The sequence below is a fragment of the Myxocyprinus asiaticus genome, chromosome 29, assembly GCF_019703515.2.
Source record: "Myxocyprinus asiaticus isolate MX2 ecotype Aquarium Trade chromosome 29, UBuf_Myxa_2, whole genome shotgun sequence".
In the NCBI taxonomy this organism is placed as follows: domain Eukaryota; kingdom Metazoa; phylum Chordata; class Actinopteri; order Cypriniformes; family Catostomidae; genus Myxocyprinus; species Myxocyprinus asiaticus.
Genome location: NC_059372.1, coordinates 27,684,026 through 27,755,803, shown reverse-complemented (window position 1 = coordinate 27,755,803; position 71,778 = coordinate 27,684,026). Strand labels below are relative to the sequence as shown.

Sequence of the window (71,778 nt, the reverse complement as noted above, 5' to 3'; positions counted from 1 at the left end):
AGGTCATCCAACAAGTTAATGGCGAGCCTCTTCGAGAACTTTATCGGCTTGGATTCAGGTGCATATTTATTAAAACCGATATGAAAGACAATATGTGGACCAGGTTGTAGATGTGCTAAGGTGTTTTACATATGTTCTTTTACATGTACAGAAGCAAAGCCAGGGAGCAAAGAGAAGAGAAGGAAAGGAGCATCATTCCAAACAGTGTCACAGCTGCATAAGGTTGGTGAATAAATATAATTGTCAAAATAATGACGATAATTGATTTTCTTTAAGCCTTTTGGGTTATAATTCCCCATGCACCAAAAAAGCCACATAGTTTTCAAATTAGCAAACATTGAAACTAATTAAATTGGTGTTTGTAAATGGTGATGTTGGAGAGTGAGCCAGTTAAGACTTGCAGTGATGTTTAGGTAATCTGACCCATGAACATCACTTTAAGTCTGTGCTGGCTCAGCTTTCACCAGCTACAGATGCAAAGCATGACGCAGGTAAGACTTGACCCAGTAGTTAATAGAACTAGTGCTGAGGCACTGTAAACAGATTTACAGTACAGTTTATTCTTTACATGTTGCATGAATGATGAAGAATGTTGAATGATCTTTTCCTCTCTATTTCTCCCACTTTAGGATAATCTAAACAAGTTGATGACTAATCTGAGAAGTACTCAGCCTCATTTTGTCCGATGCATTATCCCCAATGAGACTAAGACCCCAGGTATGTAGTCACAGTGCAGAGGTGTGGGATGAAACCATTTGTTTTGCTTCAAGATCTCAATAAACCCACTGTAAACACATCATCACACTTAAGTTTCTATCTTGTATCTGATAGGGATGATGGAGCCATTTCTGGTTCTCCACCAGCTTCGCTGCAATGGAGTCCTGGAAGGGATTCGAATCTGCAGGAAGGGATTCCCTAGCCGCATCATCTATGCAGAGTTCAAACAGCGGTGATTTTTCACTCATTTACTTTATTTGGACATAAGGGGCTCTGAATAATGTTGGTTGTTCTATTGCAAAGAAGAAAGCATTTATTGAAAGAAGGATAAAGATACTCAAGCTTGCCCTGCTGATTTTCCAGCTACCGTATCCTGAACCCTTTGGCCATTCCAGAAGACACTTATGTGGACAGCAGGAAAGCTGTGGAAAAGCTGCTTGGTTCTCTGGACATCGACCACACACAGTACAAGTTTGGCCACACCAAGGTTCATAAATTTGTCTCTTTTATTTCTTTCATATTTGGTATTTATTAAACTTACCCAAAAGCTCATCCTAAGATATCTGAAAAAAACTATGAATCTGTCCTCCTTCAGGTGTTCTTTAAGGCAGGGCTTCTTGGCCAGCTGGAGGACATGAGGGACGAACGGCTGTCTGAGATCCTTACCTTGCTGCAGGCCTTCTGCAGGGGTAAACTCATGAGGATGGAGCGCCAGAGGATGATGATAGAGAAGTATGTAACGAGAAGATGTGACCAAACCACGACAACACTCATAAAAAGCGTCTGAATAACCAAACACAAATAGTTTTGCTATTACTCACTGTCTGCAAAAAGTGTGTGATGGCAGATCTTGCTTCCTTGAGCCAGTTCTAAGCATGGTGATAAACTGTTGAGAGTGTGTATAGGCCTTTGAGCTTGAAAATGTATGGGAGAAATGTCTAAAATGTATGCAGACCATGGTGTGGCGTGTGTCTGGCGTGTGTCTGCATGTTTTTTGTGGGTCGTGTGTGTGTGGTCGCTACAGAAAAAGCTGGTTAAAGCCCCTCCACCCCAAATGGCATTTCCAAAAGCAGGTGTGGAGGTGGGTCATGTATCCTGCAAAGAGCACCCATAACAGTTGCTAACTGTTCCTTACCAGTGCCCACCCCCCCCCCCTTTATTATAAATAACCCTCTTTTGTCAAGATTGGATATGGCAGGGAGCAGGCAAATTGCTGAAATGCCAGCCCAGGTGACAGAGGATTAAGTCCTCTTGTTTCTCCCATGGGTTCAGTTTCAGATAATCAACGACCTCTGCTCAACCTTTGACTGTCCCTGATTGTGTTGCCACTCCAGCAATGCAGAATTGATTTACTCTTTAGGCATGTTCAGTGTCACAGTGGGATTACTGATATAGAACACACGACACAATGGCGTGTGGCAGCCTGGCCCTATTTGGTGCTAGACATACTGAGCAAATTTAGAACAACAAGGGCAAGGAGTTAGAGGTGCAGGCAACAAAATGAATGCTGCTTCTTTCGCACTTGGACACAAAGAGCAAAGTTTAAAAAATTGTGGTGTTTTTCAGTAGATTTTATGTGTAAACATGCACTACACAGACATCTTTGATTGTTGCAGCATGACTTGCGCAGGAGAGCTATGCTTTTGGATGCCATGTCAGGTTAAGAAGAATGTCAACTTTTAAGAATGCATCTCAACATACTTGCATTTTTAGCGCAAGAACACATACGGGCTGAACGGCCCATAAAAGGCTACTTCATAATACATGGAGACTATTTATCCTTCTCAATTACACTAATATCTGGTTTATATTGAAACTTTGTCATGTATTAACCTGATGTAATGCTTCCTAGTAAACTCAATAGATACAAGCACCATCTTAATGCCTTAACACAGGGAGGCTCTGATGGTGATTCAGTGGAACATTCGTGCCTTTTACTCAGTAAAGAACTGGCCATGGATGTGTCTATTCTTCAAGATCAAGCCCCTGCTGAGGAGCGCAGCTACAGAGAAGGAGCTGGCTGCACTCAAGGAGGAGTTCCAGAAGCTAAAGGAGGCTCTGGAGAGGTCTGAAGTGAAGAGGAAGGATTTAGAGGAGAGACAGGTCTCTTTGGTGCAAGAAAAAAATGACCTCTCCCTCCAGCTTCAAGCTGTGAGTGTCAGAACACATTCAAACCACTAAAACAAAGTGCTGAGTCAAAATAATTTATAACATATCAATCTCTTGATACATTGAGTGAAATGCAAGATGGGAAGAAAGAATGCATGAAAGTAAATGTTCCCATTACATTCTAACCCCAGGAGCAAGATAACCTGGCAGATGCAGAGGACCGCTGTAACCTGCTGATCAAGGCTAAGATCCAGATGGAGGGGAAAATTAAGGAACTAATGGAGAGGCTGGAGGATGAAGAGGAGGTCAATGCCACCATCCTGGCAAAGAAACGCAAACTGGAGGATGAGAGTATTGAGCTGAGGAAAGACCTAGATGATCTGGAGATCACTCTGGCCAAGGTGGAGAAGGAAAAACATGCCACTGAGAACAAGGTGAATGCAAACAAAGCTATCCACACAGTTGGGAAAATGTGGTCTGCATTAGATGTGGTCTGTATATTCTGGCCACTTGCCATTTAGCTAATTTCTTTTCACTCTCTTTATGGTCTTAACTTCAGGTTAAGAACTTGTTAGAAGAGATGGCTGTATTGGATGAAAGCATTCTCAGGCTGACTAAAGAGAAAAAAGCCCTCCAGGATGCTCACCAGCAGGCTCTGGAAGACCTGCAGGCCGAAGAGAACAAAGTGAACATGCTGTCCAAAACAAAGATCAAACTGGAGCAGCAGGTGGATGATGTGAGTATGGTGTATAGTGTCATGTGAAGAACCCAAAATGGTGCCTCGAGTATCTTTTAATTTTACATTGATCATAATGGTTAATTACTATATTTCTTACACCTCATTGTTTATTCCTTTTTCTTCACTGGAACAGTTAGAAGGCTCTCTGGAGCAGGAGAAGAAAGTGCGTATGGATCTTGAGCGAGTCAAGCGAAAGCTTGAAGGAGATCTTAAGCTTTCTCTTGAGTCTACCATGGATTTGGAGAACAACAAACAGCAGCTAGAGGACAGACTGAAAAAGTGAGATTTTAACCTTCAAAAAATATCTGCCAAGTGGAGGGTCTCTTATATTAATATAAAGTATGGCATAAGTCTGGGCATTAAAGAAATATGGTTGGTCTTTTGTGTAGGAAAGACCTTGAAATGATTCAAATTGGTGCAAAGATAGATGAGGAGCAAGCCTTGGTTATTCAGCTACAAAAGAAAATAAAAGAATTACAGGTGAAAAACTCTATAATTCTTAGGGAAATTGCAAAACATTTGGTGTTGCATATTGAGCATGAGACATTAAAACTCAATTATGGTAAATTCTTTACAGACACGTATAGAGGAGCTAGAGGAAGAATTAGAGGCTGAGAGAGCGGCTAGATTAAAGGCAGACAAGCAGCGTACCGATGTGTCACGGGAACTGGAAGAGCTGAGTGAGCGTCTGGAGGAAGCAGGAGGTGCTACCACTACCCAGATCGAGATGAACAAGAAGCGTGAGGCTGACTTTCTAAAGATGCGGCGAGACTTGGAAGAGGCCTCATTGCATCATGAAACCACTATGGCCATGTTCAGAAGAAAGCATGCGGACACTGTGGCTGAGATGGGGGAACAGCTTGACAACCTACAGAGGGTCAAACAGAAGCTGGAGAAAGAAAAGGCAGAAGCTAGAATGGAGTCTGAAGATCTGGCATCTAACCTTGAACATCTTTCCAGATCCAAAGTAAGACATCTTAAAGGAATAGTTCACCCAAAAAGGAAAATGCTCTCACCATTTACTCACCCACATGCCATCCCAGATGTGAATGACTTTCTTTCTTCTGCAGAACACAGATTTTTAGAAGAATATTTAAGCTCTGTAGGTACTTACAATATAAGTGAATGGGTACCAAATTTTGAGGTTTCAAAAAGCACATAATGTCAGCATAAAAGTAATCCATTAGACTCCAATGGTTAAATCCATATAATCAGAAGCAATATAGGTTTGGGTGAGAAACAGATCAATATTTAAGTCCTTTTTACTATAGATTCTCTTCCCTTCCCAGCAGGTGGCGGTATGCAAGAAAAATGTGAATTGCCAAAAACAAAATAATGTGAAAGCGATAGTGGAGATTTATAGTTAAAAAGGACTTAAATATTGATCCATTTCTCACCCACACCTATCATATTGCTTCTGAAGATATGGACACTGGAGTCGTATGGATTACTTTTATGGTGCCTTTATGTGCCTTTGGACCTTCAAAATATTGGTACCCATTCACTTGCACTGAATGGACCAATAGAGCAGAGAAATTCTTCTAAAAATCTTCATTTGTGTTCAGCAGAAGAAAGAAAGTCATGCACATCTGGGATGGCATGAGGGTGAGAAAATGATGAGAGAATTTTAATTCTTGGGTGAACTATTTATTTAATGTGCTTAATATGGTTTGTGACACTCGTATTGCCATGGCATGTTAGCATCCTGGAAGTCTATGGCTGAAAAACCTGTCAAGCTTTAAGTGGGACACTTAAGCTTAATCATCTATCATTGTATGTATATTCTTACTACTGTTATTAAAATGTATAACTAAAAGTTAGCATTAGTTATAGTTCATCCAAAAATGAAAAAAATCTATCACTCACTCGCATGTTGTTCCAAACCCCTATGACTTTCTTTCTTTCATGAAACACAAAAGGAGATGTTCACTTTTATTGTATAAAAAAAAACAAAAAAACAGTGCAATGACAGTGAATGGTGACTGAGACCAAAAATTAGCAAACTAATTTTTGGGTGGACTATTCCTTTACGTTTATCCTAAACTAGTATGGGATAACATTAATGTAGCTATTTGGATCATATTTGAAAAACAACAGCAATGAGACATTTTCAGCTGGATTCAGTATTCAGGTATTCAGGATATTAAATAAATTATTGCTATGTACAGAATTATATTTGAGAATTTCTCATAACAAAGAAGTTTTTTGCAGGCCACAACTGAGAAAATGTGCAGGATGTTTGAGGACCAATTAAATGAGTCTAAAACCAAGGTGGAGGAACTCCAGAGGCAGCTAATGGAAACTACCTCTCAAAAAGCACGGGCCCAGACAGAGAGTGGTCAGTGCCCTACACTGATTTGAAACAAAATGACGAACAGAAGCATATATATATATATATATATATATATATATATATATATATATATATATATATATAATGATTGAAAGTCTGCAAGAAAAAAATCTTATTTACACTTCATCTTGGATGCAAATGTCAAAACAGTGATCAAATAATTAAAAGAGTTAAAACAAGGTAACTTGCACTTGGCAAAGTACTAATGCCTTTGTTTTCTTTTGTCTCTCTCTCTTGCCGTTAACAGCCGAGACTAGCCGCAGACTGGAAGAGAGAGAGGTTATGGTCATGCAGCTGCAGCGAACAAAGACCTCTCTCAGCCAGACTATGGAAGAGCTGAAGAAACAACTGGAAGAGGAATCCAAAGTGAGCCTGATTTTGGATACACTGGAGACATTGTTGTATATCTAATAATCTACTTCCTCTCTGTCATATAATGTGTCACCTTAAGTGCACCACATATAATATTTTGTTATTTATTTTTATTGGTTTGTGTCTGTGCCAGGCAAAAAACTGTTTAGCTCATGCTGTACAGTCATCCAGGCATGATTGTGACCTCTTGAGAGAGCAGTTCGAGGAAGAGCAGGAGGCCAAATCGGAGTTGCAGCGTTCTCTATCCAAAGCCAATGCAGAGATTGCTCAGTGGAGGACAAAGTATGAGACTGATGCCATTCAGAGGACAGAGGAACTAGAGGAAGCCAAGTAAGAGGTCACATGTCATGTTACATATACTATATTAGGGATCTAATGATGGAACTGATTCATAATCTTCTCTGCAGTAAAAAACAAGATGTCCTGGTAATTTTACAAAGCTGATTTACTTGTGTTCAGGAAGAAACTGGTTGCACGCCTACAGAGTTCAGAGGAGGCAGTGGAAGCTTCCAATGCCAAGTGTGCCTCACTGGAGAAGACCAAGCACCATCTGCAGACTGAGATTGAGGATGTGATGGTTGACCTGGAGCGCTCTAATGCTGTGGCTGCTGCACTGGACAAAAAGCAACGCAGTTTTGATAAGGTCAGGCCAAAGCTTAATTATGTTTGACTAGGCTTTATAGAAATTCCTTCTCTGATAACTTTTGTATCCATAAGGATCATATTTATTTTCTACCAATGATTCTAATTATGTCCAGGTGCTGTCTGAGTGGAGGCAAAAGTTTGAGGAGACACAGGCAGAGCTGGAAAGCTCTCAGAAAGAGTCTCGCAGTCTCAGCACGGAGCTCTTCAAGCTAAAAAACTCTTACGAAGAAGCCCTGGACCAGCTGGAGACAATCAAAAGGGAGAACAAGAACCTGCAGGGTGCAAAGACTATACTCACAGTAGAGCTGCACGATTAATCGTTAAAAGATCGCAATCTTGATTCAGACACCCACGCAATCTCATTTCTAAATGACAACGTTTCTGCAATGTATATTAACATTCCGGTGGCATGCATTTGTAAGGCGGTCAAATTTAAATTCAAAATTCACTTCAAGACATGTTTTTAAATGTTGATAAACTTTATATGGCATCTACAAAACACAGCGCTCCTGCATGAGACACTGAATAAACTAAAACGCAATGGCCAAAGACATTTGTCCAGCACAGTGCTTTACAAACTGCAGGGTGCAGCCACGATTAGCTAGGAGTGTGACATAATCTCTGTTCAGTTCAATATTTTAATAGCCACCGATGCTACAAAAATACCAGCATTACCAAGATCTGACTAAATTCGCTACCCATGCACTGTTTGATCTCAGCCGTCTGCTTTCAAACGCTCATGTGTGTGTCTGCCCATGCACTTGTGTCTTGTGATGAAAAGACTGCGCTGTTCTTAATCAAAATACCCCTCTTTAAGTGATATTAATGTAAACACAGCTGTTAATGAATTACCAGTGGAAACAGACAGGATTAAATCTGCACCGTCTTGACGAGATATTAAAGCAAACACAGCCGTAAATGTATAAGCAAATGGGACAAATTCTTCAAAATGTTAGATTTGTGTGGTGTCTAAATGTATATAAGCTGCATGGTGTCTGTTATAGGCATTCAGGCTTTCTTACTGCATCAAATCAGTATTAATGTTGATCTAATAATCACACAGTAAAGAGTGTCAAATATTTAAGTAGTTTCGCATTACCCCGCATTCGTTTTTGCATTAAATTACCTTTTTTAAATATTTTATATTATAATTGTTTTAATGTTTAATTGCTACTGTTGCTAAAAAACTTAAAGCACTGTTTACTCTGTTAAATATGTAATTACTGGCTCTTGAATAATTACTTTACAAGCTTGAAGCAAGTTTTACAAGAGAAACACTGAAGGTCTCATTGTTTTAATTTAAATTGTTAATATATTTTTGTTTGTTTTTTGTTTTGTTTTTAGATTGAAGCAGAGAACATTTTGTCAAGAACCACTAGTAAATTATATGTTTCTTTGTTTAATACCCATATGTCCAGGTTTTGTAAATCACTGAAATAAGCATTTTTCTTCAGAATCGTGAGAGAATTGTGATCTTTATTCTAAGTAAAAGAATTGTGATTTTCAATTTATCCTGAATCGTGCAGCTCTAACACACAGACATTATAAGACACGACATAACTGAGCAATTGTACACATTTATAAAAAGCAAATGTTTTGGTTGCATGGCCTGAGACTGTAATTTGGATAATGAGCCAAACCAATGTTTTTTTGTTGTTGTTTTTTTTTTTTTTTTGCAGAGGAAATCACAGACTTGACTGATCAGATCAGTCAAGGCAGCAAGACCATCCATGAGCTTGAGCAGATAAAGAAGACATTAAACCATGAGAAAAGTGACATTCAGGCAGCACTAGAGGAGGCTGAGGTAGATATTCCCTGAGATTTCAAAATCAATGCTCACCTGTTCCTCAACTGAAATGTTATATTCCTTCTGTGAAAAGCTAATGTGTCATTAACTCTGCATGACTCAGGGCACTCTGGAGCATGAGGAGAGCAAGACCTTACGCATTCAACTAGAACTCAGCCAGGTCAGAACTGAGGTTGACAAAAAAATTGCAGAGAGGGATGAAGAGATTGACAATCTCCGGTTAGGGACCCTCTTGTTTATTAGATAAGATAACATTAAAATATTAAAATACCACCATACACTTACTACCCATTGTGTTAAACAAATGCTCTCATCCATTTTTATTCACCAATGCAGTCGAAACCACCAGCGGGCTTTGGACACCATGCAGACCACACTGGATGCAGAGACCAGGGCCCGTAATGAGGCAATCAGGGTTAAGAAAAAGATGGAGGGAGATTTGAATGAGATGGAGATCCAGCTAAACCATGCAAACAGACAGGCCTTGGAGTCCCAGAAACTAGTGCGCAACCTACAGCTTCAAATAAAGGTGAGATGGAAAGTCGCATGCCGTAGCAGAAATAAGTAGATTAAAACAGAAGATATTCAACAATAAAGAAACATAAAAGAATCTTAACAAGCTAACTGAAACTATAAACAATATCTAAATTAAAGGCCACTTTGTCCAGTAATACTGTAAAACACAACAAGAAGACAGGGATAGGCTGGATCACAATTGTACCATAATATGTTTCAAGTTGACATGTTAGTTCACTTTTGTCAACTTCTTGGTCTGTCTTCTCAGGACCTACAAATGGAGCTGGATGAGTCTATGCATCAATGTGAGGATCTAAAGGATCAAGTGCTGGTCACAGAACGGAGGAACAACTTGCTAGCTGCCGAGGTGGAGGAGTTACGCAGCGTGGTGGAGCAAACAGATCGCATGCGTAAAGTCGCAGAGCATGAGCTTCTGGAGTCCAGTGAAAGAGTGAACCTGCTGCACGCTCAGGTGATGATTACACCTGTTGCAGCTTTTAATCATTCAAACAATAAATCAACAATCAAACTTCATAATCTAACCTCGCAATCCAACTGTTTCTATAGAACACAGTAGCATTGAACCATAAGAAGAAGTTAGAGAATGATCTGTCCGTGTTGTCGGGGGAGGTGGATGATGCTCTTCAGGAGAGCCACAATGCAGAAGAGAAGGCGAAGAAGGCAATAGCTGATGTAAGTTTCCACTGAAACAACAATAAGGTGTATCTTAAGTCCAAAGTTGCACATAGTACACGTGGCACAAATTTCATCAACAGCACAGAATGATCACGATCACTCATTTCTTCATATAATTGAAGAGCAATATTGCAACTCCTTTATGATCAAATGAAACAAGAGAAGGCGAATTAAGAGAATTAATAACAGTACTGACACAGTTTGACTATGCTGCTTCCCTTTTTCTTTTAACACTTTGAAACTTCATTAGGCAGCAATGATGGCAGAGGAACTAAAGAAGGAGCAGGACACCAGCAGCCACCTGGAGAGGATGAAGAGGAACATGGAGCAGACCATCAAAGACCTGCAGATGCGTCTAGATGAGGCTGAGCAAATTGCTCTTAAGGGAGGAAAGAAACAGATTCAGAAACTGGACATTCGGGTAAGCCTCCAAATAATCAACAAAGTCTATTGGTATAGATATGAATATGGCACATTTGTGGATTCATCTGTCTGTGAAAACTTTTCATTCCCCAGGTAAGGGAACTAGAAGGAGAGCTGGAGTGTGAGCAGAAGAAGAGTGGAGAATTCCTAAAAGGAATATGCAAATATGAGAGGAGGATCAAAGAGCTTACATATCAGGTATTACACACAGGGACACACGACATAATATAAAAAGCAGCATGTGCCTTCTCCAGTGTGTCTGAAAGACTCTGTGTTCTCTCTGTAGACAGAGGAGGACAGGAAAACTCTTCTGAGGATGCAAGACTTGATTGAAAAACTACAAGCTAAAGTAAAGAGCTACAAGAGACAAGCTGAGGCTGCAGTACGTTATTATTTCTTCTCCAACTTTCTTAGTGTTCACAATATGCTAGAACTCACATAATACATTGTTTGAAAACAAACCCTTATGCTAATAAAATACTTGATGTGACCTGTCAAACAACATGGTGTTGTGCATTTTAGGGTCTATATATTCTGCACAATATTTCAGAGCAATGAAGAATGGTATATGTCTGGTTGTCTGAATTGCAGGAGGAGCAGGCCAACTCCAATATGAGCCGATTTAAGAAGATACAGCACGACCTGGATGAAGCTGAAGAGAGGGCAGACATGGCAGAATCTCAGGTCAACAAGCTGCGTGTGCGTACCCGAGAGACACAAGTTGTCAAGGTAACATAAACAAATCTCTAATTGATGCTGAATCCAGACCTTATTGCTGCCTTCACGTGCTATTGGACTTATCATAAATACGAGTTTCCTACTCGTAAGTTGCACATGAACTACCCCTCAAGTCGTAATTACTGGGAAACTCTGAGATAATTTTGAAACCCGAGTTTCCGAGTTGGGAGGAGATGTAAACTTTCACCATTGCGGAGTAAAGTATGGTTTCTGTAGTGAATCACAGGTTTTATTCATTTTCTTAATACAGCTAATTGTTAGCACTTACCGTTTTGGTCATATACATTTATGAATATCAGCAACCATTTGATGCATGTTGTACATTTTTACACAATGAAAATAACTTGTATTTTACTAAAATTCCCTTATCGTCAGCAAGCTAACTGAGTGATATGTATTATGGTGTCAAAATAAAGGTTCCTCAAGAAATACATATGAATGAACCTGGTCCATGTTTCCTGTTCTTTCCGACAACAAAGCACTTTAACATGACACTCGTAATTACCGCTTCAGAATTTGGAAGTAGGATAATTCTGATAGCAAATGAAAGGCAGCATAAAACACAACACACTTCAGCATGAACAAATACAAGTGACAGGCATAACAAACAACATTTCCCATTTGTGTTCACAGATAATTGAGTGAAGGCTGGATGCAAAACGTTGTCTAGACTTAAAGCTGATGACTTTTAAGACTCATCTAAATCAACCTTTCTTTTGATCTTCTTAAAACGCTTCAAGGCACAAAGGTTTTGAAAATGCTGACTGAGGGTCAATGCAAATTGATTTTTGTTGTTGCTATATAATGACGATTTTCTAAGGTCAAATAAGTCTAGAAAAGTTTGTTTTTAAGTGTCTATTCCTGTGCCCAGCTTCCTGCAAAGCCCTTCTATGTGACTTCTTTGAAGGCTCTCAGGCTGCTGAGCTCATAATTGGCTTGTTTTTGAACTTCAGTGTCATTACAGTACAGTTGAGGAACAGTAAAGTGAGACAGTTCTGTGTCTTTGCCCTTCTGTAATAGTTGTTTTGAAACAGCTTTTTTCCCCCCTGTGTGTAATGTCTTTAGAAATGGTGGTTGAGGTCACTGGCACTTGAAGGGATGCTTTTTTGGGCATAATAAATACATTAAATGAAATGTTTGCAAAGTTCTAAGAATGTGTGGCTCTTGGTTTTACATGACAACTCGGCTCAACCTCCATTCCTAATTCATGTAACAAACCTGTACACATCATCACATTTAACAACAAAAAGGTTAAAAACCTGGTCCCGTTTTCAAAAGTGGGCCTCAAGGGATGCAAACTTACTGTGGAGCACTTCTTTTTCAAAAGAAAAATAGTACACATATATGGACGTTACTGATGCAACGAGACAAGGAGCTATAATTTCAATTTAACTGTAGGTAACATCCATCTTATTCATATATGTCATTAATCAAAGAAGCGTTTGAATGAAACTTCCCTTTTCGCAATGGAAAATACTGATTAACTTAAACTGACAAATTATCTTTATTGTGAAATTGGACAGTACACTATATGTACATTAATCACGTAAGAATGGGATTCAGAACAACATTTTTTTCCTAACGATGATTAAATGTTTTTTGTTTTGTTTTTGAGAAGAAAAAAAAAAAAGAACGAAAAAAAATTGCGAGGCTAGCCTGTCAGGGTAAGATAAGCCTGTGGGTAAGTTGACCCACCCTGTGTATTTCTAGGCAATTGTACATATTTTTTGTCATGTGATGTGATATCCATAATTTCTATCAGACTGTGAAGAGAAGCACATGGGAATAGAGGAAAGTATGCTTTTATGCAAAAAAGTATTTTTTCCTTGCCAAATATATATACAGGTGCATCTCAATAAATTAGAATGTCGTGGAAAAGTTCATTTATTTCAGTAATTCAACTCAAATTGTGAAACTCGTGTATTACATAAATTCAATGCACACAGACTGAAGTAGTTTAAGTCTTTGGTTCTTTTAATTGTGATGATTTTGGCTCTCATTTAACAAAAACCCACCAATTCACTATCTCAAAAAATTAGAATATTTTGACATGCCAATCAGCTAATCAACTCAAAACACCTGCAAAGGTTTCCTGAGCCTTCAAAATGGTCTCTCAGTTTGGTTCACTAGGTTACACAATCATGGGGAAGACTGCTGATCTGACAGTTGTCCAGAAGACAATCATTGACACCCTTCACAAGGAGGGTAAGCCACAAACAGTCATTGCCAAAGAAGCTGGCTGTTCACAGAGTGCTGTATCCAAGCATGTTAACAGAAAGTTGAGTGGAAGGAAAAAGTGTGGAAGAAAAAGATGCACAACCAACCGAGAGAACCGCAGCCTTATGATTGTCAAGCAAAATCGATTCAAGAATTTGGGTGAACTTCACAAGGAATGGACTGAGGCTGGGGTCAAGGCATCAAGAGCCACCACACACAGACGTGTCAAGGAATTTGGCTACAGTTGTCGTATTCCTCTTGTTAAGCCACTTCTGAACCACAGACAACGTCAGAGGCGTCTTACCTGGGCTAAGGAGAAGAAGAACTGGACTGTTGCCCAGTGGTCCAAAGTCCTCTTTTCAGATGAGAGCAAGTTTTGCATTTCATTTGGAAACCAAGGTCCTAGAGTCTGGAGGAAGGGTGGAGAAGCTCATAGCCCAAGTTGCTTGAAGTCCAGTGTTAAGTTTCCACAGTCTGTGATGATTTGGGGTGCAATGTCATCTGCTGGTGTTGGTCCATTGTGTTTTTTGAAAACCAAAGTCACTGCACCTGTTTACCAAGAAATTTTGGAGCACTTCATGCTTCCTTCTGCTGACCAGCTTTTTAAAGATGCTGATTTCATTTTCCAGCAGGATTTGGCACCTGCCCACACTGCCAAAAGCACCAAAAGTTGGATAAATGACCATGGTGTTGGTGTGCTTGACTGGCCAGCAAACTCACCAGACCTGAACCCCATAGAGAATCTATGGGGTATTGTCAAGAGGAAAATGAGAAACAAGAGACCAAAAAATGCAGATGAGCTGAAGGCCACTGTCAAAGAAACCTGGGCTTCCATACCACCTCAGCAGTGCCACAAATTGATCACCTCCATGCCACACCGAATTGAGGCAGTAATTAAAGCAAAAGGAGCCCCTACCAAGTATTGAGTACATATACAGTAAATGAACATACTTTCCAGAAGGCCAACAATTCACTAAAAATGTTTTTTTTTTTATTGGTCTTATGATGTATTCTAATTTTTTGAGATAGTGAATTGGTGGGTTTTTGTTAAATGTGAGACAAAATCATCACAATTAAAAGAACCAAAGACTTAAACTACTTCAGTCTGTGTGCATTGAATTTATTTAATACACGAGTTTCACAATTTGAGTTGAATTACTGAAATAAATGAACTTTTCCACGACATTCTAATTTATTGAGATGCACCTGTATATATATATATATATATATATATATATATATATATATATACAGATGTTTTTTTTTTTTTACATTTGAGGTTTATTTATTGTTTTGCCAAAGCAAATTTATTCAGGTACAAAATGACGTGTGTATATCCAGTGTATAAAATACCCTTGATTAGCACAATTTTAGCCCTAAAGCACTATGCTAGATTCTTTTTTTCAAAAATTGTCACTGGGGCAAAACAAACCGAACAGTCTGGGGAAAGTTGAGCCACTCGTTTTTACGGAATCAAATTTGTTCTGATAACTGATCCGTTTATAATGTTTGCAATTAAAAGAGGACCTAAAGGAGAGAGATGTTTTTTCACACAAAGAATTTCCAATAACTGTTTTGTTTATAATGTTTGTATTTATGATATTAAATTTTTTCAGGCAGACTTTTGGCATTTACTGTAGGCTATGCTGAGTGATTGATGTAAATCGTTCCATCATTTACATGCAATAATCCTCAGTGTTAAAGGAAACAAGAGGAAAGTACAAGATAATAATAAATAGATAATGGATCAGAAATTATAGATACAAAATAATTTGTGGAATTTTATTGTGTTTCACTGGAAAAATTCAATTGGTCAATTTACAAAATGGCTAGGAGCAACTTACCCCTGACCTAGGGCAAGTTGACCCAATGGATTAAATTAATTTTTTAAAGGCCATATGTTTGTGACTTTATATCACAGACTAATTTGATAATATCAAGTGATAGCAGACACCTTGAATTAAAGGAACCTCTTAATTTTATCTCTATCTAACATTTTCTTGTATTGGAGACAACATGTGTAAAAATCGGCTCATCTTACCCCACTCCCCCTACATATTTCTTAAATCTTAAAACGGATAAATCAGACTGCAGACTAATAGACTGCTCACATTCCCAAACATTAAAACATTCAACAATTTGTACATAATGAAACATGGTTGTGATAAAACAATTTATTAATTTTACTTTCTCGCAATTGTGTCGACACTGTGAGTTTGGGACTGAAAAGTTAAATTTAAAGATCAAGTGAGAACTACATACATTACATACATAAATATACAGGCATAATGTAAACTAAGCCAACCACCAATATAAGACTTTGGGAAGTCTCTGAATTTCATAGCCAGTGGGCAGTGAGGCTCTTCCAGACTACTTACAGGAATTTATGTCCAGGTGTGACAACTCAACCTACAGGAGAGGTGAGAGAGAGCTTGTGCACTAGAGAACAAGGCAGCTGTAAATCTATGGACTGACAGTAAAACATCCAGAGTCTAGTGCCATTGCAAACACACACGCGCACACACACCTCCACTGTAGAATAACATAATCCAAAGCACACATTCACTGCACAGCTAATACTCTGAGCCATGATATCACCAGAACCAGCCAACACACACAAACAAGCAGATCAGCACCCTCACTAACATGTCATCTGGGTATTCATTCGCACCTACATCCACACTCATCACGCGCGCGCATACACAGAACTTCAACCACAAACCACTATTTTATAATGCATCTGAATGACCAAGTCTAATAAATTAAGACACGCTGATGAAATTCTGTGGAAAGGAGAGTCCTCTCAGTAGCTCAAAATATCACAGTCTCTACAGTCACAGTTCTAAGAAGTCTCTGTCCAGGTCCCTGTAGGCTTTATCAATGTAAGAGGCGATGGCACAGCGTGAGCTTCTACCAGAACCCAGAAGTACTGAGACCGTCTCCTTCCAATAGGTGAATGGAATACTAGAACTCTGTAAAGAAGCAAAAAGACATACAGAGATATTACCTCTCAATCATGCCACATCATCTCACTATTATAACAGAATGCCAAGTTAGGTCAATCATGCTGAGCTTACATTTTCAAGGCAGGTGCTGTCCTTGTCTTTGTTGAGGTAGTGATGCTGCCAGAAGCGCAGCAGGTTGTGGAAGTTGTTGAGCAGGCAGCCGGGGTATTTCTCTGCATACTCCTTTTCTCTTAGAGCGCTCAAATATAAGGGCAACTTGCCCCGCCTCCGTGCCAGCATCAGAATCACCAGACTGGTGTTTAGGCAGCTCACATTCTCCTGTGATAAGTTCAAACAATGTCTATCAGTTTTAAATTATATATCAGATTTGATTCAGTGAATCATTTTGATATGAAAACAGGCTGTTCAGTCAACAACAGCATTAAAAAATAATCTCATATCTTGCCTGGGTGAGAGTCTGAACGTTGATGATGTTGATCAGTCTAAAAAGAAAGGTCAGCCGGCTCTCCATTTGAGCCATGTAGGACAAGAGACGACACTCTGAAAACAATTCTACCACTGAGCAAAAGAGAGAAGGAAACAGTTTTAACATTGTAATTGTCTGCATATAAATATACTTTTCTGTACACAGCTGCATCTCTCTCAATTTATTATTTGAACACTTATCTCAGTCATACCTTTTATGTCTTCAGTCTGGCTCTCAAAGCGGTGCAGAGAAAGGACAATACATCGCACCAGCATGTTAGAGTCCACCAGAGAGCTGTTGATCTGAGTCAAAAACATCTGAAACTGAGATGTTACAAGAGATGGAGAGACAGATGTGAAATTTGACATCTTTTGAATCACTTAAGTGTGGATTCCTTAAGGCCTGAGGCAAATTCCAACCTTTTCCTCAGTGTTGACGTATTTGTTGAATCTTTTGAAGGCATCGATGTTGAACTTCATGAGCTCACCAAGTAGGTCAAAGTAGCTCTGAAGGACATCATGGGACTTACAGCCACTGTCGATGATGCAATAGAGAATGTGCTGCCAGAGGAGAGAGAGAAGGAAGAGGCAAATGAAAAGAAACAAAAATTGTGAATGAGATGGTTAAAAGGAACATTCAGTAATGTCTATGGGGGTTTATACACTTGGTCATTTCATGCATTTTTACTGACAGTATTGAAATCCAATTGAATAAGCACATTCCATTTACACTTTGCTACATCAATGTGTCTCCACCAAACGTATATAAATCCAATCTTCAATTCCCGTGCTATATGAAAAAAAAAAAAAAAACAGAGTTCACTTCCATGATTATGCTTATGCCGGGCAGCGAATTTAAAAGATGTGATTTATTATTTGACTCCAAGTAACTTTGTCCAGCGCGCATGTGTCTATGTGTGTGCATGCTCTGTATTTTTGCCCTTGTGGCTTGTCGTAGATGTGTCAAGCGCGTCAACTGCGTTCATGTCAGTATTTAGTTTCGCCTGGAAATAAATATCGAATAGCATCTCACTCTGTGTTCACTACCAATTTGTTATATTTTGCATAAAATATCAAATTTCTGATGCATCACAATCTTTATTTGAATGATATCGATTCTTAAATTCTAAGATCGATTTGAGTAAAACACTGTAAAAGATGACGCGAGAAGCAGTTTTCCTTCTTCAGGTGAGGCTTTATTTCCCCTCTTCCTCGACACCACTTTACAGTTTACCTTTATGCACTGTCTAAACACTAACACACACTGCTTCCACAAATAAACTCTCACTATTAGGAAATCCTTGCTCTGGCTCGGCTCTGTCATATCCAGTCTCTCTCTCGACTGAGTGTTGTGTCGCTCTATTTATGCCGCTCTCCCCGTGCTCACTGAAATTAGAGACAGGTGTTAGACATAATTTAGCTCAGGTGTAAGCGCCCTTACCGCTTTCTCTCTCCGGAGAGATGCTTGACCACGCCCCCGCTGCCACAAACATGTGACTAAATTTTGTGCTATCGGGTTGCCGAAACTAGTGTCTGGCTCTTGATATGCTTTAAACTCATTTGTGCAGTGAAGTTGCAGCCTGTTTTTCAAGTAAGTGTGGCTGAGACATCACAGTAACTTGTGCAAGTGATGCGCTTTGCTCTTTTAAAGGGGTATACTGTGTTTTTCTGCGTTCTGCATCGCAACGCGCCCTGCCAACCGCGTTGCCTTTAAGTATACTTTTCTGACCGTGAACGAATAGGAATGCGTTTGACGCATGTGCACCTCAACTGCTTTGTGATACTCTTTTAGTACTGTAAATGGCTAGCGCATGTGCGTACAGACGAGGACCAAGAAAATAGTCAAGAAAACCTAGGTGGCAAAAGGTCAAGCGTTCAGCGCAGCTGTGCTGATGATGCAATTTGCGTCACACATACTGAGCGTGGAGCTATCCGCAATGCGGATACCCGAAGTACACTTTGGCCTTAATTCAGGCCTTTCGCTTCAATCAAGCTTCCCTCGCTATCAGTGCTCCAGAGATGTGATAGTGCAGAGCTGATCACTTGCTATCACGGTGGCATCCCTTGATGATCACCTTGATATCGTTGGGCAGACGTCTAAACTAAAGATCCATTTGAATTCTGAAACGTTCTAGTTTAAAGCGCTGTTGAAGAAGTCAAACCTCTCAAACAGCTGGACAGCCCAGACATTCTGTTCAGCACTGACAAATCATCACCCTTGCTTACATTTATCACTATTTTACAGTAGTCACAGTAACTATGGTATTTTGACAGAAATGTTAGTTTTAAATAATTTACTATACATTTTTACTACAACTGCGGCTGGTGTTAAAAAAAAAGACTATTTACATTGACCTAACCACAGTAATGATTACTTAACCCAAATCATTAGGAGCTTGATGAAATAAAAAATGATATATGTTATGAAGTGGGAAACATATGAAATATAATAACTAGTCCTATTAAAATAAGGTTTTTATTAAAACACTTTTTTTTAAAATTCACATAGTATCTTAAAGTAAAAATTCAGTGTCGAATTTAAAGGATTCCAGATGCTATCTGAATTGCAAATGTATTATGCATGTAAACAATAAACATGTAACAATATATTATATAATAATATATAATATATGCAACATAATAACTGCAATTTATCATATATTATATTAAGACATATTTATTGGTGGAATAATGGAATGTCACATTTTAGCTTTTTAAAATAGCAAAGGCTATTTGCACTAAGTGTAAAAAGCAACAAAAATCATCTTCTTTGCACTAAGTGCAAATAGCATTAGATGCTATTTGCACTCTAGAGCAAATAGTGGCAGATACTCTTACACCCCTGTTTAAATACTAACATATAGTATAGTGGCATCACTGCAGCATTTTTATTGTGTTTATTTGGAGTCCCACAGACACCCTACACCAACCCCTACCCCTAACTTACAAAAATTAACCATGGTTTTACTACAGTAACCATAGTATCACCATGGTATTTTCCTAGTAAAATCATAGTAACCACAAAATTAAACATAGTTACTATTAATATGTTACTGTAGTAACACCATGGTTAGTACATCAGAACTATATAGTTTCCACCAAAACATGTTTACTACAATATTACTACAGTAAAACCACGGTTAATTTTATCCGGATCAAATCCCTCTCTCAACTCCCCAACCTTCACTGTGAGGAATCTCTTTTATTTATTACTATTAGTATTATAGGAAATATTAAGAGTAGAGACATGGGAAAAAGTGTGTCAAGGGATGAGTTTCGAACCCAGATCTCCAGCGTGACAACACATACCGCCCGTTACACCCAGAGCTACTACAGCTGCACAAAAATCCTGTGTTTCCACCAGACTATTGGAGTGCAAAGTCATTTAATTATCCAATCTTCTAATCCACTAAATGTCTAAACCGTTAACCAGTTTAATGTCTCTGTCCCATTGCAAAAAATTCAAATATGCCCGCCTTCATTTGATCAGCAGTTGACCCCAAATAAATCTGTCGTGGCTCTTGAGTTTGGGCTAACCAGTGATGGGCAGGTTTAGTGCCTACAAGATGGGCTATTTTGCACTTTGTAAATAGACACTCCGTTTTAAAAATGCACCAAAATGATGAAAAACGAATGATGAAACAATTTTTATAATTTCTTGTAATTTCATAATGTACCAAGTTAGAAGGTCCCCTGTACAATTTTTCTATAATATGACTGAAATATAACCATATGAATCGATATCAAATCAAAATCGAAAGCTTGTGAAACGGAATCGAGAAATATGAATCAATACCCAGCCCTAGTACTGTTTATTGCACAATGCAAGCCCTATGCAAATACTCTGTTACAACAGTTATGTTTCACGTTTTCACTATGCTGACATAGTACTGTTTGGGCGGAGTAAAATTAACATATGTGGCTTGAACAGCCAGATGCATTAACACTTGACAGAGTTTTTTCTGGAATGCGTCAGAGGTGGTTTGAGTGACTGGATTTATATCAGTCTCGAATCTGTCTTAAAGGGTATTTACACTTGGTCTTGTCAGGATAGAATAGCTATCTGATCAGCAAAAACGCATGAAGTAACCAGCATGTTATTTACCACAGAAAATTACTTACTCATGGCTTACTTTGTAAAAGCAAATTGGAAACATGTTTACAGTTATTTAATTAAAAAAGGTACATTTGATCAGTCACTTACAATTCACTTAATATTCTTATAATGCAAGTACATGCCCACAGTCAAACGCACGGTCTGCTCACCTCTAACAAGCCTCTTCTTAGCAGGAACACTTGGTCTGCATATGAAGGTGTTCCTCTCAGAAAACTCTCCACTGCTCTTGCTTGCCAAAACCTGAAGAGAGTTGGGTAAAATACAGGCCGAAACATTTCATGTGACCAGTCAAACAAGTTAATTATCTGGACACAAGAACTCATATGAAATGAAGAGGCCAGTAAGTGTGTTGGGGGGGGGGGGGCACCTCACCTAAATGAAGAATCAATTGGCTCCTTCTTCATAACTGAAATTAACCGTGTGAGAAGACCTTTTTTACCATCACACACAAGATTCCTGCAGAAACCATGGATACCATTTAACAAATGTGTAGTGAACACAGAGTGAAACAATAAATGGTGAGTGAGAGCAGACAGCAGTTCAAAAGTCAGGAATAAGCAAGCACGAAAGCAATTAATGTGATTATAAATAAGGTCCCCATGCCTGTCTGTATTATTCAGTGACTCCATCTCAAAGATGTTCGCATTCAGGTAGATGTCACTCAGTTCATTCAGCTCCTGTCCACTTAGAAGAAGGTACTTATTCCTTTGGTCAGAAAAGAAAAGTTGAAAAAGTAGAATTCTAACACAAAGGATGCTTAGACCCTTAATGGAAATGTCCAGTCATAAATTCCCCATTTTGCTCCTTTAATCTTGATCTGATACTCACTCGTGGTGGTCACTGAAGCTCTGCAGCAGCCTGAGAAACTGAATTTTGAACGAGATCTCCTGAACAGAATAGAGATATACTATTAGTGTAATCCATTCATATGGATTATTAATCAAGTCTGATTAATGAAGGACTGGTTCTTACCGAACTGCAATCGCAGTTCTGGTTCTGTCGGTGTAAGACATGGCTTGTAGGCTGTTTCCTCCAGATCAGCTTATCAAACAGGTTATTGAGTCCTGGAATTAACCTGAACTCTGCCAGCATTCTGTGAACCTGCTCAATAAAGAAAAATTAACATGTCAGAGCCACAGAATTAAGAAACTTAAACATTTACATTTATTCATTTAGCAGACACTTTTATCCAAACGAGGAATACAACAGAAGTGATTCATCTAAGGAGGCTTAAAGCTGAAGTTGATAATTTCTGTAACACTAGCGCCACCGAATGGAATTGCAAAAATAAACATTGTTTTCAAACAGTCTTTCGAGTATGCCCTGTCTGCTATTAATCAAACAAATAGATAGACCCACCCCAAACTCAAGCCAAAGGTTGACCCTGCAATCTCATGGGATAAATCAGCCTTCGAAGGGCACTTCAAAGTGAGAACAATCATAACAGTCATGGTGCAAGATCACTTAAAAAAATTACTTCAAAGAGGAGTTCCAAATGAACTTTATTTTTTAGCTCCACGTCTTTCAGCATTTCAAAGCTCTCACAGAGGATGTTAAAGTTTTTGAAGGGAATAGGGCATTGGGATGATCACTTCTGAATGGAACGCACCCTGAGTCAGTGTTGTTGTTTCAAGCTGAGCGGGTCGCTCAAAACAAACAGAGGAATATTTATAGTGCCAAAGAGACAGTGTTTAGAGTTTTTGAGAAAATTAACCTATGAATGGCTTACTTATAGTTGTCTCTGCATATTAAGCTGGGATAGGAGAAAGTATTTTAACACCGAAAAAAATTACACACTTCAGTTTTAAAATATAATGTTGGTATGGAGAAGTCAAATTTACTGTTCAATGCCATCACATTACCTGATTTCTTTGTCTGCCCATAAGCAATACACACAACACATAGAGAACCTCCACTTTGTACATGATCTCATGGACTATCTTCATGGATTGGGGAAGCCTGTGTCTGAGCGGACTGGATGACAGGGAACTCTCATCAGATGACTCTGAAAGACAAACAGACTATAAGTAATAGGAGGGACTGAATGGAGAAGAATCATATATAACAAAGGTAACCAAAAGTGAGAAAAAGATAGGAGCGTTCAGTGCTGATAACACAACAGCAGAACCTTGTTATAACTTTCTTATTCTACTCTTTCACCTGTATTGCTCTGCTCCGCTTCCTCAATTGCTAGCTGCATGAGGGCATCCAGCACCAGGGCATTGTCAAGCCAACTGTGCCAGTCCTCCAGTTCCAATCGGGCAGAAGCACCTTCTGCTTCTGTAACTTTCCGTGTGGCCAGCTTACAAAGACGCTCAATAAACCCCGAGATATTTAGCAGAGCCACTGTAGAGAGACCCCCCAAAAAAAATAAAGAAAAAGATTTGACTACTGTACATGTCACTCTAAAAACATGATAAAATATGATACACTCAAAAAGGTAGTTGTTCTTTTAACATGCTTCTATTGTCTTCAAGTTTTTATGAAACTCTAAAATATGTGACAAGCAGAACATATTATGGCATGCTGTCAATAAATGGTAGTATTGCTCTCTAACTTTGGTTGCTCTCAGCACGTGATGGGCAGGTGTTGGTCTTCTGCTGGGTACTGCGGGCCAGAAGTGTGTGTTTGTCATCCACACCCACATCTGGCTCTGATATGGCAACGGAGAGGATACGACAGAAGTTGGCCAGCTGCTGCTGGTTGAAGCTTTGGACCAGACTGGGCAGGTTGGGAATTTCTTCTAGTTGGATCATTTCCTAAGGTTAAAATAGTGAAGAAATTGATTTTGACAAAGATTTCCAATATTTGTAAAGTGTAGATGACAGTGCAGTGAATGAAAAGGGCCACAGATACAGAAACAAAATGCAGTCATTTCATATGTAGCACTTTCACATTGTAACTAGTTGTCGAGCATTTATGAAAGCCATACATGAAAAATGCCTTAGTTTTTACCTTCCTCACACTCAATATGTCCTCAATAAGAGTGGCAGTTTGAAGGAAAACCTTTTTGTTAGACATGAGAGTAAAAAGGAATATGACAAAATCATCCCTCACTGCAAGGCTTTTTGTAACACCCTCTGTCTGCAAGAAAAAATCAGATGCTGTTACATATAAACAAACAGGCTAATTTTACAATCATTAGTGCCCGTTTAGAGACATGTACATAATTATTATACTTACACATATACAGCAGTTGTAAAGAACACTCAGACAATCCTTGATAAGATCATCACTCACTGAAAATAAAAGCAAACTTCATTACTGGGATGCTAGTAAATGCTATAGCAAATTTTAAGCAAGGAACAACAAACTGTGAAAATGGTAAGGAGAATATGATGTTAGGAGTTCAAAATGCTTAAATAAAAGCTGAACAATGAGCTTACATATGGGTAGGTCTCCCCGTACTGTAAGTGTTGGCCGCATCAGGATCTCCACAAACAACTGAAGGGAAATTAGAAAGTCATCGTAAATAACTGTTAGGTGTCATTAAGGTATCAAAAAGTTTATTAAAACAATGATGCCATGGAGAACAAGTGGTGAGATGTTGGTGAGGAATTGTAGATTATCACTTTGACAGTCCTCTACTGTGGCTTGTGGTTATTTTTGCTCCATCAACATAAATTGTTCCAAAAGAAGCCAAAGTATGGTGAAGCGTTCCAGTGCTGTTATACCAAATATAAAAATCTTGGAATGCCGCTTGCTCAATCAAATTACAGAAGTGGAAATGCTGTATAAAATGATTTTAGGCACTCCAGACAAACTTGTCTTGGCCAAAACTATTGATCAAGTGGAATTCAAACTGAAAAAAATACCCTTCACTAAGCCCCACTTTAAAAGCATTTCTCACCAATCCTATCTAACTGTTGCTGTCTGCCATTTCTCTGACAAACGCTTGCTTTTTTCCAAAGAAAGTCTACTAGAGTAATGCGTGTTAGAGTAGTTTTAAGCAGATTTTTTTTAAATAATTCAAAAAACGTAAAAAATGTTGTTGCTGGTCACTTGTAATAGTGACATGAGGTACATAGAGAGGACATACAAAGTGTTTTTTCTTTCCTTTTTTTAACCTCCTGAAACCCAAGCATGACTGCTGTGTGCATTTTCCATTACCCTTTATGATATGTCACTAGTAGCACCTAATAAACATGCAAAAAGTCCACAAATGTGGTCAGCGGGACTAAGTTGTGATATTTTAAATAATACCAAGCTATTGAAAGTCAGATTTTTTTGTTCAATTTTTTGAGCCGTTACAGACATTATATCAGATTTTCTGTAAAGCTGCTTTGGAACAATGTGAATTGGGAAAAGCACAAATACAAATTATTTGATGTTGATTTCACTTTTATACTACAATATTTTTTTCTACTTTGGCAACAAAATCTCACTGTTTTCTCTTTGCATTGTCAAACAAAGTGATAGCCAGGGCTGAATTATTTTACCATTCAGAAATTTGCATAATACATTTTTATACCAGTATCGTCCAACTCCTGCCAACCATGTTAAAATACAATTTTACAGGGTAAATTCTGAATCTATGTACTGATTAACATTGTCTCATGTCTGCCAACCATGTCGAGTGGTTTAAACATTATCTACAGCCTGAAACTGAACTTTTGATAGGAAGTTTGGATTGAATGCACTTGGCTTCATAGGCAAGCTATACGATGCTCCCTTGCTCCCTGTTTAGTGAATGACTTAACCTCCAGTGTGCTGTCTGTCTGTACTTGTCTCAGAACAGTTCAAAATGCACCATATTTTCATCCTAAATATCATTTTCATAAAAATATCAATGTGATAATGCACAGTAAATATAGGATTTCAAATGAAAACCTTGTGCTATTGAACACATTAATGTACATTGTGTTTAGCAGCGTGGCGTTTCACAATAAAAAGCTCCAATTTTAAAAATGATATCAGATGTAAATAGAGACTCTATTCTTTTGACTCAAACAGATTTAAATGTAAAAACTTAATTAGGTTTCTTACCAGACGTAATTTTGTCGGCGTTACTTCCAAAGATAAGCTCCGCTGTGATCTGCGCCATGTTGTTTTGTCAGATGACTCTGTATGTCGAAATTTTAACCTTTACTGACAGCACAGAGTCTCCTGAACTGAGATCAGTCGGTTTGAATTAATTTAAATTGTGCGTTGCATAGAGCGAAGCCAAAATACAACATCCACGCATGTGTACGCTGGGTCGTACAAGGTTGAAATCTTTAAATAAATCCCAAAAAGAACATGCTATTGATAAAACTGTCATTCCTCATTCCCAAATGAACATCAGCAAGGACATCTAGATTTGCTCCAAGGTAAATTAAAGCTAATAACTTAACATTAATTAATTAATCGATTGATTCAGGTCTTAATGAAGGCGACAGTAAATAAAGAGTTCACAGCATCATAGTGAGTGTGTTATAAGATGTTATAAGCAGTTGTTCACTTACATTAATGTTATCAGGTGTGTAATCGCTACCAAATTACGCTTTTCACTTTTCAAGTGACTGTGATAATTGTTTGCCTCAATCCTGATTTATTTCACAAAAAATGTCAGATAAATATGCTTTAAAATGTCACTCTTCATTCAAGCCCACGCACGAATATTAAAATCCTTTAATTAGAATATTTTGCTAAAAATCGACCCGTTTTTATTAGACTGCACCGCACCGCATCAAGATTAGACAACAAAAATATTTAATAACTCACATCAACTCCTCCAAACAGGTCAAACGTATACGTATTTGGTGAAAGAGATTCCTGTGGTGTCTTGTGGTCCTCTGTAACAAATGACATGGCCTCCATAGAAAGCAATGATGACAGCTCCTGCAAAACCACAAAACAACTTAATGAAATCAACATCTGCTCACAAAATATTTAAATGAATTACAAGAGTATGTTTGAAAGAATGTGAATGGATGGAGTGATCTTGAATACCATGACCATGCTGTGAATCTTGGTGAGGTCACTGTTAGGGTGGCTGCTCTCATGAAGTCTCCTCAGTAACACTGGAATTCCCTGCCATTGAGCTCTTTTATCTCTCTCCTCCAGGAGAGCAATTGGAACCTGCATTTGACACCATCTTAACACTAGTGAACCACGATTATTGTTGCTCTATTATTATTACTGGTTATTTCAATTTTCAATACAATGTATAATCAATACAAATACATGTGACCTCAATACTAAACTATATGGACCTATGCTCCTAAACTAGTCAAATTTACTTGACTGCATAGCACCTGATTCAATTGAACTTACAATCTAAAATACAACCCTATAATAACAAATTTGTGATCTACAATAGGAAATGCGTTGGTCTGATTAAGTCTGTCTGTGCTAAATCAGATAAATGTGTGAGTGTAACTTTACACTGCGCACTCTTCAGGCCTTCATATGTAAACATTTGGAGAGTATCGCTTTATTGACAGATTGGACATCCGTATAAAGTAAACTCTCACCTGAGTACCTCTAGTAAGCCCCACACCAGTGATTTGGCCATGTCGGATTTTATTAAAAATGTTTTTGCTTGAATTTCCGCGGCTTTTTTGGGTCCGTGAAAACCCAGAGCCCCTCGTCGCCATTGCTTTTCCGCTGGCGTTGTGACGTTGAGGAGCCTCCGGGAAATCAACGGGGGAAATACTGCTCCCTACTGGACTGGAGCGATAACTACAACAAGCGAGAATAAAAGTGTTATTAATTACACCTACTGGATTGAAGAGGTAACTACAAACAACAAATCAACAACTGGGCCGTTAAAAGTAATAATAATCCTTCTATATTATGAATGCATTTTTATGACTTTGAGATAATATTTAGAGTAGCCTATTTGTACTTTTTAAAATTCACTTGTCACCCCGTAGGACCATTTAAATTAACTAGTGAAGGCAAAAGGTGATTAAAAAAATAAAATAAATGGTGAAACACTTAAAAGAAATAACCCGCTTCTTAGTTAGAAAGTTAAACTAAATCGACAGCGTTTGTGGCATAATGTTGACTACTACAAAAATGAATTTCGACTCGTTTGTCCTTTTCTTTAAAAAAAATAAAGAGCAAAAAATCGAGGTTACAGTGAGGCACTTACAATGGAAGTGAATGGGGCCAATTTTTGGAGGGTTTAAAGGCAGAAATGTGAAACTTAAAATTTCATAAAAGCACTTAAATTAATTTCCCGGTTAAAACTCACAACAAAAAATATTTTAGCTGTAAAGTTGTTTAAATCATAATTTTTCCAGTTACTTTTGGGTTTTAGTGTATCTGGCATTACACCGCCATGGCAACAAAGTTGTAAACTTGGCTATAACTTTACACAGAAAAGGTTAGGAAGTGATTTTTTAATCACACTGAAATTGTTAACACACATTGTTTTTCTTGTGGCTATACTTTTAAAACAGTGAATATTTGACGTTTATGAATTAGCCCCATTCACTTCCATTGTAAGAGCCTCACTGTAACCCAGATTTATTTATTTTTTCAAAGAAAAGGAGGGACGAGCCAAAATTAATTTTTGTGGTAGTCAACATTATGCCACGAATGCTGTAGATTGAGTTTAACTTGTTTTGAACTCGGAATATTCCTTTAACTAAAATGGTGACTAGTCACAGCACCTAAAATGTACACTTTCCTTTATACTGTAACAGACCTCCTAATATCCTACTAGAAAATAATGCTAAAGACAATTGTCTGGCTACAAAGAGGTCTCACAGACCACACAACCACAAGTCTACAGAAAAGATCACTTTTATTAACGGAATCAGTGATGAAAAGAAACAACCAAATAGACATTTAAATAAGTTTGCAACCACCCATGCTGAACGATTTTACGTTACACACTGCACTCAGTTTTAAAGCGGTGAAAACTCACAACAAGACAAGGGCTGGAGAGAATATGTGATCACAAATAACCCACTACACACAGTGAAAAGGTCAGCGTCTAGTTAAACTCGTTCAGATACAGTGGTGTGAAAAAGTGTTTGCCCCCTTCCTGATTTCTTATTTTTTTGCATGTTTGTCACACATAAATGTTTCAGATCATCAAACAAGTTTAAATATTAGTCAAAGATAACACAAGTAAACACAAAATGCAGTTTTTAAATGAAGGTTGTTATTATTAAGGGAAAACAAAATCCAAACCTACATGGCCCTGTGTGAAAAAGTGTTTGCCCCACCTGTTAAAACATAACTTAACTGTGGTATATCACACCTGAGTTCAATTTCTCTAGCCACACCCAGGCCTGATTACTGCCACACCTGTTCTCAATCAAGAAATCACTTAAATAGGACCTGCCTGACAAAGTGAAGTAGACTAAAAGATCTTCAAAAGCTAGACATCATGCCGAGATCCAAAGAAATTCAGGAACAAATGAGAAAGAAAGTAATTGAGATCTATCAGTCTGGAAAAGGTTATAAAGCCATTTCTAAAGCTTTGGGACTCCAGAGAACCACAGTGAGAGCCATTATCCACAAATGGCGAAAACATGGAACAGTGGTGAACCTTCCCAGGAGTGGCCGGCCGACCAAAATTACCCCAAGAGTGCAGCGATGACTCATCCAAGAGGTCACAAAAGACCCCACAACAACATCCAAAGAACTGCAGGCCTCACTTGCCTCAGTTAAGGTCAGTGTTCATGACTCCACCATAAGAAAGAGACTGGGCAAAAATGGCCTGCATGGCAGAGTTCCAAGACGAAAACCACTGCTGAGCAAAAAGAGCATTAAGGCTCGTCTCATTTTTGCCAGAAAACATCTTGATGATCCTCAAGACTTTTGGGAAAATACTCTGTGGACTGACGAGACAAAAGTTGAATTTTTTGGAAGGTGTGTGTCCCATTACATCTGGCGTAAAAGTAACACCGCATTTCAGAAAAAGAACATCATACCAACAGTAAAATATGGTGGTGGTAGTGTGATGGTCTGGGGCTGTTTTGCTGCTTCAGGACCTGGAAGACTTGCTGTGATAAATGGAACCATGAATTCTGCTGTCTACCAAAAAATCCTGAAGGAGAATGTCCGGCCATCTGTTCGTGACCTCAAGCTGAAGCGAACTTGGGTTCTGCAGCAGGACAATGATCCAAAACACACCAGCAAGTCCACCTCTGAATGGCTGAAGAAAAACAAAATGAAGACTTTGGAGTGGCCTAGTCAAAGTCCTGACCTGAATCCTATTGAGATGCTGTGGCATGACCTTAAAAAGGCAGTTCATGCTCGAAAACCCTCCAATGTGGCTGAATTACAACAATTCTGCAAAGATGAGTGGGCCAAAATTCCTCCACAGCGCTGTAAAAGACTCATTGCAAGTTATCGCAAACGCTTGATTGCAGTTGTTGCTGCTAAGGGTGGCCCAACCAGTTATTAGGTTTAGGGGGCAGTCACTTTTTCACACAGGGCCATGTAGGTTTGGATTTTGTTTTCCCTTAATAATAACAACCTTCATTTAAAAACTGCATTTTGTGTTTACTTGTGATATCTTTGACTAATATTTAAACTTGTTTGATATTCTGAAACATTTAAGTGTGACAAACATGCAAAAAAATTAGAAATCAGGAAGGGGGCAAACACTTTTTCATACCACTGTAGATCTTACAAATTCAATCATTTAAAACACAAACAAGTACAAAATCCCCATACAATCTCATCTCACAGCAAATAATGCATTTTAAAACACATCCCCTTATCCAGACGAACAAGACCCCATCACGGGGTCTGAAGGGAGAGGATGACTGTGTCGATGCCGTCCCGTGGGAACTGGTCACAGAAATTAGGACACACTTGCACTTGGAGTATAACCGCTTAGAGAAATAGCACCGCCGCCTCTGAGGGTCCAGACATAGACAAATTCAGCCAGCTATGTCCCCCTAAGCTATCACTAGACATATATCCCCTATCTAGATATCTTCGTCGCCGGACAAACCCTAAAGGTTTCGACCGAAAACATCCCCACTTTTTGTGAACGCTATACGGCTAAGTAAATCACACATCACGACTCTCTCCTCTTTTCAATTCCACACTCTCTTTGTATTCCTTTCCTGTCGACTCTTGCTCCCAAATCCAAATCGGATACAGGTCCCGTCCACGCCAGCGGGACGGGATTGGAGAAACACTGCATACAGGATTAGGCTACCTGAGCCTAGAACTCACAAGTTAAAAAAAATATCCAAGTATGACGAGAAATCCCCCAATTTCATTACACTACATTCACATACATTTAAACCTAAAATCTTTAAAGCTCATGGACATGTTATGACACTACCCAAAGGGTTAACTCTAGACAATCTGAATATTTATATCTAAATATTATGTTGAATATCTACAGTATAACTGACATTTTACTGTAGCTACACAGCATGCCAAATAAACATTGAGGTTCCTGTAGTTTTCCCCATTGAAGTGACTTTCCCTTTCCTGTTTAATTACCATAACTTCATCTCTTGGGCGATGATGAATGAAACACCCTTTATGTAAGCCGCCACTCACATAATCGACATCATCAAAAGGAGATTGGAGTTGTGATATGAAGTCAGCGCACACACTCTGAGATGGAGACGTGTGCACATGCTCATGCGTTTCCTGAACACACAAGGAGGATCAGATTGGAGTGTGTGCAGGACAGCAGGACAGCAATGGAAATATAATTCAACCAAAAGGAAATAGGCGTATTTGGGGTTGACCCAACAAAAAATCCATCTCAGCCAGTTTAGTGGAGTTGTTGAAAAGGGAGGAGAGAAGCATCGCAGATAGACTTGGAGAGGCACTGACACAGTGAATACATCGCACGCATCTGGTGAGCTTACCTTTATTTGTTTTGATTTTAAAACGCGGTTTATCACATTTTGTATCACTAATTTCAATACTTTTTAATCGGTAGTTTAACAGAAGTAAACGTTATAAGAACAGCATTTCGTTATTTAAACGTAAGACGTAATGTCAGTCTAGTAGTATAATTTTCATTTGGTACGCAGTGGACTCGGGTGCATTAAATTATAAGAGTTTACAATTCTTCACTGCCTCGTGAAGAAGCATTTCCACTATAGTGAATCCCATTTGCTAGAAAAAAAAAAAATAATAATAATAAAATAAATGCTGAATCAACAAAAATGGAGTTCACATAAATATACAAATAACAGTGAAACCTTTTACAGTGTGTTGGTCGAGTGGTCTTTTGTTCTCAAGTTGTAGGCCAATGATATTTTGATCTGATGTCGCTTTGGATGTGATTGCCTTTTTAACAAAACTAAGCAAATCGCTACTGCACATCAATAGGTCTAAGAAATGGGTGAGCAGTTGATTCCATATTATCAGAATGAGCTTTATTTCCAAGTATGCTTACACATACAAGGAATTTGTCTTGGTGACAGGAGCTTCCAGTGCACAAACAATACAAAAACAGCAACAAGACATAGATAATAATAAAAAATTGAATAAAAATAAAAAGTGAATAGAAAATATAAGTATATATAAAAATACACAATAAGACAATATATATATATATATATATATATATATATATGTGTGTGTGTATTTATGTATGTATGTACAATATACAAATACAAATCTGTTATTATACAGAAGCAAGGGAATGTAATCTCAGAAGAGGTGTGATATGTTGGATAAATATAAGAAAGACTAAACTGTGTATCGCACATAATTATTGCTCAATGGGGCAATTTTAACTGTTCATGAGATGGATAGCCTGAGGGAAAAAACTGTTCCGGTGCCTGCCGGTTCTGGTGCTCAGAGCTCTGAAGCGTCGGCCAGAAGGCAACAGTTCAAAAAGGTAGTGGGCAGGGTGATTTTTACAGCCTTTTTCCTCACTCTGGAAGTGTACAGTTTTTGAAGGGAGGGCAGGGGGCAACCAAATAATCCTCTCAGTAGTCCGAACTGTCCTTTGTAGTCTTCTGATGTCTGATTTCGTAGCTGAACCAAACCAGACAGTTATTGAAGTGCAGAGGACAGACTCAATGACTGCTGAGTAGAACTGTATCAGCAGCTCCTGTGGCAGGTTGAACTTCCTTAACTGGCGAAGGAAGTACAACCTCTGCTGGGCCTTTTTCACAATGGAGTCAATGTGGGTCTCCCACTTCAGTTCCTGTGAGTTGGTAGTGCCCAGTAACCTGAATGACTCCACTGCTGCCACAGTGCTGTTTAGAATGGTGAGGGGGGTCAGTGTTGGGGTGTCCCTCCTAAAGTCCTCAATCATCTCCACCGTTTTGAGCGTGTTCATCTACAGGTTGTTTTAACTGCACCAGTGAGCCAGCCATTCAACGATTTCTATGAATCAGAGATCGGAAGCGGAACTGCCTCTACCAGCAGCATAATGAGCTTGAAATATTTTTGAACAAGTACACTTGTTAAATAGAGACAGAATGTGTCACATGGATCAAACAAAAACCGCATTGGAGAATACTAAAAATGGGATGGATTGACAAACAAGCATTTTTTTTTTTCCTTCTTTTTGGAATCTATATAGCCTCTGAGAATCATTGAAGATTGTGGATACACACATATGACTATTAATAAGACCATTATTCACCACTGGTATTGACCTGAGGAAAACCACAGCCTGACATATAAGTCCGAAAGAGTGCCTTAATTTCTGGAGTTCGTTTACTTAGTATTTTTGGACCAACTTTATATTAGGTGTCTTTAACTACTATGTACTTAAGCATTTAATACAATGTAGTTATTATGTACAGATGTGTTTTTGCACTGTACTTACATTTAATGTACCTGCATTTAATTACATCTGTAGTTACACTGTTAACCCTACCCCAACCCTTACATTAAACCCTAACCCTATTTGTAGAGTACTTCAACACTGTACACCCTAAAGCTGTGATTGCTGGAAATATCAAGTTGTTGTAGTTAAGTATTAGTTCAAATGTCAGTTTTTTGGGCTCATAACTCAAATATTTAAGTTCATTGAAATTATTTATCTTAAAAATCCATAGACTTAAGATTTTAAGTGTTAATAACTCAAACTCTTGTGTATAGAATTGAGGTTATGGGGAATACTCATGTTTTGCGCTTTAATTATGTTTCCTTGGTCAATGGGAAGTTATGGGGTCATTAAAATAGTTGATTTTAAGAATTTATATTAAGGATTTATAAAGGTTTTAGCTCTTTTGTAGTATTATGCTGTTTTGTTGCAAATAGTTATTTTTCGTGTGATGTCACTATTAGCGTGATCAGTGTCCCATCTGGTCAAGTTGGGCCCAAGTTGGACCCTGTTCTCTTTGTGCATGTGCTGTTAAAGTGAAGGTATATGCATTTCTTTGGATAATTAAGTTTAATTTCAATTAAGTTTACACGGTGGCTCAGTGTGTAGCACTGTTGCCTCACAACAAGAAGGTCCTGGGTTTGAGTCCTGGCTCAACTGGGCCTTTCTGTGTGGGGTTTGCATGTTCTCCCTGTGTTCATGTGGGTTTCCCCCACAAGTCCAAAAACATGCAGGTTAAGTTAATTGGAGACCCTAAATTGCCTGTAGGTGAGAGTGGGAATGTTTGTGTTTGCCCTGTGATGAACTGGCCACCTGTCCATGGTGCTTCCCTGCCTTTGGCCCAAGACAGCTGGGATATGCTCCAGCACTACCCGTGACCCTGCATAGGACAAGTGGCGATGGATGACCTAGAATCAGTTGTGGTTTATTTGAGCTGTGCTATTGTTTGATCTAAAGTTGAATCAATTCAATTAACTTATTAACAAGAGTAGAAACAATAAAATTCAAATATCAAATCTGAGTTAATTTACTTTCATCTCGTTAACTTAACCTAAACAGTTAAGTTCATGTCACCTCCATGTCTATGGTGGTTACGGCCCTGGTACATAGTGGTTAAAGGTGCCTAATATAAATTGGAACCATATTTTTATTTGCTGCCATTGGTTTTCCTCTCTTAATTTTGGCAAAAGCAGATTTGTTAAACCTCATGTGCTTATAGATTCCTAAAGGTAATCTTACAATAATATGCCTGTTGTTGTATTTTGAACCGTTCAGTAAACATCAAACAAGGAATTTAAATAATTTGAACATTTTGGTTTAAATTTATAGTTTATTATTATTATTATAGAAATTATTTTAAATATTCCAAAAGTGAAACATGATATATCCTGATTTTGATGATACAAAAAGCTCATAAAGTTTCAGATGTTGTTGTCTCATGGGCTAACAGGTGCTGTCCATCACCATGGCATTCCTTCTGATGTTTGTCACTCTGCTCCATCTCATCACACTGGCCATTCTCTTCATCGCTACTATGGAAAAAGTCAGCATATTATTTCTGAAATCATTGATCAAAAGGTTCCCAGACTTCTATTTGACTCTGAATAAATGCTCACATCCTTCTCTTTCAGTCCTGGTGGGTTTGGGACGGCACCGAGAGCTCAGACCTGTGGTACAACTGTCGATTCGACAATGAAACAGAAGCATGGTTCTGTGCAACATCAGAAGAGACCGGTAGAACAATGTTTTGATTTTGAGCACTTTTACTTTTTGGCTCCTGCTATGAATTTGGTAACCTAATGCACACTAAATGTTTATGCACCATTAAGCAGTGGTTCAATATAAAAGGTGAATGGTCTTCATATATTTTTCCACCAGAATGGCTTCAAGCAGTCCAGGTTCTGATGGTCCTGTCTTTGGTCTTCTCCTCCATTTCATTCCTGATATTCCTGGGGCAACTCTTCACCATGTCTAAAGGAGGACTCTTCTACCTCACTGGTGTCTGCCAGGTGTTTGCAGGTAAGTCAGACTAAACTTAATTCTCTTCACTGTGTGCTTCATTAACTCAGTTTGAGTGTTTCAGTAGAGTTGGCTTTATTGCACAGCAATAGTTTTCAGCCCAAGCTGATACTTTTAAGTATATATTCATTTTAGTTGCACTGAAATTGAATTAAAACCTTAAAATAATTTAACTGTAAATGACCTTTTCTGTGTTCTCTACCAGGCCTCAACACCTTTACTGCCACACTCATTTACACTCTGCACAATGAAGAATTCCTTCAGGACTCCAGGGAGTTAAGCTCTGGACACTTTGGTTACTGCTTTTTCCTGGCATGGGCTTGTGTACCTTTGCTTCTGTGCAGTGGAATTATGTACATCCATTTGCGCAAAAGGGAATAGCCATGACTTTTCCAATCCATAAAAAAGACAAGCCATGCAAAGAATGTTTGCTGTTGATGCACTCCAGTGAGTGATTATATACTTTATGATAGCTCCACGTTACAAATAAGACATTTACTTTTCACTTATTTAGACTGTAAATAGCTATAAACTGTATAAATACACTGCCGAAATATATACACAACACAGACCATGGCAAAGATCAACAAAACTTTGTTAACTCTTAAAGGGCAACCATGACTAATATATCAGATTAGTTGAATTACTTGTAATTTAATAAAAGGAGGCATATAACTTCATGTTGTTTTGTACTGAAGTGATACCTGAATACATTACATCCATATGAAAAAGTATTAAGATGTATTTTTATAAATAAAATTGATTTAGCCATTAACGTCTGATCCCAAGATGTTTTCATTACTGTACCTGTGCTAGATGCAATGGAAGATGCAGCTACGACAGACAGTGGAATGAATGGAGGAGGGCCTACTTTGCAGACCTTGGGAGTGCATGACAAACTCATGACTCCGGTTTCTGTACTAATAGCTTCCATCACGCTGTCTGGCATGATCTTACGACAAACACAACTTTCAAAAACAAACAGCTTCCTGACACGCAAAGGTCTATGGACTTAGAAGACATAAATTGCTCCTACACATCAGAAGTTATTTCTGATACACTGACACACCAGCCAAAGTGTTAAAAAAATGAAGTACTCTTGGGGAAAAAAGTGCGCTCCAATGCCAGACAGAGGGGTTTAATAGCAGGTTTACAACAGCTCTACACAATCACGAAGTGAGTCCAGTTTTATAGTCAGTTGCTGCATAGAATACAAGATGGCCACTGATAAGTTAACCAGCAGAGGCTTCCAAAACTGAAGTTGGTGGTTAACCAACCAACTAACAACTTTGTTTAAAACTATTGTATAATCAGGCAAACATAAAAATAAAATCAATAATATAATGTGCCAGCCAAAAATATCTAGTTTAAACCTTTTTCTCATTGACAGTTGAGGTTGTTCTTGATATTTGAGGTCAGTGTCACTGCAAGGGGCTAAAATATAAGGCTACTTTTGTTTTGAGAAATGTTGAGAGGGAATAAACAGAGAGGAAAGAAACAGGGAGACCAAAAACACCAAATGAGAAGCAGCAGTTATCTGCAAGATAGACCCCGAGGTAAAGGGATGTCAAAACTCTTCAAAAAGCTCCTTATTTCAATCTGAATTTGTTCATTGTTATTCTAAAACTGCAAAATTTGTTAGATCGCCACTTCATTCCTCTCTCCTTCCCTTTAACTATATCACAGTGTGATTGCTTTCCTCTCATCTTCATGTTTAACCAGAACTACCCACTGCCCCCAAAACTGCCACAGAGGAAATACACATCACTAAAGGAAACAAAATTAAGTAATTAGAAGTCCTTTTAGTCCTGGTATCTCCAACTCAGAGGCAAGGAAAACTCAAGAGTGCTTTTATAGAGCCAGGCCAATAGATAGCACTGTCACTTTAACTGCTGGACAATGACGGCATTCAACAGGTTGGCATCCTTCAGCGTCTGACTCTCGTCCGTCAGCTCTTTGTTGGGGAAGGTCGTCATGAGAACGAACTCTGCAGCAGCTAAAGCGGGTCGAGCACTTGCCACAAACTGACGCACATCCGACACCCTGTGAATGAGAGGGAACAAGCAAGTCATGAAGAAGATATATGAAGGCATATATCCTGACTCATTTAGATCTTTTCTGTAAATTTCTGGGTGTGACTCATAGAATTAAAAGGATACATTGGTGGGTAGGTCTGTGGCTAGTGTAGGCTTTCACTATATTTTAACTTTTTTTTACCTGTGAGTGTGGTTGAACTTCTGCACCAGTCGGCCTCCATCGGCCAGTCTGATTTGGATGCTGGTGACAGGTTGAGAGCTGTCCAAACTAATGGAAGCAGTAGCCTGAGCTTCACTGGCAGCCTGGTCCTGCGGGCTTCTCTGGAGTGACACCAACTCTGGCGTTGCACTGAGGGAGGGCAGAGGAAGGTAACTTGTAACAGCCAAATTACCTCTGTTGACATTCATAAGTAAAGCAGATCCCAATGGAAGAGGAACAGTTCGAGCAAAGTAACCATAAATCTGGCCAATTAAAAAAAAAAAAAAGTGGAGCTTTTGGGTGCTTAAATGTTTGGACCCCATTTACTTGCATTGTATGGATCTATTTATAGGATGACTCCATCAAAATATCATTGTGTTCCTTAGAAGAAATAAAGTCATATGCATTTGGGTGAGCTTTTCCTTTAATCTATTGACCCCTTGGGGTAAAATGGACACACTGTATCCACAAAATAAAACGAAAACGTTCATACTGTACATCATGCGCACACACACACACACCATAATTCTAATTTCAAACCTTACTTACTAAACAGAATATTTATCATGTTCTTTGAGATGAAGAGTACCTCAAACTTGAGCAAAAAAGCGTATATCAAATTACAAAAATGTGACGAGGCTGTAGATAGGTAAATCTAGTCTAGTCTTCCAAGAAGACACAGTCAGTACGTTTGAAAGCAATTTTAAGTTAGATTTCAGTCTTACTAAAACAATAATTGTAAATGCTTTAGTCCTAACTAAATTCGTAACGTCTGATTTTTGCGAAGTCAGACTAAAGGCTAAGTTATACTTGTGAACAGTGAACAGGCTTCTTTTAATTCAGCTGAAATGATGACGAAATGCAGAAAAGTTGTTGTTCTGCCAAGGTGTTTGTTTGGTGATATTTCTTAATTTCGCACACATCTCTGAAATTCTTGACCTGGAAGAACTCAGCTAAGCGAAAAACGTTGATGATAGGTTAAAACTAATCATAGGTGATGTTTTATCTACAATTGCGCGTGCCAGCTGAGTAGTAACCTAGGTTACTATCATTAAAAATTTATCATTTTGAAGCCCCTCTCCCAAAAATTGTGCAGTAGTACACTTTTTTTAATATGATTTACAACACAAACTAATTTTAAAACGACACCACGTACAGTATAAACGCCAGCTTCGTTCGCTTAGGGTGCTTTAGTTCATCTAGGAGAAAAAAAGTTTGGCTTCTTCCATAGGATAAATTAGGTTTAACAGACCTAGGTAATGCGTTTCTAGCTTGACTCCGCCAGGTGTGTATACACGTTAATCAGAGGCCTCAACATTGTGCTGATGCTCCGAAAAAGAGATGTGTGATGTGTATTTAACACTTCATTGGCTGACGCTCTTCCTTTAAATATCCGATAACACACTGAGTCACGTACACTTAGACAGCAGATGAAGACTGTAGCTCGACTATACAAAAACCTGATGTAGCTCGATTATAACTGTGCATGTATTGAGTGTGTTAAAATTAGAAATGGCTGCCCGTAATAGATGAAGGGAAATGAGAGACAGCTTTCCAACCTGCCCAGTTTCTGTCCTTCTCCAGTAAAAGCTCTGAACGTTGGTTTGGCTTTGGAGAAATCTTCATCCCGATGGTCCTCCATGTCCAGGTTTACCTGACCACCCCGGGAACGCTGTCTCAATTCCAGAGGAATCTCCCTGAAAGATCCAGAGAAAGACAGTAAGAGGGAGTTTGAGATAAATATTAAACTTAAAGGTGCTGTAAGCTATTCTTTCATGGAAAGGTATGCTAAAAATTTTACAACTCCCTGAAAGATATTAATGAAATAAGTGTACTGATATATTTCACCGGTCTCTGTGACAGCTCTAGACTCTGTAAACAGCAAACAAAAAAACTGACCGCTGACAATGACGCTTTCTGCCTGTCAATCATTTTGTGCTTTCACATAGTATTGTAGTTGCAGTGAAATATTGAGGCAAAATGCCATTTTTATGCCATGTTGCTCATAACAGTTGTCAGTTGAGGGTGCTATTTTGCTACTGATGTTTTTGACAACTGTTTCTGCTCATGTCAGTGTCAATAAAGCTCATTTGGTGTCTTTGGAGTGCAGGTTTTGGAAAGAGGGGGAGTGGTTAATCCAATGGCTCAGTTTGTGGAAATTCTCGAACAGCACAAATCGCTTACAGTACCTTCAATATAGTTTAATGAGATCAAAAGAGGCGTAAATTGCTGAAATTTAACACTTATATTTACTCGATTCAAAAACAATGTTTTCCTTTTACAATGACAAGTTTTATGGTTGAATTTATAACCGACATGAGGGGAAACAACAGCATGAGGGGGGAACTACAACTTCTGTTAACTGCCAAGCAGACAGTACACAGCCAATCCTGATAATCTAATAATGGCCAAATGTCATCTGGTTAACCTTCCTATTCTGTTTGGTCATTTTTCACTGAAAACTATTTCCGATGTAATAAAAATGGTTTTGTTTATCTGAGCAGTACAAGACTTAGTGACTTTCTACACTTGAATTTTTCTCTGCTTGCCATATGAACACACTCAAAAAAAAATTGGACTTGATTCAATAACCCCCCCCCCCACCTCGCATGTGCGCACACACACACACACACACACCCCTACGCACAGAGAGCAAAGAACAATTAACAAATTCTGAGTCTTCTGTTTTATCCACTGATTGCATTTTCACAGTTCATTATCGTTCATTTGTGTTCATTTTCTTGACATTATTAATTTACTTAAGTTATTACATTTTAATGTTTGAAATAAATGATTGGTAACAAAATAATTATTTTATGTCTTCTCTATGTAACACCAGGTCAGGTTTGACTGTAAGCATAATGTGACATTATTGCAAAAACTGACACTTCAAAACAAAACATGACTATAATTGTCATAACGTGATTTTCAAGTCATGTTGTTTTTCTTTTTTCGCCAGATAGCAGCAATCTGCCCTAAATACAGAACACATTCTGAAATTTTCTTCATGTTTACTTTAGTGAAGTTACATACATTTGCTAATTTGCATTTGCAAATGAATAGAGAAATCGTTAAATATTTATGAACATAAGATCTTAAAAACATAAATCCCAAAAGAAGTGCATATTTTTTTTGTTTTTAATTTAGGGTAGAAGAAATGTTATAATTTCTTTAAAAAAAAATACAAAAAAAAAGTTAGACCTGTACTGTGTCTGGTCAAAAATTACTGCAAACAGCCAAGTAAGTGGCCCTACTTAATCAGAATAGGAGGGTTAATCAATGAATGAAGCTCACCCTCTGCGGATAGCCTCCAGGAAAAGGGCATTTCCAGGATCACTGTAGTTCCTAAGCTCCCCATCATCAAGGCTAAAGCCAGTCTTCCAGAGTTTCAGCACCACATTTACCTATTAGCACAGCAGCAATCACGTCTTAAAAAGATTCCCAAAATCTCTCCCTATTTCTTCAGTCACAGGCAATTTGACTCACATATTGTGAACTACTGGACTGTCTCCTCTCTCCAGACACATAAGCCGACTCCTCTTCTGGTGCTGCACCCAATCGATAGCCACCCCCACCAAAAGGCTATAACATAAGTGGACAGAGAAAGAAAAAGTGAGCAAAGTCAGATGAAGATGTTAGAATTATGAAGTCTCATGTAGCAAGAGTGTGACTGGGTGAGAATTGTTGGGTACAGAACATCCAAATCAACATACGAGATGTTTAATAAACAGGCATGTGATTGGCAAAGGTAAAAAAAGCAGGAAAATGTGCTGAGCAAAGACTATATACTACACAAATACTGTGGCCACATCCACACTAATACATTTTAGTTTGGAAAGGCAACCCTCTCTCTACGTTTTGGCCTTTCGTCCACACTGAGACAGCACTTTTGACGGAAAATTACATTTGATTACGTTTCTATTCTTTCAAAAATACATTTTAATAGTAGTGTATGCAATAATGTTTGCCATAGTATACATTTACTGGTCAAATCAGACATTACATTCAGCATACAGTTTAATATAGTACAATCATCAGATTCAATGTTGTGCTGAAAAGTCACATCCTCATCACATATTGAGAAACCATCTAAAACACTTTAAAAACCGGCACACTTTGCCCTCTGAGACATCAGTGTGACATCCATGAAAGCTGCACAACTGCTTACATTGAAACTGAAATCGAGGTACGATATTGCACGATTACTAAACTACAAAGAACAGTTTAATCAAAATGGTTGTGCTCCCTTTCTCTATGGCGATCGGTTTGATTGACGTGGATGCACGTGCTCGCTTGCTCAGTGAGTTTAACGGAGACTCGCTTGTTGAAAAGACAAACAGTTTTGCGAAATGAAAATACGTGCCTGATTTTGAATTCATAAGATGTATACATTATAAAACCTAGAAAATAGCAGTAAAATGTAAGTGATGCGCTGGAGAGAAACAACTTTCAGGCACATCAAACAGCACAATCACTCTGTCAACACACCTGACGCAGCAACTGCTCCACATTCAACTGTATGCTTATTATGATCTTCTTTGAAGTGTTTATAAAGTGCATTTGCACTGGACATATTGGGTTGTGTTTTTTTTTCTGCTTCATCTTGTCTCCATGCAACATATTTTTCCAATGGGCTGTAAAGTTACGTCACTGACAAAGCATCTCTGTGCCTGCCGCACATATCCAAATATTCAATAATGAAATACGTTGTCGATGATTTTCCTTATTTATAATTATCGTTTTTATCGATTCGTTGTTGCAGCCCTAGTTGTATTATCTCATATTGATGCGAGGCTCAGCGTATTCTGCACACAGCCGCTGTGTACCAAGTAGTGCCCGACCGATATATCGGTCAGCCTATATTATCAGCCGATATTAGCCTTTCACCAATATATCGGTATCGGCGTATATGTTTACTTTTTTTCAGAACATATAATGCAGAAAACAATGCTTTAGAATTGATGTCATAACGTAGTTTGTCCAGCAGAGCGCGCTCCGACTCAGCTGACAGTGGCTCTGCAGACAGGGTGGAGTTGAGCGGTGTCATCACGGTAAGTTGTTAACTAGTTTGTTAAATACATACTGGAAACTTAATAAACAATGACCTCATCATTTTTCCCTTTTCAATATAACTAATATAACATTAACATTGTCCCTGACAACCATGTCACTCATGTCTGTTTGCTGTTAGCCAGCTATAGTTTGTCAGTGCAGTCAGTAATGTAGCAGATTGAAAGGTAAACATCAGAGCATCTTTTTGCAGCTCAGCAGACAACGGTGCAGTGGTGGATTGTGTCTGATGAGTGTTGATTTCACGCTATGTTGTTACATAGTTGGTGAGACATAATGCTAGAAAGTAAATAAGGTCCATCTTTTACTCTCCGTGAAAACGAGCTTATAGCTAACTAGCTAATCACGTAGCTACTTTCATTGTTGTCAGCTGAGTGGAAGCTAATGTGTAAACATGTATTCACCAAACTGTTTTGTTCAGGATTCACAGTTTGGTACCCCCTTCAACCGAACAATTCCAGTCATTGCATTTATAAAACTTAATATTTAAAAGTCTGGTTTTCCACCGTTGAAAATTTCCCCTGAACTTGTATAGCAGAATACGGGGTAACAGCGCTGCCGCTGTTTATCTCGTCTCGGCAGGTGTAAATGCTTCTTGTATTACAACCTGCCAATAATTGACTGGCAGTACTAATATAGTCAGCATTTGACTGATACTAACAGTACTGATGTTTATTTAGCTATTTATTTTATTTGAATTTATTCTTTATTTTAATGGTCAGCAACTAACTGATACTAAAAATACAGTACTGATGTTTTTAAAGCTATTTATTGTATTTTTATTTATTCTTTATTTTCTCAGTTTTCATTTCTAGAATTTGTTGACAATGTATAATAATGTCAAATATTCTTTGATAAGAAATAAGTTTAAGATATCAGCCTTCTGAGTACCTTTGCATAGTCATATCGGTACAAAATCGGTGAAAAATCCACATAGAAAAAGTTTATTTTCATTTCAGCTCAAAAATTAACTATATCGGCCACCATATCGGTAATTGGTGAATTTTCCCCCTCTAAAATCGGTATCGGTCGGGCTCTAGTACCGAGTACTTGTGAAGTAAAATTTAGCATTTTCACTGCAAATATCACATCCATAACAATAGTGATTTTTAACCTGTCATCAACTGTTGCAATGCTTCAAACACATTTTGCATCCATCCAATAAAGGAGTAGTTCACCCAGAAATGAAAATTCTCTCATTATTCACTTACCCTGATTCCATCCCAGATGTGTATGTCTGTCTTCAGTAGAACACAAATGAATATTTTTAGAAGATAGAGCTCTGTCATGTCCTTATAATAGAAGTACACGGGTGCCTGCACTTTGACAGTCCAAAAGTCATATTTAGGCAGCATAAAAGTAATCCATGTGACTCCAGTCGATCACTGAATGTCTTCTGTGACGTAAGTGAATAATGAGAGAATTTTTTTTGGGTGAACTATTCCTTTAATAAGTTTTTCTTTCTCTGGATTAATTAAAATAAACCTGACTTTCTTGAATAAAGTGCTGACGCTGTAAATCAGTAGCATCCGTCTCGTGCACTCTCAACCCTAATGTATGTGCATGACGCAGCAGCAGCTCCAACCGAGGGAAGGTTAATTACACTAGTTTGGGTGAAAAGTGCTTACAGAGAATGCACAATTTATGTGGGTGACATTTTTAGGCCGGAAAAAACAGAATTCCAGATAAATATTGAAAAATCACATCCCTGAATAAACTACATCAACATTTTATATATTAAATGTAAAGTTCACAGTTTGTTTGTGCATAAACTACCTTGGACTTGCTGGATTCTCCTAGTCCTTTTCCTGCTTTGTCAACAGGGACCGCTCCATGCTCCTTAGCACCTTTGAACAAGTTATCAACCAGCTCATTTGAGCTTTTCTTTTTGGGAGGACCAACAATCTGCTGCCCACTGCGTTCTGACCCACCAGCAAAGAACCTGTAAGAGGAGAAATCTGATGTTACTTCTGTTTCACTGACTCCAGAAATCCATAACAGTAAAACTGCTCAATATTCAAGCATTAGCAATGTAATACTCACATTTTAAAGAGGCAAGAGAGTCAAGCTTTTTTTTTTAATTATCTATTCATTGGACATAGAAACATACTCACCTCTGCCCTTCCTCATCACCACTCTCATCCTCATCCTCATGCATCAGATCCCTAAAGGATGTCACTCTGTGTTCACTGAAATCAAAGGAGACTAAATTAAACAAAGTACTACTCTATGACTGTTAACCATGTAGAACAGTCATTGTCCCATTGTGGGTGTGGATGAAGAAGCCAGTAGGATTGTGTTACCTTGGCCCAGTGGATCGAGACACAGGCTCTGGCTGAGGAATGGTGGCAATATCATCATCTCCTCCATCTTCAAAGAAATTGGCTAGAGCAAGCTAAAGACACAGTACAGACAACTGTCACATCATTGCATAGACAGACACGCACGACATGAGAATAAAACAGGAGAAACACACCACCCACATTCTGTCTTCACAATATAAGAATAATAATGAGATAAACATTACGTTTATTATACTAACACCTCCAAAATGTCAAGAACGACGACATAAATAAAATGAAATAAACCATCAATTCAGCGAGCTAAACCTGTTAGCATATGATGGCTGAATTTCGATGTAAAAATCTGTCGTCACAGGTTAAGAGCCTCTACTTGCAATGCGATGCAGACTAACAGAGCTTGCCGTCCGGATCATGTCAAGACAGTTTGGTTAACCAGAAAAAACCAGCTCAGGGTACACCTGATGATTTTAATGAAGAGTGACTTGCACATTTCGCTAGCCGGTTGTACAATTGACCGTGCGCCACTGGAGGCTTATCGTCTGTTCAATTTTCAGCCACAGTGTTTGTACTTCATAGTGAAAAATTGTATACATGAAGGGTTCGGTGTGCTGCTAACCTGTAGGTCCCAGCCGGCTGACTCGAGGAAGAAACGGGCCCTTTCTTCGTCAACATCAGTAACAGCGATGAACTCCCTCACCGCTTCCTCCCGTTCCGCCATTTTTCATGTGTGATTGGGAACGATCCGACAGGAAACGGCTGACACGAACGTTTAGTTCCGCTGTGTTGGAAACCAGCACAGATGAAAGAGTTTTCTATCTCGAGTTCCATCTCTACTGATTCTCTGTTTTTTTTAATATCAGCTAAAGTTTTTATTTTTTTATTTTAAGTTTTATAAGTCACCCACAAATCAAATCTCAAAATATTGATTTGCATATATTTATTTCGCAGTCTATAAAGTTGGGATGTGAGTTCCTAATTAATTAAAATGTTGTAGTACAGATATTACTTTGTCTTTAGCACATTAGAAAGTTCGAAAGAAAAGTTTATATTTTACTCCTCTATACAATACTTGCCAGCAGATGGCAGTACATACCTTTTTATTTCTTCAATTTGGACACTGTCCCAGAGGTTAATCTTTATTAAAATTTATAGATTTGAACTTGTTTTCTTTCTGTTATATGAAGGTCAAATTGCCTCGCAGTTCATCATTTATTTTTGGTACTTTTTAAATGCCTTTTATGTATACATTTAGCTGTTTTAGCCTTGACACAGACTTCCAAAACTTTGAAAATCCATTATAAAAATACAAATTATTTAATGTTTTAAACTATGAAAATCTAAACAAAGAGCGAAATGAACAAAAACCATCTCAATATTTATTGTGTGAAAATCATATTTTTTTAAAGGGATAATTCACCCCAAAATTATAATTCTCTCATCATTTACTCACCCTCATGCCATCCCAGATGTGAATGATTTTCTTTCTTCTGCAGAACACAAATTTTAAGAAGAATATTTAATCTCTATAAGACTGTGTACAATGCAAATTAATAGTGACCAGACCTTTCAAGCTCCAAAAATCACATAAAGGGTGCATAAAAGTAATCCATAAGACTCCAGTGGTTAAATCTGTCTTTAGAAGCAATATGATAGGTGTTGGTGAGAAACAGATCAATATTTAAGTCTTTTTTTCTGAAAGTGAAAGTGGAGATGTATAGTAAAAAAAAAGGATTTAAATATTGATCTGTTTCCCACCCACACATATCATATCGCTTCTATAGAGATTTTTCATGGAAAGGTATGCAAAATAAATAAATAAATAAATAAATAAAAATAAAAACAAATCTACTCCCTGAAAGATATCACTGAATTAAGTGTCATGAGATATCTCACCAGTCTCTGTAACAGCTCTAGACTCTGTAAACAGCAAACAAAAATACCGTGCCAAAAATATGTGACCGCGTGCCACAAACTCTGACGCTTTCTGCTTGTCAATCATTTTGCGCATTCTCATAGTATTGTAGTTGCAGAAAATGATTGGGGCTTAATGCCATTTTTATGCCATGTTGTTCATAATTGTTGTCAGCTGAGGGCGCTATTTTGCTGCTGATGTGTTTGAAAACCATGGGATGACATATTCTGCTTGGTCTCTACGGCATCTTAGATGTGCAGGGTTTTAGAAAGAGGTGGAGTGACTAATTAAACGGCTCAGCTCATGAAAATTCCAGAATGGCAAAATCGCATACAGCATCTTTGAACCACTGGAGTTGTATTGATTACTTTTATGCTGCCTTTATGTGCTTTTTAGGCCTTCAAAGTTCTGGCCACCATTCACTTACATTGTATGGACCTACAGAGCTGAGATACTTTTCTAAAAATCTTTGTTTGTGTTCTGCAGAAGAAAGAAAGTCAAACACATCTGGGATGGCATGAGTGTTTGTAAATGATGAGAGAATTTTCCCTATAAACACATTACTACTGTACCACAGTTGTGGCATTATTTCCACCACACCGAACAATTTTGCCCCTAATAAAGTCTTTTCAAAAGTCAGTACTTTTTAACCAAGTTGACAAAAGTGTTAGCGGGGAGCATGCTTGAGATGAAATGTGAGATGAGTGATGTATGAAGAAACAAAGAAAAATGAAGGTAAATATCACCTGTTAGCAGAATGTTTTAATTTGCCATTTCCAATCAAGCTGTAAATGTTTCCAAGTTTAACTCTAGAATGTAAGTTTGTTCTCAAATTAAACTGACACATGATTTTACACGCTAGAACATTAACACACAATAACGTGTTACACAATATCTCATGACAACAACTTATTTATTGTGTGACCTGGATTTCCCTGGATTGTTTCCCTAATATTCCATTCATTAGTGATTGCTGATTAAAAGGTTCTTATGCAGAGGCAAAACATGTGCTAAATTAGTTTGGGAGTATCTAATTTAGTACATATTGTTTGTGGAGAGAAACTTTGGCGTGTTTTTTGTTTGTTTTTGAGCGCTCGGGGTTGTTTGATCTTCACAGTTAATCAGGTTCTGGTACACGACTAAACATCAGAGCACTGCTGTCATCATTTACCCCAAAGGTTTCTTTTCCTATCACACTCTCTGCAGCTGTTGCAATAGAGCAACCTGTACTCAAATGTAAGCACCATCCTTAAAGGGAATAAAATACAATTTTAGCATTTAAATGCATTATTGATTTATATTCTTAGAGATTAGCAGGCAGCTCTAGAAAGGCCTGTCCACTTTATGCAGCTATTTCATTCAGAGACCCAATAATGTTATTCAAACTTATGCTTGACATCCAAGGACTCCAAGAACAATATAAGATAAATTAATAAGATTAATTAATTTCCCTTAATTTAAAACACATTGTTGTATAAACTTAATGACTAAAAGTCTTTGAAGTCCTGAATTAGTTTCTTGGGATCCATTTCAAACCTGCATATGCTTATGTATTACATTGAATCACTGAATAGGCAACTAAAATTAGCAAAAATGTGATCTCAGTGATTTCGACCCTGGCATGATTGTTGGTGCCATACGGGCTGGTTTGAGTATTTCTGTAACTGCTGATCTCCTGGGATTTTCCCACACAACAGTCTCTAGAATTTACTCCAAATGGTACCAGAAACATATACTATATAATTTCAAAAGTATATATCTACTTCTGTGTCTTGTAATTAAGATTCATTGTGAGCTACAGTAACGGTGAGTTAATCTATGCAAGGAAGCAGCTGTCTTGATACTCAAACAACAGGTATGGTCAACAAACTTTCCCCATTTCTGTTTTCCCTCTTTATCTTCCTCTTTTCTTTTCTGTCTGTTTTTTCTCTGTGGGTATAATTGAGCTCTGACCTTGAAAGCCATCCAGGAAATATTGCAAAACAGAGAGAAAGAGAGACACATTGTAAAAATGACAGCATAAAACATCCATCAAAACTTGTAAGTAAATACAGAATTAGAAATCAGATTATCTGACATTATTTTCCCCCCATCAATGTCAAAGGCAAGCAGAAGATACTAGATATGCAAGATATACATTAAGCAATAGAAAGACACAATCATAGAAATGAAATCAGCATAAAAGAAAGCTTCAGCAACCTGCTCGCCTGGCTTCAGTTGTTGAAAGCATTATGTATACTGTTGTCTCTTTAACCACCACAGACAATGACAAAGTGTGGGTGTGCCCAACCCGAAAGAGGGAGAGAAGAAATCCTTATCATGGGGAAAACAAACACCGGCAGCCTGGCTGTGGATGTGGGCCTGGAGTCACTGTTGTGTTAAGAGAAGAGGTCTGCAACACAATACAAAGACTGGAGGCCTGTGACCCTCAACCAGAGTAGGAAGAGCAGTCAGGCAGATAAAGAGTCCCAGGGCCAGAATGAGCAAGGACATTCTGATGGCCTATCAAAATAAGAGCAGTTTCCTCACTGGGTGTGATAATACAGGAGACACTCTTGTGAAAGCGAGAATGAGCAACATAGCTGTGGGCATCCCTGCTTAAAAGACCAGCTTAGACCAGCATGAATTGCCTTGCTGATTAATGCTGGTTAGTACTGGTTTTGTGTGAACTCATGAGCCACTGTGAACAAGCTATATTCATAGCGCTCATGAAAGCGCAACAGATGTCAAGATTTTTGTGGAAAAATGACTTAAATTCCAGGTTTTTTCTCTACAAAGTACTGGAGCACATTAAGGTAAACTAATTTGGTGTGCTGTCCATAACAGAGGGACTCGAGCACGGTACTGGGCTTGAGCTCTGAGATCCCCCTGGACTATCTGACTAAAGCAAGAAATAGAAAGTGTCATAATGAAAGACAATTGTAAAATAATAATTCGTATAGGCATAATAAAATAGAAAGGTAGAGATGGGGGAGGTGGAGAGATGCTGGAAGCATTGTCATCAGTGTGAGGGAAGCAGCCACTTATACATCCATAGAATATGATTGACAGACCTATATGAACAAGCTCCGAACTTACATTTGTAACTTCATTTTGAGGTCCTTTGTTTTTTAGCTTTAAAACTTGAGCCACTAGTAAGGTTGCCATATTAGCCAGGACGTCCTGTATTTTGGCCAAAATTAAAACATCCTAATATTTAAGTGGCAAAACGTCCTGTATTGAAGTGCTCCAAATGCTCAAGCATCCATAGTTTGCTTGGAAAAAAGTTGGCAACACTAGCCACTATCCACTGCCATTGTAGAAAAGACGGAGGGTTATCATCAATAAATCATCTCCTTTTGTGTTCCCAGTAAGAAAGAGAGTCATAGAGGTTTTAAACAACATGAAGGTGAATGATTCCTTTAAGAAACATCCCATGATGGGGACAAGCTAGCATCCAAAACAAAACATATGCTAGTGACCAGCAATGCTGGTCTTTTCGGAAGGGATTATGAGTGATCAGCAGCAGTGTATTTCGACATTACCCAACATTACAGACATTTCCTGTACTGTATGATTAGGACTAGAGTTAATGAGCATGAACAAAAACGATATGATATTGTGCTTGTACTTTCATATGTGTGGTTAAAACAGCACACTCTGGCTGCATCCTAAAGCTTAGTCATCTGCCTTGATTTCTCACTGCACAGTCAGTCAATGACTTCACAGAGGCAGGGATGTCATGTGATGGGATGTCATGTGATGTCTAATGATCTGAAACTATTCCAAGTGCACTTTGGACGTAACTAAGTAAATATAAAAAAAACTACAATGCTAATTTCTTGCTAGAAACTGAGTCATAAGTTAAAAACAAATAAAGCAGGACTTGCTTTTACCTGCTCCATGAGTCACCAAATTTATTCTTTCAACCAACCAGCAAACCGCTGATTTGGCTCCCTGTCCACAATGTCCCCAACTAAATAGGTATGCCAAAAATATTATCCCTTAAATGTGGATTTGGGGAGGTGGAGGGATGCTAGAAGAATTGTGAAGTACGCAGAGGTTTATATACCAGTTTGACTGACACATTGATGAACATGCGCCTCTTGAACTTTCATTTAGAACTCCATTTATACTGATTTTCAAAGTATAGTAAAAGAGACAAACATCCGTCAGTCTTTTGCACATCTATCAGGTTCGTAATTTTCTAGTTTTCCCTCATGTCCAAACCAGAAAGGCGGAACTATACAGTGAAAAGAGAGGTAGAATGATATACTGTATAGAGAAAGGATTAAATAAAATTGCGTCTCTTTTTTCTGGATGGAGTCCTAATGTGGATCAAGGCCCATTTACCACAGTCATGTTGGTCTAAAATTCACTCGAGGTATAACTGCAGTGTGCAGATAACAGCTCTCAGACTGTACCTCCTGTTCATAACACCACCCCTTTATCAGAATCTAAACACTTAACCTTTAACCCATGTGCCTATCAGAGATTATTACTTCCAAACAGAACTCACTTTTCACTTCCCCTCTAATGGTGATCACTTTTACTAATCGATTCCCATGGGCACTACACATAAAAGGGCAAAATCCCTTACTTTATCTGATTCATGAATGAGACATGGATGATGGTCTCACTTTCACAACTAAATGTTTGGACACCAAAGACGGGAGGAAATGGTTCTATAATTACAAAGATAGAACAGCTTCAAAACAGCTTTACAAAATAGCATTGCCACAATCATCTTAATTGACATCTATGGACGTTGATGTTTACTTAGAAAGGCCACTTTCCCGTGCTATCTGTTCCTCTCTTGGGATCAGCTCTGTTTATGTGGAGCTCTATAGCTCTTCATGGGGGATAGATGTAGAGATAAAGATTGGATCAACAGGAAGAGGCCTGCTTGTAGACCGGAGAGCCATGGGATTATGTTCCCATCCTATGACACGTATCTCATTATTATCTTCTTGTCTGTCACTTTTCCATCTTTTGAAATTTTTGCCATCTTCTCTTTCACTGGAATCTCTCCTCGCCATCTCTTCTCAATCTCCCCATACTCTCCCATCTCATCAGCTGTTCTGTGTGTGTATATGTGTATGTGTCTCTGATGCCCCTTTCTATGACCTGTCATTTTTCACTCTTTTTTCATTTTTTTTTTTAATCTTTAATCAAAATGGCCTCCTGACCATCCCTTCTTCAATGTTTTTCATTCTGTCCATTCCTGCTTAGATCAATCAGCTTCCATCTGTATTTCTCCCTCTGCTCCAAGTCAATCCAACTGTATCACCTTCTGAAAAGATCAGTGTCGACCTGCATAATATTCCATACTGGTCCAGGATGGTTTATGCTTTTTAGTGCTGGTCTAGCTGGTGGACCAGCATAGCCATGCTAAAGCTAAAGCTAATTAACTAAATGTTTCTGGTTCAATGCAAGTTAAGCTCAATTGTCAGCATTTGTACATTAGCATAATGTTGATTACCACAAAAAATAATTTTGACTCATCCCTAGATTATTAAAAAAAGGGTTAGCAAAAATATTTACAGTAAGGCACTTACAATGGAAATGAATGGGGCCAATCCATAAATGATAAATACCCACTGTATACAAAGTAAAAATACAAAAACAAAAGTATAGCCACAAGACGTAAACATTTAATATGTTAACATGATTTTAGTGTGATAAAACAGCTGTTCATCATGATTTTATTGGGATTAAATCGATTAGAGGGTTATGGCATTATGTCGTCATGGCAACGAAGTTGTAAAATTGGATATAACTTTACACTGATAAGGTTAGTAAGCGATTTTATGACACTAAAATCATGTTAAAACAGATAATGTGGCTAATCTTGTGGCTATACTTTATATTATGTGTATATTAGCATTTATGGACTGGCCCCCATTCATTCCATTGTAAGTGCCTCATTGTAACCGTCATTAAAAAAACTTTATAATGGAAAAATAAGGGACGAGTTGAATTTTTTATGTAGATTCCAGCATTTCAAAACATACCATATGCTGGAGATCAGCTATGTTTGTCTTTTCAGTAGGGTGTGGAAGGATTAAAAGCCTGACAGGGTTTCACTCCAGTACATGCTGAATATTGAGTATGGGAATATTGAAGTTTTTCAGCAAAGATCACAGGAAGAACATCAGACCTGTATAGAAATCACCCAGTGTGAAATCAAATCTTCTCAGAATATGAGAGAACACTTTTGAAGCCTCTTCACAATGTGTGACCAACACCTACTGCTTTAACAGAGAGTCCACAGTCTTATTAAGCAGCAGAAAAGAGAGTCAGACAGGCTATAAAGCAGAGACAGCAAATTAGCTTCAGGAGACATACACTGATCGACTGGAGTCACATAGATTACTTTTATGCTGCCTAAATGTGACTTTTAGACTGTCAAAGCACCCGTGTACTTCCATTATAAGGACATGACAGAGCTCTATCTTCTTCTTAAAAATCTTCATTTGTGTTCTGTTGAAGAAAGACAGTCATACACATCTGGGATGGCATCAGGGTAAGTGAACAATGAGAGCATTTTCATTTCCGGGAACTATATCTTTAACTCATTACACTACCCAGAGGAAAACTTGATTTCTTCTTTCATACCTCAGGAGACTCAATGGAGTTCAGACACAAATGAGAGAATTGTTGACATACAGTAACCAATTCATGTGGATTGCATAGCTCAGAAAATATGGTCTTGGAGGAATTTGATAAATAATGTCTTGATTGCAGATTTTAAAAGACAATGTGAGATTACTAGGGCCTTTTTCTTAGGAGAAAAACTGAGAAGCTAGAAACTTCAGTAAAATGTTCCATTTGCTTTCCATTTCTTGTTGTTTTCTAGGAGAAACACTTTAGATATTAAAGACCCCGTTTCCACCTGTTATTAAGATGCATTTCGGGTGATCTGATCACATGTGGTCAGGTGAGACACATCGCTGTTTACACCTGGTCTCTTAAATGCGTCTCCTGTGACCACTTGTGTTCGGATTTGGAGGGGAGGGTCTCTGTTTCATGATAAGGATCGTTTTGTAGGCAATAGAGGAGTCAGGAGACAGCGAACAGTTGAGTGTTTATTTAGTCTTTTTACGACACACAACTTCAACATAAAAGGGCTCTCAGCAGCTAACATAAACAGAAGGGTCTTTTCCGTTTTCCATTTACAACACGAGGTAAACACAGGCTTTATTGTGTGGCACACGCTCAGACACCACTCTCCTCTGCCACTCTCTCTCTCTCCTCTGCTGCTCTGGCAGGCCTTATCAGGTCTCCCTCCGCCATCACTATAATGAGAGACAGGTGTTAGAGTAATTACAGGCCAGGTGACGAGCCTTACCGCTTTCCCTCTCCTGCAGAGAGACACATGACCACGCCACCCATTCCACAATGACATACATCGATCACTATGCCAGTGTGTTACTGCATGATAATAAAGCGCAACAAATTCAGAATAGACAAAGAAAGCGCAAAAAAATAAATTAATTAATAAATGCTGCACTGTTTCTCCCAGATGCAGTTGAAATTTAATCTAAGCACAAACGAAACATGTCAAGCAGAATTATCTGAGATCCGTGAAGCTCTCGTGATTGTACATGTATTTGCTTTTTTAAATTTTCTGATCGGACTGTTATTTCCCATTAAAGCCACTTGTAAACCGCAAAGTTTAAACTCTTGTTTTAGCGCAGCGGTTGATTGAAAGGTGAAGGGTGGTGCTTATCACTGCTGCCGGGATGCATACAGGATGGATTAGTGTTTACACCTCAAATGCGATCTGGTCACATGCGTTTTTGACCACATTTGTATGTGGTTTCTGCGATCCGATAACAAAACATTTAGACCCTGTTTAGACCTGTATTTAGGGCTGATCACCCAAAACGCATTTTAATACCAGGTGGAAATGTGGCCAAAGAGATCTCATTAATGATTATTCTCTCCAATGGGTTCAGAAGAAAGGGAAGCAGACATCACACCCTTATAGGATAGGTGTGAAATTTGTTAAACCTGTTTTTATTTGTTTAAACAATCCACATTTTCACACAATATTCAGTTTCTGTGAATATTTTGTTTAGACACTATTAGTGCAATGAACCTTTGCGGTCAGACAATGAAAGTATGTGGGTATCACACAGGACAACAGACACTGAAAAACCCATAAACAAACCATATGCAGGTCTAGAGGTCCTTATGTCTCTTTATGGCCTGCTATCACACAGCAATCAACTCTTCTCTCAGACACAATGACTCCATACATCAGAGTCCTCTGTTGAGCATTCCTCCTGCAGCTGCCCAGGCGATGGCCTCTTATACCCAGTAATGTATAGAGAGAAGGGGAGTCACCTTAACAACCAACGAGGACCTCATCTGGCTAGATAGACGTCTGGGCTGCGACAGTAAATAAATGTCCAGGATATCAGTTAACATTTGGCTGTTTTGTGACCCATGAGAGTATTTATTTAGGTTAAAAGACATGTTTGAGGAGGAGGGGGTGTATTTAATAGCACTGATGGGGTTAATCTGTACTGTGTCCATGTAATTTTGTCTTTGAATGAAGTATTTATAAAACACTTAAAAATTAGCATCTCGGCAGTTATGTAGAGGTTTATGAGGCTTCATTGTTCACAATGTTTTTACATTTTTCTTTTATATCTCCTAACTTTACCCCAAAATGTAAATTTGTCATAATTTACTCAGGACTTCCAAGCTGCTCTTTTACATAGAATGAAAAGGGATAATTATTCACACCAATAAGCTTTAAAAAGTACAAAAATCACAAATTAAACATAAGTACTTAAATAAAAGTAGCCCATACCACTCATACACTATATTCCAAGTCTTTTAAATCCATATGATACCTTTATGTCATGAACGGACAAAAATTTAACCCCTCCACTCCAGCCCTCAAATACTAACATTCACGCTTGTCACTTGCATTTCATTCAAACCTGGTGCATCTCAAGTGGTCATGACTCATGAGACATAAGAGCCAATGACATTTGATGTTATTGACTTGACCTGGTGTGAATGAATGGTATTTGAGAGCTACAATGAAAGTAATATGGGTTTGGAACAACATGAAGTCAAGTAAACAATGACAGAATTTTCCTTTTTTAACTAAAGGTGCACTATTCTTTTAAGTATTCTCTAAAATCCAGCAATGCATGTGGCATGTAGCACGTCTTTTTTGCAGGGTTCTTTCTCTCAGCATTTCACCACAGACTTTTCTGAGAGCAGTTGGATGAGAGAAGGGCTTGTCATTAGGACATGTGTATCTGTGAGGGTCATGAGGGTGTGTTTGTATGACCTGACATGTCATTACTTACAGCTGCCCCTTTACAATGAGCCCACAGTAGTAGAGTGCAAATGTAAGTCTATGTATTTAGGAAGAATATGTCTTCATGAAAGCACTCAGTTCAGAGAAAGATGGAGAGATGGAACACAGCTGCACTCCAGCACATGAACTGCTCTGTAATCAACACTAACACTATTACCATGACTTGGAAACACTGAGAGAACAACAGGTGCAGAGGATCTGGAAAAAATGTGAGAGCTCCAATAAGGACCTGTGATTTACTTGTGATTTCTTAGAAGAGAGAGGGAGATAGAAAAAGAGAGAAATGGAAAGCGAAGAAAGAAGTGTGAATTTTAAATAGTTCACACAAAAATTAAAATTTTGTCATCATGTACTCACCCCTACAGTATGACATTACAATGCAGCATTATTTTCTTTCTTCCTTGAAACACAAAATGAGATGCTGGATGAAATGTCCGAGCAACTCTTTTCCATGTAATGAATGTGTTAGTAATTTTAAATCCAAAAAAGACCATAAAAAGAACACCATAAAAGTATCATAAGAGTAGTTATTACGACTTGTGCAAATCATTCTTCTGAAATCATACAATAGCTTTGTGTTAAGAACAGACCAAAATTTAAGTCGTCATTCACTAATAATCTTCCCCTCACGTACAATGATTTTGTACTTGTGTTAAAAAAAATTCCGGCTTTGGACGTGCCACCCCAGATTTGATGTAAAGTGTTGGGTAGATTACTTCTGAAATGTAATCTGGTACTGAATTACACAACAAAAATTGTAATCATTAATGTAATATTTTAGATTACACTTTTAAATCATCTAATCTGATTACTTTGGGATTACTTGTTGCATGTTTTGATGGAAATCTAAAAATCTCTATTTAGTCTCTTTTCATTAAACATTTGTAAACATGAAATCAAACAATTTGCTATTTGTCAGTCCCTGAGTTTAGTCACCCCCAATGCCCCCCACCCCCCACCCTTGCTGATGCTTTGAAAGTCAAGACTAATAGGAAATGTTATCGATATGTAATTATGTAATCCACAAAAACTGTAAGATGTAACTATAGTCTGATTACACTCATTTAAAAATGTAATGTCATTTACTTACAAATTCTTGATTTTTGAAATCTTTTTTCTTAGTTCAGATTACATGTAGTCCATTAAGGCCCCTGCATAATTCTAATGAAACTGAAGAATGAACGGGTGTGATGTAATTTAGAACAAAATCTGGCCAAAAAGAAGGTATTTTTGAGTTTGTTTCAGTGGTTTGTAACAGCTCGTCTGGGGGAACTTTCAGGAAAACTTACCAGCTGCTAAACACCTTTTTACTGCCATTGGTCCACATCTACGGTAGGTGGGACCTGAAGCTCCACGTACTTTGAGGCCGACAGTTCGGTTAAGATCAGTCAAAATGAACACACCGGCATTCAAAGTTATTAGGGAGCTGCCGCAAACATACCTACATCTGTATGATCGTTCGCTTAGAGACATTTTCCAAGACCATATCATGTGATTTTTTTTGTTTTGTTTAATTAGTCTACAAAAGGAATCAAACCTACTAAAATACTCTCAAGTGCCCATTCACTCATGTGCTATCGGCAGCGAAAGCCATTCACACATCTGCCCATAGTAAAATATGCCTGACATCATTCTTTTATCTGTATTCTGCCAATGAACACTCTTTTTTTATACACCCATCTCTGCAGTAGTATCAGTTTCATTATAAATTACAATAACAGAGTGTAACCAGTAAATGTTATGGCCGCGTGTAGCGTGTTAGCGCATTAGCGTCATGAATTCTAAATGTAAACAAGACAAAATACAAAATATCTACTGCATATATATTACTTTAAGTCATCATTGAGTGGTTAATACAGCTTCTTTTACTGATCTCATGAATTCCACTGATAGAGGCATAAAGTCATTGATAACACATTTTAATGTTACATTAGTTGTTTTAAGTGTAGTCTTGATCATCCTCATATTTACCTCTAAAACGGTGTGGCGGGTGTTTGACTGTCTCGTTCTTGTAAAAATCAGTCTTGTCTTACTACCTTGAAAGAGCGAACTCGGAAGACTTGAGGACGTAAAACACATCTATGCGAGTTTTGAGGTGTGCTCGATATGTAGATTCAACAACATCTTATCTATTTGCTTTTTCTGGAAGTGGGTTATGATGTCAAACAAGTGCACAAGAATGTAAGAACAGAAAAAGAATGGACATTGAGAAACAGCTAGTATGTCATTGCTCAGCTGTTTCAAACTTCTTTTTACCTCTGAACGAAGAAGAACTTTTCCGTAAGTGTGCTGGGGCCTTTACTGGATGTCCTTGATGTTAAATATCATTGGTTCTTGTGTATCACATAACTGACTGTGTTTAAAAACATGACTGCGAATGATATTTGCATTTCTGTGTGAACTATTCCTTTAAGACAAAATTTTTAACGGTGCTATGGCTCTCATCTCTGACTGTGATGAACACACATGCAGCTGTTGTGGTTCTTTACAGCTGCTGTAATGGGAAACTCACACAAATTCCAAGTGACCAGTGGAGAAACAGGCCTGCATCACAGATTCAAATCAGCTTCCCCTCATAAATCTGAGTGCTATTATATCATTATGAAACTGGCATGACTAATGATCAGGACTGAGGCCTACCACAGCGCCACTAGTACATTGGGGCAGGACACTCTTGCTCAAGATATAAACACACAGAGAAACCACAGGTTATTATTATTATTATTATTATTATTATTATTATTATTCAAATATGAGAGGGTTGTAGGCTATGCTTAACAGGACATCTCGAAACTATTCATGTTCCTAAAGGAAATGTGTTCTCAAAGAATATTAAACTGAGAGAATTTTCTTTTTTATAAAAATTATTATTAAACTTGGGTTATTTGGTGGCCCAAAAGAGTATTTGGACACTTAAAATGAATTTCATTGCACTAAATAGCAAAATATCAAACCATTTTGCTTCTGCAAATAAATGATGTTAAATATTTTCTCAGAAATAATCACTTTTTTGTTGTAATTTTTTGCAATGATCTTTAACCAACTGGTCCCCAGGACACTTTTTGTGAATGTGTATGAAGTCAGTTCTCCTCTAGATTATACAGGTGACCTAGCAGAGTAACCACAGATGTAGTTCAGCACATTAACTATGGACATGTTCCACTAACATTTGACAACCAGAAAATGCCCAAAGACATTTTGTCTTCATTTTAAACAATATATCTGTTACTTTATCAATGAAAATCCAACAAAATCCTTTTGATGAAATGCTTTGCTTAAAAAGTGTGCTTCTGCTACCTTTCTTGAAAAGGTTCTTGTTGATTGCTTTTTGATGTCTGCTGTGGGTTCAAACAATGCATTTTTCATAGAAAAATAACAAAGGAGTTCCTTTCTTGCCATTCAATTTATTTAGTTGCAAATTTGAAAGACTACAGCCTAAAATTCAGCCTCCTTTCCCCAGAGTCATTCTTTGCCTTACCCACTTGTAAAATGTCTATATAATTTGCCACAAAACCGCTCACTTGCTCTGTCTCCTGCCCCACTGGTCTTTGTTACCAGACAGGAAGTTGCAGTGAGTGGCATCCTGTCCCAGATACATGCTGAAGGATCATGACGTTAAGAGAAAGAAAGAGACAACTTTTTATGAAATATTTAGCAGACACCGGCAAGGGCTCACTAGACCTTCAATTTTTCATAAGGCTTAATGTGCCTTTATACTTTGTTTATGAGGTATGTGCATGTTTATGTGCAGATGTGAAAAATATATTCTTGCAGTTGTGCATGGAAAGACATTGCTTTTAAAAGGATAAACAATGTTGTTTTATGTTTTCTCAGAGAAAGCAAAAATGATTGCTGATATGTAGGTCTTTCATAGCTTTGGAAACGTATTAGCTTTCTTAGTTATGTTACATTGAAAAATCAACTTTGACTGAGATGCTTTTCCTAAAACAAAGAAGGATAAACAATTTTAAACGAGTAAAACGAGTGCGTCTTTAGGCAATAGCTTCAATTTGCTCTCCATTTAACATCATTGCTGTCTAGAATAAACAATTGATTTATTAAAAATATTTCTTTTGTGATGTTTCTAGCCTATGGGTTAGAACTATATATATATATATTATTGAGTCTTGGCAGATACGTCGCTCCACTGCTTTAGGGAACTGCAGCATGCAATTTACATTACCTAAATCACCACAATCTCATCTTCATAGCATGCCTTGTCTGAATGAGACAGTCATACACAGGGGACGCCCACCCACTTTTCAGCCTTCTTGATTTCTGGAAGTATTTTCCCCATTCATTTTTTCCATAGGAATTTTTATAAAATTCTTCATAAAAGAGTTCTAATCCATGAACCAAACCAACCAGCTCTGAGGTGAATCACAACATTACAAGCTTTGATTTACAAGGAAAACATTTTTTGAAATCAGACAAAGGACAAAAGGTACAAGACTGTGTACTTAACAACTTTAATAAAGGAATGAACTACAATCCCATGAAGCATTGTGAATGATGTAATCGAATTAAACATGTTGATAATAATTATAGAAACATTATATGTTGTTTACAAAAGTAAGATAGGCTATCTGTAAATATTAGGGCTGTCAATCGATTAAAAGTTTTAATTCAAGTAATTATATGACATGGCAATTAATTAATCGAATTAATCGCATAAATAAATATTTGTTGAGAAAGCCCCTCAAATAACAATAATTGGATATATGATGATTGAATAATTATAAATAGCTATAGTTAAAAAATATATAAATATAATATATATAATATATATTATAAAAATAATAATTTAGAAAATTAAAATGCATTAAAATATTGTGGCAGATTAATAATAAGTCAATACAAAAAGTGACTTTAGAAGGCAATATAATGTTTATTTCCATTTTATTGAACATAAGCCTATCATTTTGCAATTTAATTCCTCAATCTGTCCAAGATACTGTAGATTAATGCTGCCTTCACATGCTATCGGAATTATCGTAAATACGAGTTTCCCACTCGGAAGTTGCACATGAATGACCCCTCAAGTCTTAATTTCAACTGGGATACTCTGAGATAATTTTGATACCCAAGTTTACGAAATGGGAGGAGTCCTGAATTTTCAACATGGTGGAGGAAAGTACAGTTTCTGTAGTGAATGACAGGTTTAGTTCATTTTCTTAATACAGCTAATTGTTAGCGCTTGCTGTTTTGGTCAAATTAATTTATGTATATCAGCAACCATTCTATGCATGTTGTACATTTTTACACTGTGAAAATATCTTGTATTTGACAAAAATTCCATTATTGTCAGCAAGCTAACTGAGTGATATGTATTATGGTGTCAAAATAAAGGTTCCTCAAGAAATACGTATGAATGAACCTGGTCCATGTTTCCTGTTCTTTCCGACAACAAAGGACGTGAACACGACATACTCGTAATTACCACTTCAGAAGTGGGAAGTAGGATAATTCTGATAGCACATGAAGGCAGCATTATTATAAGGTCTTGTCTAAGGATGCATCAATATACACATGCGTCAGATGGATGCTTTTATGTCACATCATAAACACAACGGTTTTAGGTCACTGTGTCAAGTTAAACGTAGTTTGAAACTTAGAAAACAAATCTTGAGATTCATGCATTTGGAATTGCTCTCAGTCCAGCTGTGTTTTATCCTTATCTTGTGCAGTCACCGTTGTCAAGCAAGTCTGAGTGTTTGTTGTCTGTAGAGCTGCGTGTTGCCTATACAGCTGGAGTTTCGCTTACTGCCCCCTGCTGATAACAGGTGGTGCTTCAAGCTTTCGATAGCAGGAATATTCCTCATTACCATCCAGGGACCTGATTAATTACAATTATCTTTTTAATGCAGCATTTCTTTAAATATAATTAATTGCACTGAATTAATGTGTTAAATCAACAGCCCTAGTAAATATATAAGTAACTAGAGAGTATAGGATTCATTGGAGTGGGTAGTTGCTGCAAAGCTCTTTTGGTGCGCTTTGTTGGCCATGATTCTCAGATCGGTGGATGTTTTTTCTTCAGGATCATGGTTTTTAACTAGAAATTCTTCCATTAAACAAGTTAAAATAATGCAACAGCTTCAACAGAAGCATAAGCCATCAGTTAACAACTCTGGAGGTCATGATAGGTCTGTCTTTAAAGGTTTATTAGTTATCATTAAAAATCAATTCGCCTATGGAAAAAATGAATGGGATATTTTTCCGGAACCAGACTGTTCCACTCTACAACTCTACACAGCTTTCCTGTAGTTCAGATACAGGAACACTCAAAAGAAGGTAATATCAAGTAACTTACTGTATATTTTAAACATTACATTGCTTTATACTGACAAGTTTGAAACACAAAGATTCTGGACAAAAGAAGAAGAAGAAAAAAAAAGAGTAGAGGAGCTGACTGAAAAAAAAAAACAGTTCTGTTACAACAGTTGCACCATCATTGCATGTGCTTTGTGTGTGCTCAGATAAGCTCACAGCATGAAAGGTACAGGCATGGGTGTGAATGGAGAGAAGAGGAGTCTGAAGGGGAGCTTCATTATCAGGGCCCCAGAAACACTGCACCTGCAGTGGGGAGAACACAGCATGAGTGTGGAAAGGGTGGAGGCTACCATGGGTAAAACTTGCTCCTAACAAAGTCTGGGTCTGATGTAAGGTGATCCGGAAATTAGATCACCTTTGCTGGAGGAATCTGCGTCACACCTCTGAAGGTTAACATGTGAGTCAGAGGACAGGTCAGGTCATTTTTGACAAAATAGGGTGGAATGTGGGCATGGTGGGCTGCAGGTGCCTGAGGAGGGTAATTAAAATGACAGTGCATATAAACAAGATATTAAAAGACCCTGTATGATATTATCCAACTCTACACGCACAAGATGAGTAATGCGACATGCAAGGGCGCATGTATACACATGCTCACGTACACAAGCAAGCGGTTTGTTCTGGTGAAATTCCACACCTCTCCTCTGTTTCTGCCTCAGGTTACACAGCTACTTTCTAACCCTGCTGAAAACACCAGATTAGACCAGTATGCATTTTCATGCTGGTCCATGTCCAAGAAGGTTTATGCTAGTTTAGTGCTGGTCTAGATGGTGGATCAGCAAAAAAAAAAAAAAAAAATCCTGGTTAACCTGTATGTTTTTTCTGATGAAGCGGGTTGGGTTAAGCTAGTCAAAAAGCCTGGTAAACCAGCATCCAAAACACAACTTATTTGATTAACTCAATGATTATATTCGACAAGGAATATCTGCTCTCCTGTTTCCTTTTCTCGCGTTGTCAACCATTCGAATGACTGGTTATTATCGTTGGAAAGGTTGAACAAATTGTAACCTGCCTTCATCTCAGAGTAGACAAGAATCAGACTATTTTGAGCACTTCAGTTATATTTTAATGCCACTGACAGATACACTATCTGAAGGACCTTAGAGATCAGACTGTACTGAAGGACTGAATTACATAAACAAGGTGAGCCTCTTCCACTGAAAAAATTATGAAAAAACCTTCTGTGGAGCTACAGCTGACCTCAACACAATCAATGTAGACTCAACATGATATCGGATCATACGTCAGTGTCTAGGGGAGTCAAGAGTAGGAGTAAAGCTGATGAAACATATAGACCTTTAACACACAAGCAGATACTTTTTTGTCTATCATGGTTAGACTTTCCATTAACGTCTACTGTTTTATATTGAGCTAGTGATATTTTCTATACTTGAACTCTACCACAACCCCTAAACCTAACTCTCACAGAAACATTTTGACATTTTTATTAAGACATTATTTCGTATTAAAGGAATAGTTCACCCAAAAATGAATATTCTGTCATTATTCACACAACTTCATGTCATTTTCACACATATTTTTTGCATACAGTGAAAGAACTTCAATTCTCATTGGTTCTTGCACATCTCATGACCAAACATCATGACATCATGACACAAGAATGTGGTTTGATGTTATTGATGTAGTCACCATATTTTATTTGGGTGCTGTATATGGGAATTGATCAATGATTTGGTTTCATTTGAGAGTGAATAACTACTTAAATTTCAGTCTGTTTATCACACAAAATGATTATATGCCTTCAGAAGACTTGAACATGCATGAGTCATACTGGCTACTTTTACTGTATTTGTATGTTTGTTTGTTTGTTTGTTTGTTGTTTTTGGAGCTTGACATCCTGGAGTCACTATTCACTTTTGTTATATGGCAAAAAGACATGTGAAGATTAATATATATATATATATATATATATATATATATATATTTGTGTTCCATGGAGGAAAGAAAGTCATACAGGTGTGGAGTCACCTCTGTAAATAATGACAGAATATTAATTTTTGGTGAAATGTTCCTTTAAGCTGCTTTCTTCATGAGGACCGTTAGTTGGTCCCCCCATAAATAAGTGATTTGTGGGTGTACTATACTTGTGGTAACATGATGTATGTGAAAACCAAAAATTTTGCAATAATGACCAGCTAAATGTATATTATCTCTTACATAAAGCTACTCAGCAGTCCCAAAAGCAGTATAAAAAGTGCCTGCCTCTATAGACATTTAGTACTCAAGATTCACACATTGGCATTAATGATGTTGACCCCTTGATCTTGTGTTAGGGGCTTTCCTAAATCCTTAATTATTCTTCATCCACATTCCCTTTTCTAGCACTGTGTCTGTGGATCTTCTCCACCCCCTGCCTGTGATGAGCTGTGCCTCCCAAAGCAGCAAGAGGAGCTTGCCATCCTGGGCTCCATAGCAGGGGGTCGTAGAATTAGGCCTCGTTCAGTTAGAATAAAAAGCTTTGACCCATTGGATAGGCAAGTTAGTTTGATTGGCAGGACAAACAGGCGGCTGTAGAAAAGGCATTGGTTTCCTCTAATCTCCTCCAAATACTCTTTCAGTTCCAGTTTACTCATATCCATTTATAGTATGAATGTCTTTCCAAACAGAATGAAATTATCTGTCTTTAGAAAAATAGATATAAGGTTAAAGAGAACTCATTCAAAGTAGAATGAGAGCATTTTCTGTTTAATTCCCAGTCACACGACTGCTAAATGTTTGCCCCGGTTTTTACCTTAGACTGGCTCACGTGCTTCCCCTACTGACAGGAGAGTGAGTGTGTGTCGGTTTAAAAAAAAAAACTGTATTTTAGTGTGTTCAGTACTGCACTTCACATTTGCTGCTTGCACAAACTCTGTTCTTAGCATGAAATCTTGCCAATGTTACTGTATGGAGTTTTTCATGAGTACTGCATGTAAATGACACAGAGAGACTGGCAAGACTTATCAGGGGGGCCGTAGTGAGGTCAAAACCTATATAAAAAAAAAGTATTTTTAAAAGAACCCAGCACCAGACTGTGATGAGCGCTGAGGGCTTTACAATATCACACAGCCACACTCACAAGCAAGCAAAAAAGCATGTCAACGAGCAAACAGATCCAGTTTCCACTCTGAAAAAGACAAACACTCATGACGCACATTAATATACAGTGCAGGATGGCTAAGGAACATGCCAACAATGGGTTGCAGGTCTGTTCCTTATGGGTCACAGACAGCAGGAAAAATACAATGCTTATGCAAATATTAATGCAACTAACCATATAAGCGTGCAAATTAATTTATAAACTTTTAAAAGTAAAAAAAAAAATCACTTCCCATATCTTTTGTTGTTGATGTCAAAGCCTGTGCATCAAGTCAAACTCTATGGTATTTAACCGTATTCTGTCACTTGGTAGAAGCTACTCAAATTAGGCAGATGCCAACATGGACAATTTGCATTAAATGCCCTCATCCTCAAAAACCATGAACTACACAAGAAAAAAAAAAATGACCCAGACTATTAAATATGGGTTTATCTGCAGCAAGGATAAAAATGGTGTGTTTTTTTTATTTGTTGTTGCAGTGAAGTATTGGCTTTTCTGTATTTTCCTATGCAGTCATGTTAATAATTTTTCATATTGTGGAGCCTATGAAGCATAATGATATTAATATATTTTTTTAAAGTTTTATTTTAAAGGTTATTTGTTATATATTGTAAGATAACAATTTTAGTTCTTTGTTGATCACCACTTGATGTCCAGTGTAAAATCTGAGTCCTGAAATAAAACCACTTGAAAAGTACAGTTCTTAGGAATACAGTCACAGCAAACACAGTGGGATCAGACAGTGTTGCAGTCATGCAACCTTGAGACTGTGGTATTTGTGTTATTGGATAGAAATTTTCATAGATCTTTCCTCTTTGTCTGAAAACTGACAGTTAAAATAAAGCTCATTATATAAAAAAAGCTCAGTATAAAAATACAATACAGACTTTAAAAGAACCTGCTATTTTAATGATTGGACTGATTGTAAGAGCAGCCCACCTGAAGTTCTTCAGACAAATGAAATGCATAAGAGCATGAAACAGCCTTTCTCTGAGTGCATTGTTCTCAGCCTCAGCTGTAGTTTCCTCCGTCTGAAAGATCTCATGCCTACTCAAACGACCCAGTTTGGAGACATTGCCTTTGAGACATTACTGTTTCCTTTTGAAGCCAGCTTGAGCTGTACAGCATGACATCCCCATTAGAAAGAGAGGGGGAGAATATAGAATAAAAATAAAAAGCTAAATATTATCATTTTTACAGAGAAAGCAAATTCATAAGATATTTTACATAACAGGATATGTAACACTTAATCCCAGTATGAGCTTGTTTAAATGTGCAAACACTAATTAATCTGTCAATACATTCTGAACTCAAAATCAAATCTGGGGAGACTACATTACAATATGTGTGAGGTGTAAACATGAAAGATAGGATCAGTGGATCATGATACCTGAAAGGGAAATGTCTCAGTGACAGAGACAATGTGTGTGCCTGTTCTTAACTTGTCTGTTCTGGTTGAACATGTGAAAAAATAAAAAAATAGCTTAAAATGCTTGGACATTTCAAGAAATCGACTGATATGTAGGTTACTGTTATTAAGGTTTAGTAAAATGCTGGGCTACAAGATTGCAGAGGTGGAAGAGGTGACATTCTATATTTGCATGCCTATCATAATATTCATTATATATGTGAATCATTGCATATGAATCACTGCCTGCAAACTTGAAGGAATAATTTGTATTTTTTATGTCTGAATATCTTTACTCATGTATCAGACAAGAGAGAGAGAGAGAGAGAGAGAGAGAGAGAGAGAGAGAGAGAGAGAGAGAGATAGAGGGATTAATAATTGCAAAGACCTAAATAGAAAGAAAGAGAGGGAGTGTGAGAAGCAGGATCTGAAACTGCGGTGGCAGGCGCATCATAGCTCTCTTTACGCACATTAGTAAGAGGAGAAAGTGGGCTAGATTTTGCATTTTTAATTAGAGAAGGGATTTACTATCTGAAAGAATTCTCTGCTGAGTGAATGAAGCAGAGAGAGAGAGAGGACCTGAGAAAGATGAGTTTTTGATGATGCTGTTGTTTGTGTGCCCTCTATACTGTTTCTTCAAGATGGGCATTTTTCTCTGCTCTGCCCCTCATTTCTCTCTCTCCTCTTGTCCCTGTTTTGCTCTTCCTGTTCTTCCCAATTTCTACTTTTCAGTTGTGTCTCATCTTTATGTGAAATGTGCTGCTGTATCTCACAGTTAGTACAGGATTTGCTGGGTCTGTCTTTGGCTCTGTCCTCAGGTTCCCACACAACAGATAAACCATAAACTGGAAGGACACACCACACAGCTGTTGTGATGTCACAGTCCAGAAACCCCTGCTGTAGGCAGTGCACTGTTACAATGAAAAGAACCATTAAACAAATCATAAAAGTGTCCCAATGCCTCTCAAAGGCTGCATCCTTGCTACCTAATCATCAGTTAATGGCTTAACCAACAGCATTTTTTAAATGAATGGAACTCTTAAGGAAACTGGTCTCAGAACAGTTTGAAAGGCACCTTATTTTTATCCTACCTCTGTATAAAGCCTCTGAAGGCAGCATTTTCCAGCTTTCAGCTGCAGCCGAAGTACAAGTACACTAAATCCTTGTCACATAACTAGAACTGGATTCATGGTTTGGTAGGCTAACAGTTAGGGCTGTCAATTGCGAAATGTTTAATCAAATTAATTATGTGATGTGACAATTAATTAATCAAATTAATCGTATATATCAATATTTGCTGAAAAAAGGTCCCCAAATGAAAATAATTTAATTAGGGCTGTGACTGTTTTTGTTAGTATTATTATTAGGGGCTAAGCACTGAAGGTGCTGTGGCACATACTGTATCCGCTAATCGGTTAGCATGCTAACTGCTATCCGTAGACACCATTAATTTAACATGCTAATCAGCTAGCATGCTAATCAATTAAAAGAATCATGACCAATCTGTTCTTTCTTTCTGCTGTGTATGATATCAGCCATATCAGCTCCACCATTTTGAATACTTTTTTTTTTATTCAAAACTTGCTGACTCTCAGCTTAGTCTGTCTCTTCAGCAACTGTAAATTTGTGGCAATGTGGTCCAGTGGTACAGTGTACTGAACCTTTGAGCTCTGGAGATCAAAAGATTGTTAGTTTGAGACCAGCTTGGGGCAACTTGAAAGATTTTGAGTATTTGCAAAACACATTATGTTCTTTCTGCAGTGTTTGAAATCAGCCATATCAGCACACCACCATTTTAAATAATATTTTTATTCAAAACCTGCTGACTCTCAGCTTGGTATGTCTCTTTAGCACCTGTGAAACTTTTCTGTTTCTGTCACTTTTTTTTTTTTTGGTGACTTGTGAAGTAGTGTGGAGTTGCTTTGTATGCCATATTCATGCAATGTATTGTGTTTACTATAGTGTAATGCTTTCCATATCAGAGATTTTTGAATTCTGTTTAATGAATGGTTGCTGGGCTTTTCCCCAAGCAAATTTTTTATTTTACCCTTTGTTGAAAAGTTACATTAATATAAAGTTGATCATGGTAACAGCTGTGCTCAGCTGTGATTCCTTTAAGCTTGGTATGTTCCTTTGTTGGCTGACAACTCTGTGTAGTGTAGTGGACATCCACAGAACTCTAGTCTGGAATGTCATGGGTTAAAATCCATCCTGGGATGATGTGATCTATGAGATCTTTTGGTTGTGTTTAGTGTTGTGCAGTGGTTGCCATGTTGGTGCTTGGCCCCGTAATAGCTACTTCTTTTTTACGGATAGAGCTAATTACACACATTTTTACTGGTATAAATCTTTGATACAAGTATGTTTACATGCCATAAAATTAGTGGACTTGAGTCAAGAGCATAGAACCAAATACTGGGCCTAACTATTTTAGGGCACCCTAAACAATTTGAGTGCGGTCTAAAATATGTATTATATATGATATATGTTATATTTTATTATATATATATATATATATATATATATATATATATATATATATATATATATATATATAATAAAATAAAATATATAATATATATTATTAATAACATATAATAAATATAATATATAATATAGCAGTGCTATATTATGTATTAAGGAATTTTCAAATACAAATATACTTTGAATCAAGCAATAAATAAAAAACATACTGTCTACTAACAAAATACATTATATATGTATAAATTTACAAGTTTTCTTAAGATCTCTGAAATTAGAAAAGAGCCAGATTGTTCAGTCTATCTTGAGTAATTATAGCTCTCAGTTAGTTTTAGCAAGTCTTAACCTGCTGATATTTACACAGGGTCCAAAATTAATTTTAAATCTTACAAAACAAATTATAATATTTGTTATAATTTATTATAAAATATTTATAAACACTAAGTATTTCTTACCATCCATGAAACTGTATTTTGCATTATTTTAATTCAAATGTATTTTTGTTTCTTTGACTCCATTGTGTTTTTAGGTTTGGCAAGGACAGTGTCATATATTTTTAATGAAAATATTACTTGCAAACAATTTACAATAAATTTCAGTTTTCTTAATGACTTTTATTAATTCTGAGGTTTGGACAACAATCTCCTAAGTGTCTTCTTTGAAAAGAGACCATGGTTCATGAATTGCAACTATTTTATTTTTAGTATGTCTTTGTCAGGTCTGTGTTTAAAAAAGGAGCCACATGTTAGAGTAGTTCACCTAAAAATTGAACAATCTGTAATTTACTTACCCTCGTGTTATTTCAAACCACATGCTATTATTTATTCTATATCATTCATTGTATCTGTACACAATAAGACAAAAGTCTCAAAAGAGTGAGTAAATCTGAAAAGGGTTACAGAGTTAGCAAAAGTTTGGAAAACACTGATCTAGACTGTAAAATATCAGTTACATTGCAATACATATCTATCTAATTCATTTCTCTATTACAATACATACATTTCTCAGTTCTTGCCATATTGTACATTTTAGGCTATTAAGTAATTTCCTTTTTGGGCACTGAATAAATCTAGTTTGAGGCAAAGAATACGTGAAGTGTGGACATTGCCTGTTATTTATATAATTATATGTTGGATGCCTTTATTCCAAAAGGTATTACATTCAGCATTTTAACATTTGTGACCTCAACAACCACAACAACCTTTCTTTGAACACTACACTATAGGGAAAGCTCCTACGAAGTATTTTAAAGATAGGAATGCATCAAATCTGTTTCAAGGTTGTGGAAAGAGATGTGTCAGTTTGAATTTGACAGGGCATACAGTGACCTGGATTAAATGAAAGAAATGGACCCATCTGTCTGAGATTCTCATTGAACAACGGATGCCTATACATCCGTGTGTTGCGGTAAAAGTTGAAATGTTCTCAACCTTTGATCGCAAACCCTAGCGTTTTCCCTCTCTGTCCGACCGGCGCACCATCCCCACTGAAATCAGTGCAATTGCAGCATTCTGTGATGCAGCGTAAACTCTTGTTACTTTTTTTACCTACTATTTTAAACTGGTTTTCGCCTTGAAAATAGCCATAGAAGCTGGCATGTCGTTAAGAAACAAACAAACAATTATTCTTGTCTGCTGCCTGCCTGGATTGACTAAAACAACTATGGGTTTTATAAGGATACTTTATTTAACCAAACCTTTAAGGACATGTTAAAGCTTTTTGACTGTCTAAAACACTTCTGAAACCTCAAGCAGGTATCAGCTCTTTTTTCTCTGGTGAAGCAGTTTCTTTTAAAAAATGTATGCCTACAACATGAAAAACAAACATCTAGAGACAAGCAAAAGTACTTTCCCATCCAAGGTGATGAAGGGAACTGGACACACACATGAAAAAACACACAGTTAGTCCTGAAGGGAGAATATCACAGGGAGAAGAAGTAACATTCATCACATGACCTGGTTTATTAGTCAGAGTTCACGCCTACAGAGGAGCTCATCCATCAG

The 71,778-nt window shown here is 37.7% G+C and overlaps 4 protein-coding genes across 5 annotated transcripts in view; 2 read left to right on the top strand and 2 right to left on the bottom strand.

Annotated features, from left to right (window-relative positions):
- The window catches only part of myh7bb (myosin, heavy chain 7B, cardiac muscle, beta b), a 19,025-nt gene extending 6,756 nt beyond the window's left edge, over positions 1–12,269 (top strand). For both annotated transcript variants that reach the window (XM_051662022.1, XM_051662021.1), the window contains 27 exons: positions 1–58; positions 152–222; positions 630–717; positions 832–949; positions 1,081–1,204; positions 1,313–1,449; positions 2,613–2,868; positions 3,018–3,260; positions 3,386–3,562; positions 3,699–3,844; positions 3,955–4,045; positions 4,143–4,532; positions 5,777–5,903; positions 6,166–6,284; positions 6,424–6,620; positions 6,750–6,933; positions 7,049–7,214; positions 8,615–8,739; positions 8,846–8,961; positions 9,079–9,271; positions 9,527–9,730; positions 9,826–9,951; positions 10,205–10,375; positions 10,471–10,575; positions 10,664–10,759; positions 10,969–11,106; positions 11,749–12,269. The exon at positions 1–58 is cut by the window's left edge and continues 75 nt beyond it. In XM_051662022.1, coding sequence (XP_051517982.1) covers positions 1–58; positions 152–222; positions 630–717; positions 832–949; positions 1,081–1,204; positions 1,313–1,449; positions 2,613–2,868; positions 3,018–3,260; positions 3,386–3,562; positions 3,699–3,844; positions 3,955–4,045; positions 4,143–4,532; positions 5,777–5,903; positions 6,166–6,284; positions 6,424–6,620; positions 6,750–6,933; positions 7,049–7,214; positions 8,615–8,739; positions 8,846–8,961; positions 9,079–9,271; positions 9,527–9,730; positions 9,826–9,951; positions 10,205–10,375; positions 10,471–10,575; positions 10,664–10,759; positions 10,969–11,106; positions 11,749–11,760 — 3,978 coding nt within the window. In that variant the 3' untranslated portion in view covers positions 11,761–12,269. The remainder of the gene's footprint in view (positions 59–151; positions 223–629; positions 718–831; positions 950–1,080; positions 1,205–1,312; positions 1,450–2,612; positions 2,869–3,017; positions 3,261–3,385; positions 3,563–3,698; positions 3,845–3,954; positions 4,046–4,142; positions 4,533–5,776; positions 5,904–6,165; positions 6,285–6,423; positions 6,621–6,749; positions 6,934–7,048; positions 7,215–8,614; positions 8,740–8,845; positions 8,962–9,078; positions 9,272–9,526; positions 9,731–9,825; positions 9,952–10,204; positions 10,376–10,470; positions 10,576–10,663; positions 10,760–10,968; positions 11,107–11,748) is intronic.
- A 2,320-nt stretch (positions 12,270–14,589) lies between these two features.
- Positions 14,590–27,473, bottom strand: trpc4apb (transient receptor potential cation channel, subfamily C, member 4 associated protein b). Its single transcript, XM_051662023.1, has 19 exons — positions 27,336–27,473; positions 26,812–26,940; positions 26,584–26,700; positions 24,267–24,324; positions 24,064–24,119; positions 23,836–23,964; positions 23,438–23,639; positions 23,041–23,226; positions 22,743–22,885; positions 21,853–21,981; positions 21,709–21,767; positions 21,484–21,585; positions 21,253–21,336; positions 21,030–21,120; positions 17,184–17,324; positions 16,976–17,087; positions 16,744–16,856; positions 16,410–16,616; positions 14,590–16,304 (listed from the first exon to the last, which is right to left on the bottom strand). The coding sequence occupies exons 1-19, from the start codon at positions 27,456–27,458 to the stop codon at positions 16,167–16,169; spliced, it is 2,319 nt and encodes a 772-aa protein (XP_051517983.1). The 5' UTR covers positions 27,459–27,473; the 3' UTR covers positions 14,590–16,166.
- A 4,045-nt stretch (positions 27,474–31,518) lies between these two features.
- Positions 31,519–36,584, top strand: emp3b (epithelial membrane protein 3b). The gene is made up of 5 exons (XM_051662359.1): positions 31,519–31,654; positions 35,040–35,132; positions 35,221–35,323; positions 35,468–35,608; positions 35,814–36,584. The coding sequence occupies exons 2-5, from the start codon at positions 35,055–35,057 to the stop codon at positions 35,987–35,989; spliced, it is 498 nt and encodes a 165-aa protein (XP_051518319.1). The 5' UTR covers positions 31,519–31,654; positions 35,040–35,054; the 3' UTR covers positions 35,990–36,584.
- Positions 36,585–36,720: 136 nt separating this feature from the next.
- LOC127420268 (NSFL1 cofactor p47-like) lies at positions 36,721–45,968 on the bottom strand. The gene is made up of 9 exons (XM_051662358.1): positions 45,833–45,968; positions 45,217–45,308; positions 45,028–45,102; positions 44,690–44,855; positions 41,330–41,425; positions 41,138–41,247; positions 39,403–39,540; positions 37,826–37,993; positions 36,721–37,651 (listed from the first exon to the last, which is right to left on the bottom strand). Exons 1-9 carry the CDS (start codon positions 45,932–45,934, stop codon positions 37,489–37,491), a joined length of 1,110 nt encoding a protein of 369 aa, XP_051518318.1. The 5' UTR covers positions 45,935–45,968; the 3' UTR covers positions 36,721–37,488.
- Positions 45,969–71,778: the final 25,810 nt, after the last annotated feature.

Bases quoted from the DNA above. Each gene is read 5' to 3' on its own strand.
- trpc4apb (XM_051662023.1), bottom strand. From the start codon at position 27,458: ATGGCGACGAGGGGCTCTGGGTTTTCACGGACCCAAAAAAGCCGCGGA. The intron at 26,701-26,811 runs GTATTCAAGATC...GTGGTTTTGCAG, and splicing joins AGATTCACAGCATGGTCATG to GAGCTGTCATCATTGCTTTC. The intron at 23,640-23,835 runs GTAAAAACTAAG...TTTTAACCTTAG, and splicing joins ACATATTGAGTGTGAGGAAG to GAAATGATCCAACTAGAAGA.
- emp3b (XM_051662359.1), top strand. From the start codon at position 35,055: ATGGCATTCCTTCTGATGTTTGTCACTCTGCTCCATCTCATCACACTG. The intron at 35,133-35,220 runs GTCAGCATATTA...CTTCTCTTTCAG, and splicing joins TCATCGCTACTATGGAAAAA to TCCTGGTGGGTTTGGGACGG. The intron at 35,609-35,813 runs GTAAGTCAGACT...GTTCTCTACCAG, and splicing joins TGTCTGCCAGGTGTTTGCAG to GCCTCAACACCTTTACTGCC.
- LOC127420268 (XM_051662358.1), bottom strand. From the start codon at position 45,934: ATGGCGGAACGGGAGGAAGCGGTGAGGGAGTTCATCGCTGTTACTGAT. The intron at 44,856-45,027 runs GTGAGTATGTTT...CTCCTCTTACAG, and splicing joins GGTGATGAGGAAGGGCAGAG to GTTCTTTGCTGGTGGGTCAG. The intron at 39,541-41,137 runs GTGAGCTTCATT...TGGATCTTTCAG, and splicing joins CTGGAGGCTATCCGCAGAGG to GGAGATTCCTCTGGAATTGA.